At 45.2% G+C, this 72,089-nt stretch overlaps 1 protein-coding gene across 2 annotated transcripts; it reads right to left on the reverse strand.

Moving 5' to 3' along the window:
- Positions 1 to 7,123: 7,123 nt before the first annotated feature.
- SLF2 (SMC5-SMC6 complex localization factor 2) lies at positions 7,124 to 36,829 on the reverse strand. 2 transcript variants are annotated; one of them, XM_082286194.1, is made up of 20 exons: positions 36,601 to 36,829; positions 31,369 to 31,412; positions 30,731 to 30,900; positions 29,471 to 29,528; positions 27,608 to 28,755; positions 24,297 to 24,379; positions 23,213 to 23,323; positions 22,772 to 22,939; positions 20,726 to 20,828; positions 19,239 to 19,314; positions 17,825 to 17,966; positions 17,279 to 17,384; positions 16,474 to 16,650; positions 15,812 to 15,909; positions 15,047 to 15,134; positions 14,422 to 14,553; positions 13,510 to 13,587; positions 11,823 to 11,909; positions 10,386 to 10,454; positions 7,124 to 9,238 (listed from the first exon to the last, which is right to left on the reverse strand). In XM_082286194.1, exons 1-20 carry the CDS (start codon positions 36,708 to 36,710, stop codon positions 9,203 to 9,205), a joined length of 3,084 nt encoding a protein of 1,027 aa, XP_082142320.1. In that variant the 5' UTR covers positions 36,711 to 36,829; the 3' UTR covers positions 7,124 to 9,202. The 2 variants fall into 2 exon arrangements, with proteins under 2 accessions (XP_082142320.1, XP_082142319.1); XM_082286193.1 differs by having other exon boundaries at positions 17,279 to 17,387.
- Between the last annotated feature and the right edge of the window lie 35,260 nt (positions 36,830 to 72,089).

Here is a 72,089-nt window from a genome sequence, read left to right on the forward strand (position 1 = left end):
AAGACTGGTGCCTTTTAAAAGCTGCCCTTTTGGGTGAGCCAACCTGCAGCCCCCAGAGCTAAAGCCAGGAAGGTGTTATGGCCACCAGCATCCACCCTCTGGGCCAAGCCACCAGACAGGATCCATGTCCCCACAGCTTCACCTCTTGGCCTTGTTCCTGTGCCCAAGCAACCTCTCTCCCAGCCCTGCCTCCTCCAGCTCAATGCTTGGATGACCCGTGGGCATCCTACCCCTCCTTCCCAGGCACCAAACCCCTACACTGCCATCTCTGCCACCAAAGAAGAAACAACCCCAGCAGCGCAGTAAATAACACCCCACACACAGCAGAGCCCTGGCAAGCAGAGCCGGGCACATCCATCACTCTCACAGTTTTTCTTCAGCTCTGACACTTTGATAGGGACGAGGGGGTGGGGAAGGAAAGTAGCTTCCAGAATTTATGAGCTAGGATTTAAAAATACAATCTCCCAGAAGCGCTGCAAAACCCAGAGATGGCAAAGGCGAGTGGCTCAGAAGTTGCCTTTAGAAACGAATGCAAAAGCTGCACCCGCCTTGGAAAGAGGGATTCGAGAGACCTGCGTGGCTGATGTCACAAACCACGTCCCCAGTGGGATCATTTTGCAAGTCACAGCTCTCTGTGCTGTGCATCACAAGTGAAGTGAAAGGTAGAGGTAACAAATGATGGGTTAAAATCCCTCCAGCCCAATGGCAATGTCACCCTCAGTGCAGACGGCATTTGAACTGTCACCTTCAATCTCCCAGAGTTTCTCTTCTACATCCCTGACCTTCCACTGGAACATGCATAACCAGCCTTCCAGCCCTTTTGGAAGCAGATCTCCTTTATGCAAAGAAAAGAGCTTGTAGCTGTAAATTTAGCTGAAAACATCTCTGCCACAGGGAATCACGTATCAAATAATAAAGCCAAATGAATGTCAGGAAGAACAACCACAATATTGGAGTCCTTGGTCTTTACAGATGGACTGCCCCTCAGCAGGGTGCTGCGGAATGAACAGCTGAAAAATGTTACCCAGTCATTAAAAACATCTAAAAGTAATTTAGCCTGAGTGACAATGATGCTCAAAGCAAGTTGTTTGTCTGCTGAGATAAAATGAGCTATTTCAAGCTTGCCTTTTGTTGTAGTTTTCTTTTAAAGTCAGAAAGGACTGAAAAATGCTGAGCTGACAGCCTCACCAGCAGAGCCCTGGTGCTGTGGGGAGCATCACCATGAGCTGCTCTGATCCCCCCTGCCATCACTCCCCCGTATTCCCTGGAAGGATGCTCAGAATGGTCCGGGAAGATGGTCCCTGGGGCCACCACAGCATCTCTGCTGCATTACAGTGCCATTTAGGATGATGGTTTTGCTATGGAAACATCTCCCTCCTAACAACAGATCTGTCAGCACGTGTCCCAAAAGCAGACCAGCATTCATAACATGGTAATTTTTGCTTCCCTGTGATGGAGGCCAGAGACTTATCCTTCCCATGCTTTTCTTTAAAAAAACCCAACAAAATCCTAACAAAACCGAACAACCCGAATATCTGGGTTCACAAATCAACAGCATGGCATGAGCCCAGGGTTCCTCCAAAATCTCCTTGTAAGCATATTTTTGGTGGGCTCTTTGGACATGCAGAGCATTTCAAATTCCCAGTGTTAAATATTTCAGGTGAAACATAACTCCTCTAAGTGTAGCCAGCCTTACTCTGAAGCTCCAATTCAGTGAAATTTCCCAGCAGCCTTCAGGAATTGATTTGCTTCTTGCTGGTACCTTCTCTCTGTGCTGTTCAACTGAGTTAATGTATTCCAAAACCTGATTTTTTTTCCTCCCCCTACATAATCAGATTTTTGGAGGCTGCAGTGAGATGCCTTACAAGCAGTTTTTGTCCTTAGGTGTTTTCTGAGCGGGCTGCATCCATCACGTCCTTGTGCTTTTTAGCACATCTCTGTACAAAAGGTTCATTCAAGAGTCAGCTGAATTCCTTTGATTCATGTTCCTGCATATCCATATAGCTAATTTACCTTTATTAAAAGAAAAAAAAAAAAGGGAAAGAAGAGGAACTATTAAGAAGGACAGTGTCAAGGCCAGCAGAGCGAGTGCCGGAGGGCTGGGTTAATGAGCTCCGTGGTTGCTGCTGTCCAAGTGCCCAGGCTGGCTGGAGCCAGGAGCTGCTGCCCCAGCAGGGCTGACTCAGTCCTTCATTGGGCAGACACAGGCTGCAGGATCCTGCACCCCTCTTGGAGTAGTCCCTATGCTTTGGGGTCTAACCTCACTTACTCCAGCCTTCTCCCTGGTATTTTCCTGCGTGCATTCAGCTTGGGCCAAGCCCCCTGCCCAGCCCGAGCTGCGTCCCGGCGCTTTGGGGAGAAGGTGAAACACAAATATGGATAAATGGATTTGCCCTCACGTCTCACAGAAATGCCTCTCTGTTCGCTCCTGTGGGCCGGACAAGGACGCTGCCCCTCTGCTGCCTGTGCCAGCAAGGTCACTGAGCTGTGCCCTGGCAAGGACACTTCCAAGGAGAGGCACCAGGGATTTGCAAGACACTCATCACAATAGTTTATTCTTGTCATTTCTGACCCTCAGGATAGGAAGAACATCAGAGCACTGCAGGCACAAAACAACAAGCTTTGTAGGTCATATCAGCGCATAAAGTACCATTAGGAACCACGGCACGAAGCATGAATAATACTTCCTTTATTCCATCATATACCTCAACGCCCTTTAAATAAATGCAAATGGTTTTTTGTGGATGATGTTTGTACGAGACGCTTGCTCAGGGACTCGGGGCTGAAATGGAGCTGGAGCAGTAATTTTGTTCTCTCCCCTATGACAAGTCAGTGTCTGCAGCACCATCTTATAGGCTTAGTGACAGTCCAAGCCAACCCAGGCAAAAAAAACAAGAGAACACTGTAAATCTTCCTCGCAGAGATTTATGCTCTGCCCGTTAAACCAGAACCACAAAACACACGTCCTTCCATGCTACCCTCCTCTCTCTGAAGGACATCAAGGCATGAAAAATCTTTGAAGGACTCCAAGCCTGGAAAGGGACCTTCAAGAGCCAGTTGCATCATTTCTGAAAAGCCACCAACAGTCAGACTCGACGGCTTAAATCCTGAAATCCTTTCAGCAAATAATGACCTCGATTGCTAAAAATGATCAGATAACGCAAAGGCAGAGAGAGATGCGCAGTGAGTCATCGCCCCTCAAGCACTTAAACGCCCTTTGGTCTCAGCCGGAGCGGGGTGAGGTTGCCCCCAAGAGGCAAACCTGACACAGCAAGTAGAGAGGGAAAATGCTGAATTGTGCTCTAGAGGTACCACATAGGAAGGATTGGTTTTTTTAAATCTCCTCATCTGCTCTTAGTTGTACTTCTCCCTAGCTGCAAACATCTATGGATGGGGTGGGAGGGGAGAGGAAGGAGGTCAGCTCTGGCATGTGGTTGGCTGTGTTCTGCTGGAGCTCCTGAACCACACAACTCGTTTTCCTAGTCTCACTCACAGGGTCATTAGAGAGATCAAAAAATGACACTGAGTTTTCTTCAGCCAAATGAAACATTTGACCCCATACACCTCTCCAGACTCCTTTAGAGCAAGGGCTGGCACCACCTTCAACAGCAACTTCTGTCTCAGGAATGGATGGGGAGACACAACAGTGGGCACGACAGACAGTTTGGAAACCATGAGATTACATGAAATCCCTCAGCTGTTCACGTAAAGCATACAGGCAGTAACACCACACTGGACCAAATCCTAGCACCTTGCACGGGGTGAAGGAACAGGACAGACATCTGGGATACCTTCCCAGCACACGCTCCACCCTCCAGGGATCAGCAGCCTGAAGCTTTCTCAGCCAGGGAGAGCCGCTTTCATTTCATGGACCCCCGCTGCATTTTTCTGCCGCAAAATGCTCTTTGAACCTCTAAGCTTTTAGCATCCACAACATCCTGAGGCAAGCAAATCCCCAGCTCCTGTCTCCTTTTGTTTGCTTTGAGCTTTCCTGCTAATAAAAGAACTACGGAGTCTGAAGCCATATTACAGAGCACCATTGAATGGCTTCTCCTTATTTGCCCTTTTTCAGGCCATTTGATTGCTGAGCACTCCATCTTACTTGCCAACATTACAGCTATTTCAGAGAGATGCAGTCAACTTAGGGCCACTGCAATTTATTCCTGTCCTTTACACACACATACACACAGACTCCCTCACAAAGGGCTAAACCTATGACATAACCACAGATTTAACCATTCCTGCAGCTGCTTTTTGAGAGGACACAGTTTAAACACCCAAGCTGAGATGCACCCAGGGTACTCACTGATCCTGCACCAGGCTCCTCGTGGGTCCCCCTGTCCTGCTCAGCCGGAGAACATTCTCGCATCCCCAGCACGAGCCCCTGCTGCAGCACCTCAGCTCACTGTCAGCTCCAAACTGGAAGCGTCATCTCCAAAATTACTGTTGCGCTGGCTCCTGCCAGACTCTTAATTAGAGGAAGGCTGACACAGTTTCTCAGCAAACGGCGTTCGCATACTGCAGGAAAAAACAGAATGAGGGCAAGAGGAAAAATGGGCTAATCAGAGAAAATCAACTGGAGGCAAAAACACGTTGTGTTGTGCAAACCTTATCATAACAATGATGGAGCACAAAATACTGGGGGGAAAAAATGGGTTAGTACACAAGGGAGGCAGGCAGCGCTCTGCAAAGGTGGAGGAGAGTTGATATGCAGTGCAGCATCTCAGCATCCTCACCTGGCAGGCCTTTCCCCACAGCCTGGTTAGGGCAAAGGGGACAGGCTCAGTTTCCAGCACACAGATCAATGTGTCTGAGAGCCTGAACGATGCTGTCTGTGGAGCCCACGGCTGCCCTGCATGATTTACGCTGCCTTTATGAAAGCCTGCAGTGCGAATAAAGCATGAAACTGGGTGCCTTGTCCTCCTCTCCCCACCACTGCCCCTGGCAGCTTGAAGCTATTGTTTTTATTCCAGCTGCAGCCTGGCGGTCAGTCCGGAGAGGAAAGAGACCCTCTGCTCCTACATCTGCTCCGAGAGCCAGGAGTTTCATCAAGCCTCGGGAGAAGAGAGCCTGAGACCCAGAGGCAAAGCCCCAGAGCCTGCGTGCCAAGCCCCAGCTCACAGCGCTCACTGCTCAGGTGAAGGACTCGCTCCGTAGCACAAAAGCAGCACAAATCCATTTACTCTTTCTGCTTCGCTCTGTGAGAGGGAAGGAGCATCGCTCGCCCGGCTTCAGGCAGCTCCAGCCGCAAATGCAAACCCAAAGGGAAGCACGGGGACAAGGGCGTGTGAAAATGGCCCCTTCATCCACCCCTACACACCATACGGGCCAAACCTGCCTTGAAAAGCTTTAGGTTTTCCCCCAGGCTGATGGCAAAGGCACTTTGATGACAATGAAGGGAACAATTCCAGCGGAGTTTCCATCCCCTCCCCTGTGACTTCCCTACAGGGAACTGGGAGGTGGCAGGAAAGCTGAAGGAGGTGAAACATTAGCAGCAGCTCACCACGCAGAGACAAGGCAGGCATTCAAAAAAAAGTACAACGTATCCAAACGCTACTTAAAAGCACCCTAAAAGTACAGGACTGGCTTTCTCCATCCAGACCAAAATATCAAGATGGGAAGACGCGACTGTTTTTCTTCTCTCACCACGCAGCCTTGCTTTTGATACCAGATAGAATAGTCCCTTTCAAATTCCTGACTGCAAAGGCGAGGAAGCACTGGCTGAAAAAAGCATCAGTCAGGCAAAACTAAAAGCCTCTCCGCGAAGAGAAGCCCTTCGAGGAATTTAGTTTCTCGAGGATCCTCCCCACCAGCAGCCCACGCCTTTCCCCAGCACTGAAAGCCCTTTTCAACACGTGGTAAAAAGGGGCCCTGCCAGTAAAGACGGCAAAACAAGCACAAGACAAAACATGAAGGTATATCACAGCCTGGGGGAAATATGGGGAAACAGCAATTAAAGGAATTCTGATAAGTGAAACCGCAAGGAATAAGCTAAACCCACGAATGATTGTCTGACCTCTCTGGGCAGCTCCTTTGGAGCTCCTCAGCAGCTGCTTAGGCTCCTACAAGCTCATCAAACCTCGCCTCTGCTCAAAGTCAGCCAGTCCCAAGAGCCTTTTCTCTCTTTCTGGATGCAGAAACAAGCACTAATACACCAGTGGTTAACAGCTGCCCCACTGGGGAACTTTGGGCAAGAAGCAGTTTTCCAAAAGCTCACAAACCCAAGGAACAAGACCCCAGAAAAATCAGGAAGGTCATCTCCAGCAGAAACCTTTCTGATTTGCCCTTTTCAGTAAAACAAAAAGTCACACAACCATCACAAACCGGTGGAAGACAAACAAAAAACCAGAATACAAACCCCAAGCCAGATACTGTGTTATACATATAGTTCTCCCGGGAAAGAAAACAAACATACAAGACCAGTGTTGGCACTGTAGCTCTAGTATTCCTGCTAATGACAGGAGCAGCAGACGGACCCAACTACCTGGAAGTACTTGCTTGAATCTCCACAGCAGCACAGTCTCTGTCGCAGCCCCTGTGCACAAGTGCTGGCCAGGGCGGGTGCTGGACAGTGCTGAGCACAGGCACCTCTAATGGAGACAGATCTGGCTTTCTGTGCTCAGAAAACCAGCACTGCAGCATCCATCCCTCAGTATTAAAAGTCTTTTTTCACTGAACTGCTGCCTCTAAAATGCCTTTGCAGCAATCTAACCAGATGCTCCACCAATAATAACCACACACTTCAGGTGTTCCAGTCACCTGCTTTTCCAAAGACATTCTCAACTCAATCATCAGCTTTGGGGGTTTCAGAGAGTTCCTGCAGCCACTGCATCAATGAAGTGTCCTCCTGACCTTCAGCCAGACCTACCTGCAAGTCATTAATCACTTCTGAAATCCCCATCCATTACCAAGTTCCACAACAGGAACAGTGAGAATATGAGATGCACAAATAGTTTTGCTGGCAGATTTCTTCAACTTTTAAACAAGAAGTGTTTGGGTTATTTTACGCCATAGAAAATTTAAAAAAAAAAAGAAAAAAGAAAAAAGAAAAAAAAGAAAAAGGCAAGGGGCTACAAATACATATTTTATAATCAGACTTTAATTTTTTCTGTTATTACTGCAATAAAGTGCACCTACTTCCACATGAAATGTGATAATCTGGCTCTTAATACAGCCAACATAGTATCAAAAGATAGACCTCAGTGCAAAATGCTTCTCTGAAGACACCCAAAGCAGTTAAGACCTTTAGTGTGCAAACAACCTTTTCCAATGCATGTAAGTCCTGGCTGAGGGACAGCAAATGAGTTGGCAAAACACAAGGGCAGCAGGTTTACTATTTCAGTGCCAGGAGCCCTTTGGAAAGGCCCTGTAGTGATCACCTGTGTAAGGATTCTGATGAGCATCAAATTCAACCCACATCTAGACTTCAGCTACAAAACAGATGGAAGAGAAGTCCAGACAAAGCAGGAGTGGGGGAGAGAGGGAAAGCGCTAAAATGTATACATGGGCAGTAAGCATGGAAACACAGGACTGGCTGAGCTGAGAATGATTTCAAGACTGTCTCCATCTATAGTGAGCTAATCAGCTGTGAACCCAAGAATTTTAACATGTACCACAAGAACAAAATAGGACCTGCAGCCATTTTTTCTGGTGTGAAACAGAGCCCATTTTGTCCAGGGACATTTAACTAGAAAGGCGTGTCTGGTTTTATTTTTCCATTGTTCTTTTAAATAAAAGTAAATATAAAAGTGGTTATTTTGTGTGGAAAAAAACCCCAAACCTCAGCAGTTTCAATATGCTTTGAACTGCAGTACAAAAGCTGTTCATCTAAACCCCTCCCCTTCCTCAAAATATACATGCCAGCAATATCAACTTTACACGGTAAGAAAATATATACACATTAAATACAGTAAACATTCTGCATTTTTTTAACCTTTATACAATATTAGTGAAAAAAAATCCATTAATAAAACTACATACAATATATTCGACAGAGTAAGCAACTGTTACGAGAGGGAAGGCAGATGAGCTATCAAAGACAGCAAAAGATGGCATTGACATAACGATGTTAACACTTGAAAAGAAAAAATACATTTAGTACGAATTTGCAGATGTCACAGATTTCCTCTAAGATGTGTCCATTCTACAGCAGTTCTTTTATATGTAATATACATAATTAAATTTGAAGGTTTTGTGGGTGGCAGGTTTTTTAAGCCTTATTTTACATTCTTATCATACAAGACAGGGTAATCTACAAGAATTAAAACAGAACAGTATTATAAAACACACATATTGATGTTATTAAAAAATCTTACTTATTATGGGAATCCCCATTGGTGCTGCTATCCAATACCTTAACTTTCTCTTCCTATATACACCCATCCTACAGACAAACCACAGTGTAAGATTGAAGTGACAGCATTTGCACAGATAGCACAAAAGGAGATCACACCTTCCTCTGATTATTCCAAAAACAGCTCCTGGAGCTTTGGGCACATATTGTGTGTGCAGCAGGACTTCACACCAAGGAATTCAGTCTTCATATGGCTTTCACAGTCTTTACACAGGTGAGCCAAATGCTTTTCTCAAATCTCCACGGAGATGATATTTTAGGATTAGTATTTTCTCCATTTAAAGAAAGTGCAACTGTTTATTTTGTATTTTTAAGAGACACTGGATGTTCATACCAATTCTGCTTTGCAGATTACCATGATTCAGCCCAGATCTGAACCACTTCCTCGCCTGCTCACAACAGGGGAGGTCTAACATTGTTTCTGAACTCGCATGTCATGTCACAGGGCAGTTCTTCCCCAGCCAACCTAAAACAATGCTTGCAGGTATGTCCTGGCAAGAAAATGAATACATACTGTTTTCAAATATGTCTTGTGATTAGCAAGGAACACAAGAAAACTTCCCCCAGCTTTCAATATGGTAAAATATTTATACCCAATTCTGATAGGGCTATAGGAACAGCTGGAGTTTTTTCAGTTTATCCACTTCAATTTTTCAGAGGTGGAGCATTTGTAGTAAAAACCAATGTTAGTCAAATCACATCCTCATGTGTCTAGTACTTGTCTGAATCAAGCTCAAGTTCTAACTCAGGTGACTGATTTCTTCTGTTCCAAGCAAGGTGAAGTTCCATTCATTCTACATCTTCTTTGATTTCAGTTTCTCTGTTATTTTCCCTTAACTAGGCAAGATTTCATGAATCTGGCTCCCAGAAGTCATGCAGTTTTCCCTAAAGAGTAAAAACAAATTAGTACACAAGTCAGAAATCCAGTGTCAGAAGAACTGAGTAGAGGAGGCAAGTGCTTAGCTTGGGAGCACCTCAAAGTGCTGGAAAAGGTCCCTGGAATTTTATTCTGAAACATTTGCCAGTTTCCCTTATGTGAATCAACCCCAAACATCTCGGAAAAAACAACTCTGAAAGAGCTACCTCATTATCAACTTTCATTAATTGCTAAGCAGATTCTGCAGCCATGTGTTACATGTGTTGCTCCCCGCTCTAGAACATGAAATCTCACACACACTACACACAACTTTTTTTTTTTTTGCACGTGGTTGGGAGAGATTAATAGTCTTTATAAATGGTTAATTACAGAGTTTTTAACTGCCATCCATACTAGGCATATATGTATAACTTAAATTTTATGTAAATGATACTCTGCATTACTGGAAAGCTAAGCTTTTCCAAGAGAGAGAGCTTTATGTTCCAAAACAGGATTCAAACAGTTGGTCTGATCACATTACAACAGAAACCTTACCAGGTTGGAAGAAACAACTCTGAACTTTGGGTATCACAGAAATTATCCACCTATTCCACCAAGGCCAGCTAGATGTCACAAAGGCAAATATTTCTGAGGCATATCATGGCATTATTTACTACTGTGTACTTCTACAAACACGAGAGGCTTTGCCTAATCATGGCATGAAATTTGACACATTCAAATGGGGAGGAGTTGTCAAGAGCCCTTAATAATACGTGAATAAAGCCCTGGACTCAAGAAGTCTCAAAGCTACATGGTGCCAGACCACAGCAGGAAGTGCCTCACTGCATTCCTGCCCCAACGTCCTTTTGGAAGCATCTGCTAATAGCTGTAATCAGAGAGAGGCCCTGTGACTTGACTCAAACTGGGATTTCAGTGTATGACACACACCTTCACAAAACCAGCACTTTTAAGGATGGAGAGGAGATCTTGGTTTTAATGAAGCCAGCAAAGTAAGAATTTTAATTAAAATCCATTCCAATACATCTAAGTGTATTTCACAGCCACACCATTTATGAAGAAAATTTCTTGAAAAGAATATGCTATTTTCAAGTGCTAAAAAATGAGTTACATGCACCCCACAATGTGAGAAGAGAGAAAATGGTTTCATTACAGTACCTGAGTAAGCCGAGTGGTTTGTATCACATCCTGCCATTTGCCATATATCCTAGCAGCCAAGCCTTTTACCTGCAAATTCACACTGATTACTTTAGCCATTTATGTTTAAAAAGGCAAAATCATACCCCCCCCCCAGCTTTAAACTCATAAAACCCCAGATAACCCAACCTACAAGGTTTACTGGAAAGGAACAATTTTGTTGTCACTAAGTATCATCACATCAACTTCAGATCCCTGTAACTCGTGACTCTGAATTTAAAGTCATGCACTCCACAAACACATTAGAGGCACATGACTCCCTAGGTTAAATGTTTGGAATCACTATGCAAACCTCTGGCCTCCAAACACCACCTCATCCCTGGGTCATGAGGTTTGTCACACAAGTCTGTTTATATCTTAAAGGTGCAACTGCAGCCACAAAAGCCAACAATGCAGCACTGGCTGCTTCTGAAACCAATTCCTTGTACATAAACCTGTGCTTTTTCATAACCAATCACAAGCAGGTGTTTAATCCAAGCCATTCACACTGAGATTTGCTTCATATGCTGTGTTAAAACCCAGCACAGTGGCATCCTCTAGAAGTTATTGCTGTATTACACAATGAAGCAATGGAGAAAACCAGAGTAAGATTTTCTCCTTTCAATGCAAAGGCAAATAGAAACTGAAGTGAAAGTGACCAGAGATACAACAATCCAAGGCATGAGTAATTAACTTGTTAAAAGCATCCGTGCTCCACTAATCTGGCTGAGTAAGAAAAGAACAATGTTTTTGAGAGGCAAGTAAGCACACAAGTGCAAATGTCTGATTTAAAGCTGAAGAAGCCAAGGCTTTTCAAAGTTGGGGCTGGTCACTTTGTCACTGAGCTGACTTGGTTTGTTACAACAGCATGTAAAGCATGAAGGTCACAAAATTAGGACTACCAATAGTAAGGCCCACATCACAAAGCAAACAAAAGGCAAGTGTCCAAGCTTGATGCTAGATCACATACACTGTCGGCTTAAATCCAGAGCATTTTTAATTAACTCATTCATTTGGAAAATAAAATGGAGACTCATGCAAGACAGGCAACTTTTTCAGTCCTCTGTATCGGACCCTGCATGTAGGGCCTGCTCTTACAACTGGAGTCAGCTGTCAGTGACTGCCACAAAGAGAAAGAGAGCAATTCTGTGGGCCTAGAAGTTGAGATGCCTGGCTAAAAGGGAGACCAGTCACATTTTACAGCTGTTAAAGAGTCCTGTTGTTAGCAAAAGGAGAATTTTCAGTGAATTAAAATGGGTATGTATTTATCCCCATGCAAAGACATGATGCAGACAGGAAAAAAACCCCAAACCCATGAGGAACTCCTAGAATTTCCAGGGCTGGGATGAGGGAACAACACGTACCACAAACACTAAACCACCCCAAAACAAAACAGAAAAGTCAAGTTTTGCATCTTACCTTCGACCGATAAAACAGCCTTGCATCTTCCCTAATATCACCTTTTACGTGCTTATCTAAGGCACGACAAAGCTTCAGTAAGTGTTGCTAAATAAAGACAAAAGTGTACAGCTATTAAATCCTCCATGTCAAAACTACAAGCTTTATTCAAATATTATAGCAATTTTAAAATTACATGCTTCATTTTGATTTTTTCTCAGAAATACATAGTAAAGAAAGGGAAAAGAAAGGAAACAAGATCACATTGTAAGATCCTCTATCTGTTGCTGGCATGCTCCTGGTAAACCAGATCTGAGTTTTTAAAAGCAGCTTCAAAGTATAGCAGAGCTATACAACACAAATTCTAAAGTTCCTACTAACTAATTTGCAAATCCTTTCTGTCCCCAAAGTAGCAAACACAGTGCAGTGCCACTCACATTTTTTATCAGCAAAAAACGTTCTGAAGCTACAATAGCTAAAAATAATCTTTTCAGTAATGATGACTTGGGTAATTTCTTTTGTAGGAATTGGCTGAGCAGGTAAAATATATCCAAGGTTTATGTGCTGATCTTTTATTTCTCTCTAAATTTCTCATACTTTAATAAAGCAGTTTTGCACTTCATAATCTCCTGATAATGACTCCCAAGGTCTTTCACATTCTGTTAATTTCTTCATAAAATTCCTGTTTTCAGTCTATCACTGAGCAGCTGTCAAGAGGCTCTGCTCTGCAGAACAGGTGAGACATGCTGAAATTCTATTTATAAACATTTGCTGGTGTCTCAAGGCCACCACAATTTACCCCCTCTAACTGGAAGGGGGCCAGAAATTAAATAGTTAAGATTGATTTTACACCAGTCTAGCTTGCACAATATTATGCCACACCCCTCTTATCACTTGATGGCTAACAGGTAAGTGAATAACAGAATTTTTCTTCATTAAGAGATTGAGACATTAAAAAAAAAAAATCAAGTTCTCCAGAAATCTAAGTTGTAAACTGAGACACTTTAAACCCTCCAAATGTAACCAAACATATTTGCTTTATATCTCTCAAACAGTTCTTAGGACAGATTTCTTAAAAGCTAAGAGTGATTCCACAGGGCAGAAGGTTTACACAAACACCTTGCAGCAGCAACTCCCAGCAAATGATCACAGAAATCTGAACAGGAATACTGCAAGGCTAAGCAGAAAGTATTACTCATAAGATGTTCACATCAAATGGCACAAAGGAGCTACCACTACAGAGAGGAGCTACAGTCCTTGCTTTCACTTCCTGCAATCCAGCACTGGAAACTGTAATGTGCTTGAAAATATTTTACTGGATGTTTTTAAAGTGGTTTTCTCCTAGACTGAAAAATCTCAATCCTACTTCCAAAGTTGATAGGATCATTTGACTAAGAATTTCTGCATTGTGTTTATCTCCAGATACTTTCTGAGAAAGATTAACACAGCAAATGCAAGCTCATCCACAGCTTAATGTTTGAAGGCAGCTCTGTTTACAGAAAAACAGAAGAGGTTTTTCTCTGCAGTAAACACAGGAAGTAAACAGGGAAGCTCTTCTGCATTTACCCTGCCCCAGAAGAAAAGTTTCCCCCAATGCTATTATGCACTGGTGATCTTCTATCACATGATAGCTCTTACCAAAACAGCCTGAATGTGCATGATAAACAATACTTTAAAACCTAAAGATCTAGCCACTAAAGTTACTTACCCTTTGACTGGAATTTACAACATCAAGAAAACTGGCTTCACTGACTAGATGAAGGAGGACATAGATTAGGTAGTATACCTGGAGAGAAATCAAAAGCTTTAGCAGTCAAAGCACCATTATAACTCTTCACATCTAGAAACAGCACCATGTCTGCTTTCTGGAATGAATCCTCCAACAGCCACGCCAATGGACAAGTTTATCAATTTATCTGCCTAAATAATTTGAAACAGTATAGTCACACATTAGAAACATTTTAAAACGCTATTATATTGTTTTAAATAACCTAAGTAGCCCATAAAGTTTTCTGTGGTTTTAATAACTGAAAACTAAATTCAGCAGTTGGCTTTATTTTCCCATCATCTACCTCCAGATCAAAACACTTGCTGAGAGATTCCATGATAACCACTCAAATAACCAAACCAATATTCAATTTTCAGATGGATGGAAATACTAAACCTTTCTAACACTTGTTTGAGAGAAGAGATTAACAAAAGATTCATAAATCTTTTACTGAAGCCTGCAGGTGAAGGTTTGGCTCAGCACCAAACACTTTTCACTGTTTACATCACAAGGGAGGGAAGATCGTCCTCTGATTACAGAAGTTGGGACTCAAGACATCCTCATGACTCAGAAAATCTGACCATTTCCCTGTTTACAAAACAGCCCAATACAAGTTCCTCCACCACAGGCTATTTCTCTGCTTCCTCCATGACTATAACCAAAAATAATAATATTTTAAAGATGAACAGTAACAAAACAGTGGATTTACAATTCCACACCCAGAACTGTCCACAGTTAAAAAGTAAAAGAAACATTCCCCAAGCTGCATGAAATATATAAGTATATAAATATATAAAATATATAAAAGATGCATAAAAAAACAAAAGCAGAAAGGTACTATTGGCTATATACCTTGTGTTCTAGTTCTGCATGAGGGTGGTTTTCATCATCTTTCTGCTCCTTCAGTCCCTCTCTCATCTCTCTCATCTTCTTCAGTAGATAAGAAGGTTTCATACACACCAGAAAGTGATGCAGAAGAAACATCTACAGATACAAGCATTAACAAATTGGACTGATTTACTGACAACAGCAAATTGGAAACTGAGTGTCACTACAATATTAGTTGTCTAAGACAAGGACAGAAAAAGGATTTTTAATTAACAAGGAGGTTTTCATGCTTTGAGTAATTTTTGATTATTCACAGTCTTCAGTGTTCATACACTGCCTCAATAAAAGATCAAACCTATGTAAAGGTTGTCTCCACATGAATACAAAAGGAAGACGAAGTGTAGACCTCTTTCCAATGACTAAAATTAACGTTTAGACACATAAACAAGCACTTAGAAGCTGCAGAACATGCAGATTACACGCAAGGGCAAATATACTTTTAATACTAATCTAAACAAAATTATTGATTGGTCATTTTGCAAGGTTCTTGAAAATAGGCTTACAATATTAAAACATAAAACACAAAACATACAATATATATGTTTTCTAAACTTCCAAATTATACAAAGAAAACACGGGTAAGCAGTACCTGCTTGTCACTGTCATCAGGTATTTCTACATGCTTTTTATGAAGAAGTTTTGCAATTATCACTAGGCTAAGACGTCTTCTTACTTCCCTGAAAAACAATTTTAAAAAATTATGTCCCATAGAATTTCTCAAATCCACAGTTTCTATAAAGTATGCGAGGCTATGCATGGCTTCCCTAGACAAACTGGCATGCAACTATTAAACAGGATTTTCTGAATATAGGTGCTATATAAACCAGTAAGTAGGCTAGTAAAACAGAAGTACCCTTAATCTCATTGCAGCTCAGCTTCTGCACAAGTAAACAAGGCTATATACTCGTCTCCAAGCCTGAAGTTAATGACCAACTAATTCTCCTTGCTCAGTTACATTGTAATTTATTCATTTCAAAGATACAGAACTCAGAATGATGCTTAGAAGCAGACATGAATCACCCAAAGAAAACTTAAATTTTGGTCATTCAGACAAGAATTAGAGCAATGGATGTCAGAACCTGAAGCTAAGCCTTTCTTTGCTACAGGGTACCAAGAATCCATAGCCCAGAAACTACATAAAAGATTTAACAACGCTTTTTCTCAGCAGAGGCGATCAGGAAGCTATACATGCACACCAAGAATTGCACATACATCTGTAACATATGAGAAAACACAAATGCCTTTTTTTTTTTAGGTGCCATGTAATAAATACTGCATTTTTTAGACTTTGGGCTTATACAAATAAACCAGCTGTTAATGACCCCACATATTTCTGATGCTGCAGTGTCGTTACCTTCCACGCTCGATCCAGCTGGGCACGAGCTGAACAAGCCACAGGAGGTTGTGGTGATTACTGGAGAGCTCACTCACTGCCAGGCACAGCTCAGGCATCTTTAAAAGAACAACAAAACATCCTGAAACTGGAGAATGGCTGTTTGCTTTATTTGCAAAGGAGCACATACCTACACCCCAGAAACACAGGAAACATAAGTGATAAAAGGAACTGATCTAACAGGAGATGAGGTACATAAAGAAATTTCTGCATTGCACCTGAAGGTGAGTCTGCTAAATACTATTTAAACTAGGGTAGTTGAGATCAGAATGTTTTTAATGACATCTTACCAGCATAGTGCAATAATTTCTTCTTTCAAACTACCATTTTAAACATACAGCTATTTCAGCACACTTAAGATAAACAAACTCTTTTAGAAGAGGACAGGCAACTTAATGTTACGCAACAAAAACCCTCTCAGTATACCCACCCACTTCCTAAATCTCACACAAACACAAAGCTTTGAATTTTTCATATTATTATACCTACTATTATTGAAAATTCTGTATTACATTTTCAGCCAGTACTTTTCTGACATGTCAAAAAAGAAAAATAAAAAAAAGAAAACTTCAAAACAGAAGTTGCAGTTTCACAAAACTAGTGCAATAAATTTGTGAAGTTACCTTTGCCTCCCAGTCTTTTATATTCATCAGAAGCTTTACAAAAAGGCACTGAAAATCTATCAGAGGAACTTGTTTTAACTGTTTCTCCAAACTTATTTTAAATAGCAATATAAGCAGCAGCCACATTTCTCGATCAGTATATCCATCTTGAATTACTGACATACAAAAACCTAGAAACTTTAAAAGAAATACAAAGCATTAAAACCCAGAATTATTTTAGCTTATTTTGAAGCATGATGACAACTTAAGTTTTCCACATTCACATTAAAATATACCTCAAATGACATACTGTTTTGGCAACACTTGTGTACTAACATGTCCCCATCTCCCAGTAACAGCACCATTTTTTTTTTTAATACCTGCTGGAGACTTTTTTTTTTGAGCAATGACAATATTCCCCAGACACTACAGGAGCAGGAAAGATCTTTCTCTACTACACAGATAATCCTCCTTTAATTGAAGGAAAGGCCAAAAGATTTTCTAAATACTCCAGTAATACTGAAAACTTAAATCAGTGGATAGTTTCTTCTATGTGAGGGAGCCAAGATATTCTATAAAGTGCCACAGCTGGAAAAGGGAGGCAGCAAAACTCTGCAGTTGTGAGTGAAGCCAATGGAAGTCAAGAAACTGAAATTAGCAAAATGTCTGCAATAAACTCTGCTGAGTGTGAAGCTGAAGCCTCAGGATAGCATCTACTCAAACACATGCTCAGAACTAGATTGCAAACCCCATCCTCCCTCTCAAAAGAAAACACAAACACACACAAAAAAAACCCCAACCCACAAAAACCTTGGAGTTTTCTCACCTTAATCACATTAATTAAATTGTTTTCAAGTAGACTGGGGAAAGCTGGACTGGCAGAGGCTATGTCTTCTCTTGGCTGCTGTTGACTCACTGTTTCTTGCACCTGACTTCTAATAGAAGAAACACAATCTGAGCAAAAAATGAACGATTTAAAAGCCCACAAAGGTATATTGATACCAAACTGAAGAAAAAACAAAAAAACCCTGCATGTTTCAAAATGCCTTCAAATCAAAATAACCCTCAGTTACACAGCATCTAACACTTATATCTAACTCAATTTGTAGCCAATTATTTTGCCCAGCTATTTAGCCAATATTCCTGCAAACCTTTATTAAGAAGATGCAGGACAAAGGACAATGCTCTGGTTTGCTGAATCCTTACCTAGAAGGCATTGTTTGAATTCCAGGGTTATTAATTCTTACTAAGACCTGAGCCAAGAACTTTAAAAGTATGGGAAGGGACAGAACAACCTTCTGATTCTACATTCTAAGCCCAAGACTTGCTTTCACAAGATCTAGGCAATAAATATCAAAAGGAAAACACTTACAAAATATCATGCTCATTAAAGGTGGGTTGAAGATGTTCCAATGGAAAGAGAGATCTGAACCCAATACCCATATTGACAAAAACAGCTGATATATCAGCTATTGAAGGAATCCATGGTTTAAACTGTTCATCACTGAGGGAAGCTACAAATAAAAGACATGGAATGGATTAGTTTAAATTTAGTTCTTAGCATTAGTTCCTTTTAAGGGAAACAAGCTCAGCCGTTTGCATCAATTCTACCAGCTCTCATCTCAGAGGAGTCAGTACATTGAACAATAAGATTACTTTCAGAACAAGGAGGGAGGAAAAAAAGTCTAACACAGTATTTTACACTAGGGAAACATCTTGCCTACATAACAGGTCCATTACTTTTAAGTTCCACCCATTTTCCAGCACAGCTCTCTTTCATCACAAGCAGTATAACAAGCAACAAGGCAATATTTTCATCTAAGAGAACCCATAAATTATTGCCTGTGTAGGTAAAGGTAAGAGGGTGTTATCAGAGTGGGACTGGAAGTAAAGCTAAGCAAGATTTGAAAACAGGCAAGGTTTCTGGAATAGAAGTGGTAAACAAGGAACTCCCAGCCTTAATTGTTTGAATGCTCATTCATTATCTTGAACTGTTCATTCAGAATCAAGCCTAATGCCAGCAAGGCACAAAATAAAGGAGGCTACATTCCCTCTTATATCAGCTCTGACTTCAAACAAGAATTAAAATATGGGGTACAATTTGGACAGGCCTGAGCAAATACTTCAAGAGAACCATATTACTTTAACAATGTTAACTGGTAGCCTTAAATGAATGTCACTTTTCATGGATCTGAACAAAGACATGGGGAACATACAAAGGAACTTGTAGTAGAGAAATATTTGAGTGCAGACAAAGGAAGAAGACAAAACACAGATATTAGCAGCACTGTGGGCTGAAGCAGATCCTTCAAAGCATTTCTGTGCAGGTGTATGATACACTTCACTTTTGTCATTTATCTGGAAAGTAAATCACGAAGTGCTACATACTGGGTATGACAATGTGAAAAACATCTTGTAGTCCTTAAGCTACAAATGTCTGCATCATCCAAAGTAAAAGATGGAAAGGAGGGCAAGCTTTTGAGCAGACTGGGCTTCTCTTCAGGTCAACTCTATTTGTGAAATACCAGAAGTGAGTTTACTCCGTACTGGAGGCACTGCTCTGGAGGTACGTGCCAGGACCACGTACTGTGGTACAGCTGGCACACACTCAGTGAAGACCAACGCCCAGCATTTCTGCGTTACAATAGTAAGAAAAGAGCCTAAATTAATCCAAAATCACCCCACAGAACTAGTACCTTTTACTTCCTCACTAAGACTTTTATAAACTGAAGAAAGGAGAAGTGCCTTCATTCAGGTGGTCACTTTTCCATCTTTCAAATACTTACAGTTTTTGAGTGTTATCTCCATCAATCTGTCTAAGATCTGGGTGGAAACACAATAGTCAGGATGAATAGACATCATCTGTGAAGAAAGAAGAAGCTACACATCAAAAACCAAGCTGCATGATGGCATCAGTTTTCTTTTAATTAGGAAAAAAGCCCACATCAAACCAGAACAAAAACAACACCAAACTTCTCAGCAGACTAAAATGAGTAACAGATTAAAAAACAAACAAACAAAAAAACCTAACCCCAAAGCCCCTAAAGCAAGATACACCAACACTGTGTATATTGATTATTTCAAACAGTGCAAAGATTATATGAATATTTTAAAATCAATTATTTACAGTATTAGAATGCTGTAACCTCATGTTGATTTATAAGAAGGTTCTGAGGGTTAAGAGAACAGAAAGTATCACGTACCCCTTTGGAACCCATTTGCATCTGTGGTCAAAATGAGCTCCCTAAGCAGGAGTGGAGGCAACAGAGTTAACTACACCTTTTTCCAGTCACATGCAAGTTGGGCATATGCAATACTAAACCCAAACAATGAATACTTAGTTTTTCCACATAACTATAAAAACATGACTATGAAGTACAGTTCAGGTTTCTTGGAGCACTCCACTGGCTCAACAAAAACTTCTTTTTCTCCCCCAGGTGCTGGACAATTTCCTGCTCTCTAAGTGATCTGAATTGGCTCACACTTCTTCCTTATTAGAGGAACACCAGAGCTCATGGAGAGGGGGAAAGCAATTTTTTACTGGCTGGAGGGAAGGACATGGAAGAGCAAAATGTTTTGGTTTTGGCAAATGTCAAAAGGCAGCCAATAGACTGAAGCTGCAATTTCCCAGGCAGTCCAGATTTCTTTTTTGTTTCAGGTGCAGTTAGAATGTGGCAAATAATAACAGATGGAAACTGGAGGGGGGCATTTTCTGAGTAACAGCACTGTGTTAATTCCTGGAGATTCAAACACTGACACACACATCTTGAAAGGAGAGAGTAACCACACTTCCTTTGAGAATGACTCCAGGCTTCTTCCTGAGCGATAAGGTACCTTTTCCAAATGAAAATTATCTGATAATGCTGGTATCACTGATGATTTAGAAGATGATATATGTAGAAAATGGTACTTTTGCATACTGCAGCATGTATTGTTTCTCTAAGGGTGGAAGGAAATAAGATTAGCATTTGCTCATAATTTGGCCCACAGTATCTCTCCTCACCTACTGCGTCCTTTTTCAATGCAGTAGCATTTATGAACATGGACATGCAGCTTTGCATTCACTCAGAGGGTACAGAAAAGGCTCTCTTGTTTTACCCTTAGTGACCATCAAAATATTTCAGACTGAAGAACAAATCAGAACCCATGGGAAAAAAATAATATCTCATTTAAAAGTTGTTAATGGAACAGATTACAAACTTCTTCAACTGGCTTCCAGGAAAAATATTAAACACACAGAGTTATTATAACTGCATGAATAGCACAGACTCACCTGGAAAAGCCACTTTAGAATTGGTATGGGACACAATATGCAACTGTAAGCAGAACTCAGAAAACCATTAACAGCTAAAGAAAGCTGCTGCGTTACACCAGAACTGTAAGAGAAAAATGGGGGCAAGGAAAGAGGATAAAAATCAGTTAGTGGTTTAATCATCACTTTCACAAAAGCATAAGAACTTTCTCACCCCTCAGATCATCATCAACAGCAAAGAAAGATCTGATTATGCAAAACAGATGTTATTCTCATGCTATTACTTATATAAGATACCATAGTAATCAAACCTTGATTTTTTAATAGCAATCAAATTTACAAATGTCATGTAGAACAACTATCTTTCTCTCTAGAAAGCCATACTATACAGTCTGGAAACATCTGTATTATTAGGGAATAATAGTTTCAAACTAACATTGATTTACACTATTGTACTATGAACCACTATGCCTGACTACACAGACAGGCTGCTATGCTCAGTGAGACTATTAAATAAGATTTTTAACTGTCCAATGACCTTTACCAACACTTTCAGAACAAGAGAGAAAAAACATTGTTCTCAAAAATTTTAAAATACCCTTTTAAATAAAGGATCTGGAAGCAAGCTAACAATTAAAATCCAACAGGCTAATTGCACTGTGCAAATTTGTGGGGTGCAAACAGCAGCTGTTGGAAGAACAGAAAGTGTGCCATTGCTATTACTGAATTATTGTAGCTTTAGTCACAGGGATGTGCTCAGCTGGTCAGAGCAGGGTGCTGATAACACCAACATCATGGGTTCAAATCCCATATGGAACATTCACTTAAGAGTTGGACCTGATGATCCTTGTGGGTCCCTCCTAACTCAGGATATTCTGTGACTCTTCTTTAGAAAATTAGGGATGTCATAAGCAGCTGAATTAAAAATATCCAGTTTCCCACATACCCTTCTTTAGTCTCCTCTATTCCATCTACTAAATCAGGTAAATCTGTCAAGAGATCTGTGTCCTAACTCCTACATATACCCTGTACCTGCCTGACTGGTAAGGCCTCCAATTGCCAACTGGGCAGCCAGTACGTGCCAGCTGTGCCAACAGGGCAGAATGCATAAGCAATTAAATCATAATTGCCTTCTGCAAGGGATGATTAGTTTAATTCTCATTCCTCCAGTCACTGATTTACAAGATGCTTTTGAAGCTCATATCCTTGTGATCTCCAAAACATATTAATAGAAAGGCCTGAAGCCAAAGGAGTGTATCACAAACACCACTTCCTCAAGAGATGAAAAGTCACTCTCCTCCTCTTCACACCCACAATTGCACATACACATGCACATAAAACCCTTTAAGAGTAACTGAATTCTCTCAGTTCCTCTGGTACCAAAATACCAAATGAAATAACCAGAAATTTTCAGGATTTACACTTGTGGCATTAGGCAAGAATTTGTCCAGCTATTTGTAGTCCAACAGCCTCATAAATATAGAGCAGAAATGCCTGAGCAGTTGTTTATGTACACACAGACACACTGGTGGCTCAGTGACTGAACTGATGTCAGAGATCCTGACCCTCTGCAATCCTCATTAGATGAAGCCTCAAGTCCCAGGCCCATCCAGGACAGAAGCACCAAAAGTCTTTCAAGCAGACATAATGTAACACTAGAAGGTCACAAATAGGTAACCACAAAGGTCTTTTAGTCTGGGGTTAGTTAAACTTGTGTTCATTGTAACGTGTCTCTTCTGCATTTGTCTTCCACAAACTGGTAAGGTAATCAACGATAGCCCAGTGTGGGAGAAATATGGAAGAGGCCAGAACAGCTGTTTTTCCTCATGTGTCATTTAAGAGATTTTTCAACAACTCCAGAGGAGGAAAGAAGGAAGCTTCAAGTTACAATTTACTGTTCTGTAAAGCTAACCCAGAAAGGAAAATTCCAGGGAAAGGCAGTCAGTCTTGCCTATTTACTAAGGCAGAGCTCATTTGGATGCAAAGATAAAACAGTACCTTAAAACCACTAAAATGAAAAAGAATATTGTACAAGTAAACACAATAAAGCGAAGAGGATATTCGTACTTAAGAAGCAGATTTTCTATAGGATTTTGAGGGATGAGGTGAAAATTCCTCAGGTCAAGGTTATGTTGAGTGAAGATTTTCCCGGACGCTGATAAATCAAATATTTCTTCTCCAGGGTGGTTGTCAGGTATGACATAAGTTACTACTGAAAATCTCTTTATAAACGCCCTGTAAAATTCAAGATTGCTTTTATCAGTTCAAACACTGAGAAGCTATTTGCCAGTTGAGACAGTTATTTGCAGGTAATGAACACATCAGTTTCATATGAAAGCTGAATTGTTAGAATACAGTCTCACCCAAGGAAATCCACCCAACCCCAAAAGATTTTAAAATGGTTCTCATTAAACATATTAACAATTGTTGGAAACAGAGAGAGGATGGGGGGAAAAAAGGCTAGAAAAGCAAAGAACAAGATTTAATTGGTTTTGGAGTTGCAAGGACCTGTGTTCTTCTGAGAGACCATCTCCACTGGCATTGTCCTCATTTTCTCCATCTGAAGCATTGCCCTCTCTTTCTATGTCTTCCTGTAACCATTTCTCTATTTCCTCTAACCTGAAATAACAGCAGCAGCAGAGCATATCATCACCATTTAATATTTACAACAAAATCAACAAAATCCAAGCTCTGAATGTGAACCCTTGAGTCAGAAGCCAGTTACACAAGGCAAAAGCACGCAAGATGTAGCATCTGTGTAAAACCCAAGCATCCTGCTATTCCAAGATACAAAGTGAATGTTTCCCAAACTTAATGAATTTCCAACAGCACAATCAATCACTGGTTTGTCAGACACAAATACACTCAACCAACTTCTGACAAAGTTTTTGTAATTGCACAAAACTTTCAATCTTGTTGCTAAATGTTTATTTTTTTCTAAGCACCAAACAAGTATTTTATTTGTTAAACAGTATTAGTTGCAGGAGTATCTGCTATTCCATGGGCAGTCAGCCCATAGTTACCAGGGTCAGATTCTTTAATCAAAACAGTTAATCACATAAACAGCTAAACACATATACCCATCACCACCATTTGCCATTAACACATAAACCACATTTCACTTCTTACCCGAATGATCTCTTGTAAGAATACTCATTAGCTCTGTTCACTGACCTGTGTAACTACTCAGACACCAATAGCCTGCACAACTTTGGGAACCAAAACTGAGCTACAAATGCCTTTGAAAAAACTAGTACAGTCAGTCTACATAAATATTTCTATTTCATGCCTGAGCAGCAGCTGCTAGCTGGCTCAGTGACCTAAAACGAAGGCATCAATAAATTTAGCCTGGCTCTTCAGGGGTAAACAGATGTATCACAAATCACTCCTTGTTGCTTGGAAGGAGCCTGTCATTCAGCTTTTACTGTTTATGCAACACATGTAGGTCCTGTCAGTTCAGTTGTATGTTGGTGGCATCAGCAGGCAAAGCTTAGCTTGCCTAATCAAACTCCATCAGTTCTGGGGAGACGAGGCAAATCTAAGCTTCTACAGAACCATCTCACATATTTCAAACCAGCTTTAAGAAACAAACCTTCTAGATTCTTCTTTCTCCTTCAAGAGATGATCTAAGCTGTTCACATATGACACCTTGCTTATAATAGGAGCCTTAGAAAGCTGTAAATGAAATAGTAAGACATTGAAAAAACACCATAAGGCATCAATTCATTATTAGGCAATAAACATAATCAAAATAGAAACCTCTTCCAATTTTAATGATATTTTACATGCAGGTATAAACCTAAAGGAGACCCTGCAAAAAGAGGATGATTAACAGTTTAGGTTTCTCCGTCCCTTGACAATTTTACATAATGGTCAAATCTCTCTCAATGACTAATTTAGCAATAACTGCGAAACAATGGATCTGAACAGTGAAGCGAGGCTCTGCATGTCTGGGCCTGACCTTCATCTAACCTTCACAAAGAGCATTACCATCAGAAGCTTTTCACCTCACAGCTTTACTATTATTATCATCCACTGAGACCCCAGGAATCCCCATTTTTGTGCATGAGACAAGAAACCCCAAAAATTATTCAGTGCCTTTTTTTACTTCCAGAGTCCCTAGAGAGTGAAATTCCAGTGTTTGCTAAATCGCCTCTAACTTCATCAAATAAAACAAAGCTTCCAATCAAAATCCCAATACAGAACCAAATTAAGGAGCTAATAAACAGAATTTTAAAAAACCACAAACAAAACACACACTCTTAACAAATTTTACTAGTAGTTTGTTTTTCACTAGCCAGTCTTTTATTCAGCTTGTAGCAGACAACAGATTACATATCTTTTATAGCCATGATTCCATTCTTTGGACAAGCACAGCCCTTCTGACACCACCCTGGTATTCAGCTACCTTTTAAATGTAACAAGCAGCATGTCTTTGTGTGGGAAATTTTGCAGGAAAGCTGAAGACTTCTTAGCTTATTTGATACTTGGTTAATATGTGTCAAGTAACTGTTGAACAACCGAGGAATCAAAACTTTATTCCAATGTGCACATACGGCCCTTCTTACAAGGGAAGGATGTCAGTATATGCAAAAACCATGGTCATGGAAATGCTGGGACAGTTCTTAACTGTTTTGTCTTACTTGACCAATAATTATGCCTTGAACAGGCCAGGCCAAATGTTGCAGTCACACACATGTCCCACAAGCATTTGATCTAGGCAGCATGTGTTTATCAGGCTTAACTATTAATTAGGTATTCATGTTGACTGAAATTGTGAAATGCGTATGAAACCGCACAACTCTGATCTGTAACACTCTTGATTACAGAATGATAACAGATTAAATAATTATGACTGCTCAGCATCTGCCCATAGAGATAGTAACTCAGTCAACAAATAAACCCTATCAGAGACTGAAAAACATGAGGAGAGGGGGAGGTAGAAGAGAGAATTTACACAGGTATTCTGTGTTTGTTTTCCGCTCTAGGAATTAGTGATGGGCTGACTCCAGCCGGCAGCTAAGCACCACACAGCTTGGTCATTTCCCCAGCCAGTGGTGCAGGGCAGTAAAAAGAAAAGCAAGAAAAGCAAAGGTAAGAGAATTCATGGGTCAAGGTAACAACAGTTTAATAAGGGAAAAGGGATAAGCGAGAAAAGAAAAAGTGATTCAAAGGCAGTCACTCAGCACCTCTCACAAGCAGAAGAATGCCCAGCTACTCTGAGCAATGGCTACATGCCAGACCAACTCCCCCCACTTACTTCTGATTGCTGAGCATGCCATTATGTGGCATGGAATATATCCCTTTGGTCATCTGGGGTCCAGGCTCTCCAGGCTCTGTTCCCTCCCAGCTTTTTGTCTGCTCTATGGGGGCAGCATGGGGAGAAAGCCTTGAGGCTGTGCAAGTACTGCTCCACAACAGGTAGAAGACTGGTCTATTATCAACACTGGTTTTGTCTAAAACACACAGCACCATACAGCTGTTATGAAGAAGACTAATTCCAACCCAGCCAGGCTCAGTACAAAATCTTTGTTGAAATACAGCCATTTCCAACCTGTACCAGCTGTCAGGAATGCCACACTAAGACCTACTGCAGGACCTTCCCTATTAAAACATTATTTTACAATAAAACTTCAAAATCACTTCCTATTTGACAACCTCTTATTGAACAAATGAGCTAATTTTTAAAAACACAGACCAATTCATCACCATAATATCCTGTACACAGGGATTCAAACACATCAGCTATCCCTTGTGATCAGAATTCATTCAGCTTTTTGAAATCCTAAAATACTTCCAATTTCCATGAAATACAACCTCAAAGAAAACACCACACTTACTCATACACAGATCTCTGACAATCACAGACTGTGTCAAGGATATATGACTGGAGGCTAGCACACAGATCTCTGAACGTCTACATCAATTTCCTCCAGTTAACTTCAGCTCATAAAAATCTTACCTGACTAGGAAAACAAAAACATTAGACTGCACACATCTTCTAACTTTAGGGGGAGGGAAAGCAAAAAACAGAACTCGTAAAAACCACCAGAAGGCACACAGCTAAACCAATCTGGCTGCACAAACCATCTTTCAGCCATTCCCAGGACAAGCACATCCCCGCTCCAACTACATTGTAACTGTACAGCAGCACAGGACCCTTAAGACAAGTAACCAGTTTTGCAGGCAACTAATTCTGAATTATCATGCATTATGAATAAGGGTGAAAAATCATATAAAAATACAACATAAAGCTGATTATCTGCTATCTCATTATACTCTGCTGTAGCTTTAATGGGCATAATGTGAATCAGCAAGAGGTGGCTGAGTGTTGGCACAGAATAGATTTTTGACTAAAATTAATGTAAAGCAACCATTACCAATCAGTCACACACATCCTGACTGTTGTTAGCAAGGGGTTCTACTGGCACCACTTAGACAAAAACTTGACTGAGTCTACAACGTTTACTCAATTTTTGTAGAGGACACAAGACAGCCACAGTTTGTGCCCTGCAAGGTAGTGGAATAGGTACTAGAAGACTCCTGGACATCTCAGCTGCTGGGGCAACTTGTTATTTGTTTGTAAAACCAAGCTAAATAGCAGAAATTAGTTTTCTAGAACACCTGAACAAGTTGCTGTCTGTATGTGCCAGATGGAACAGGGAAGGTTGGAGGCAATTGGATTTTTGAGTATGAGAGGTCTTCATCCACCAAAGCCTCTGTCTGTGTTTTGGTGGGTACCTACTAAACAAAACTTAATTCTCCTAAAATGTGAAACATGGGGTAATAACTTAGCACCCACGGGGCCTTGCACTGTGCTAAAATCTATGTTATTTTTCTTGCAGATAACATCCATAAAAGAATACTTGAAAGAACATGCTATTTTGGTTTTTAGCCACTTACATGAAGCTTCAGTAATGGAGTTACGGTGTCCTGAGAAAAACTGTCAAAAGAGTCTTCCGGGGTTCCTGCCTGTGGTTTGTGACTTGAACTGAGCATTTTTTGCAGTGGCATTAATGCTTCTTCCTCCTTCTCCTCTTCTTCATCATCATCTAGAATGGATTCCAAAATGTCATCTTCACTCTCAGAGCTGCTTTGCCAATTTCTGTCCAGCTTGGACTTGTTTGTAAAGTTCCTTTTAACTTCTAGTTCTCCTGAGGTTTGTGAAGACTCGTGGCCACTATCCATGAAAGATTCTTTCAAAGACAATGAAGGGGGAACACTTTTACCAGTCTCTGGGGACAGTCCAAGTTTCCCAGAGATTTCCATTCTACTAGAATCAGCAGTACTTTCAGAAACTTTGTGGTTTGTATTTGAGAAACTGTTGCTGGGCTGAACAATGTATCCTTTATTCCGTTCATGTCTTTCTGGTCTTTTATCTTGCTCTTTCTTAACATCCCATACCTGAGATAAGCCAGCAACCTGGAGAGGGGATTTCATGCCTTTTGTTTGTGTTAAGTGGTGGGAAGAAGGCAACACAGTACTTTTTTCCTGAGAAATAGGAAGGGAGTTTTCCAAGAAAAAGCATGAGTTAGCCAGCTGCAATTGATTCTCTTTGGTATCCACAACAGAAATGTGGTTATTTTTAGCAGGACTGTGTGCAGAATATGAAGATGACAAACCTACAGTGGAGTAATTATTTTTCTCCTTTTCATTGCTTGAGTTGAGGAATTCCTCTGAAGGAGTCAAATCATGTCTAGACACAGCAGCAGGCTCCTTGAGTTGCAGAACATCATCATACGGAGACTTTAAAAAGATATTTTTTACAAAGTCAGACCTTCTATTTTTGCATTTTGAAGATGATCTACTAAAAGCAGGGTCATTCACTTCAGATTGATCTGAACTATCCACATCCATACTCATGGCAGTGTGTTTTCTTTTCCCAGGACAGTCTCTTTGTTTGGGTATCCCAAAGGACACCGTAAAGAAGTGTGAAGGAACAGCTGGGCTCTTTGGTGCACCAGAGGCCATCTCAGATGATGCTCTAAATGCATGTGGAGGAGATGTCTCATGTTCTAAAACCTGTGTTAGCCTTGGCTGAGATGGGTCATCTAGAAAGTGTTAGAGAAAAAAAGAAAACACCGTTATTATGTTTGAAAAATAAAATAAAAATAGTAATAACTTTTAAAAAAATCAAACATGTAACAGCTTTCCATTTAAAAAACTAATGTCTATTTTTAAGTCAGCTAGGACTAGAGCAGCAAAGAGTGTGATGGGTTTCCACAGCCAAAGACCCCCCCCTTTTTTTTTTTAAACCATTTATCTTCCTACTGACCTACCTCAAGCTTCTACTCATATAAGCTTTTTAGATTCTGTTCTACCTCCCATAGAACAAAATTATGTGGTTAGAAGGTATGAAAAGCAACAAAAAAATACCAGTTAAACTTTAGTGGTTGGTTCAACAAGACTATTCTTTCTGGATTAAGCTGAAAGGCAAAATTTATTAACCACCACAGAAAATGTGCATTATCCAAAGTGCAAGAGAACCCATAAAAATAATCCGGGATCAAGGTTTTAAGACAATGAAATACCACAAATTCTAATTAAGTTACAATCAACGTGTTTTACACTAAAATCATAAATTACTTTTAAAACTCTTCAAACTTGCCATGTATTAGAAATAACATTGACTATACAGCAATAATTACTGTTTTAGTAAAAGAAAATAGAAAACATAATTTCAAGGGGAAAAAAGCCATTAAAAAGAGATATGAAGTGATGAATCTGATTGTTTAATTAATACTATATTAACAGCACTGCTCATACCTGAGGCAATCTCCCTTGAACCAAAAGACATTATTTTTCTTATAGAACATCCATTTCCCTAAAAATAAAGACAGAGGGAGAAAAAAATGTTAATTGCATATTTTTTAAAACCAGTGTTGAATCCAGCACAGACTTAGTTCCACACACCCCCAGAAATATGTTAATAGACCTCATTTCAAGACAAATTTAAAACACAGCTGCAAAGATCTCAAAAAAAGAACTATCCAGAACCCAAATTACATATTTTTTCTTCAGATTAAAAGTGGCCTGTAATGAAGTATTACATTTGTAATAGGACCACTCCCATCTCTACCTAAACACTGGTTTAAATGCATAAATCTGAACTGCTATTAACTGCAACTTCTAAATAGCAGAAATTTGCCAGTCTGCTCTCTAAACTACATTGTAAGAAAACACAAGATAAGGCATTTAAGATAAAAGCATCTTTTTTCTACAAAATACAATTTCAATTTACAATTTCTGTTGCATTTCCATGCTTGCATCTAGCCCAGAATATCTCCCCTGCCTTTAAAACAGGATTTTTCACTTATTGTACAATTATTAAGAACCCAAGCATGACCTAAAACTTAAAAAGGAATAGCAAAAGAACAAACTTCTGTTACATCTGAAAAAGGCAGCACCAAGAATCTGATCCTACTGTGTAAAATTTAAAAAATTAAAGAATTACAAAATTCATATGCACAATGGGTCAGTGATTTCCACCTTTAATAACCCTTTTAAAGACACCTGAACCAAAATATTTGTTCCTCAGAATGGCTTTACAGGATGCGGCTTAGATTGTTTCAATTTCTGCATCTCCCATTCCCTTTCTCTGCAGAGAGCATCCAATGACAACCTAAATGCAGAATCAGTAGCAGGGCAGGGGGGAAACCTGGCTTGAGCACAGAGATGTGGTGCTCACAGTGCCATTATTTCCAGCCCAGGCTTTTCAAGTATCAGCTTCTGGTGCTGAAACTCATTTGTCAGAGTCTGAGCTGGAGTCTGTGAGATCCACATAGCCAATTTTTTCTTCCCAATTGTTTCCATAAGACAATGGTGCTCTCCTTACACCCAGACATTTCTCATTGCTTCCCTGTTCTGGCTTGGCAGTCTCATCCTTTTTCGCCAAGGAATACCTCTGAGACCCTGCAGTAACAAGGAGTTTCTGTATCACAACTTTTGGGTACAATAAACCCAGGGCCCTGCACACTCTGCCATTCTCTGAAATGCTTACACTGTCCTTTTCCAAAAGACACCTACCACAGGACTTGTTTGGTGTTTGGTGTGACATCTTTTTCTTCTGACCTTCTTTGGAGAAGATATATTCCTTTCAAAACCTTCAGTGCGTAAAACTGACAGCCCCAGTCCTTCATCCTTTACATTTCCTTTGTCTGGTGAGGACAGCACAGCTCTGTCTTTATGGCCATGGTCTAAGAGAGAAAAGAAAAGATCAATTATTCACAAAAATTATATTGGAAGAAAAAGAAAAAAAACAAACCACCGAAACAACAAACCTTATTATACTGTATTACTTTATATTTTCTCTCTCACATGTAATCCAAAATTAATTTATTTAATCATCCAGGTTTGCTACTGCCATGCAAAGAATCACATGACCTAGGATTCAGCTTCAGTTGTTATAAACAATCTGGCTTAAGCACGAGACATAACTTGAAATAGTAATTGCATCACTATTTAAAGAAATTAATTTAAACAGGAAATTGACATTTTCAGTTATGTTTTTAGAAAAAATGTAAATGCACTCAGTTTGACATATTTGGTAAGCTATATTCATTATGCTGCTGCTCCAATATGGAATGAGATTGGACTATCATTCTGCACACTTACACAATTAAAATTCATATAAATATCTTCCACTTAAAAAAAAACATATTTACCTTGATTTAAAACTGGTTTGAAGAACTCTGTAATCATCTGGTTTCTGAAGAGAAAACATAACTTTATCTTTTTAAAAGAACAATACCTAAATGGCCATTCAGTGAATGTTGATATAATTAAAATACTGTAAATTATTTCTACGATTTTCTTTAATGCCAGCAGCTCTTATTTCTGATAAATCAGAAAAAGCATCATCATCCTCTTCACCTTCTAGCCTTTGCTCTGCTTGTCTAATGAAGTTAACCTGTCAGCTTCCCCACTCAAACTGTTTTCTTTATGATCCTAGTAAATCTTAACCACTCTTCCACCTTAAACTAGGTTTTCCTGAGTAGGACTGACTTCACCTGCATCCAGTATTCTAGATGAGACCTCACCAGTACATTATGTGGTGACATTATAGATTTAACAGCCTCCCCATGCTCACTATCACTCTGACCTGCTAACTCAAGTTAGCATCTCACCTGGCTTCCAACAGAAACAGCAGCCAACAACCACCTACAAGATAATTATTAGCATTAAATCAGAAGTCTTTTCTCTGGCAAGAGCAACTGGGACATGAGAACACCAAGGCATTCTCCACTGAAGAATATCACTTCTAAAAATGGGCAGATTGGCTGAACAACGTGCAACTTGAACAATAAAATACATCAGGATCCGTGAGCTTGGTATCTTCATCTTCTGCCACACAGTTTGCTAATGACTTTAAGGCTATACTTAGTGCCTGTTTTGGAAGCGTCTTGAAGTTCAAACAAAGTATTCATGTGAGAACAATTGTTCACGTTGTTGCAAGAACAGCAGAGGTTGGTTCCACCTTTTCTTGTCTTTCTGTACCTTCCAAGATGAAGTTACATTGTTAATGCCTGAGCAACACTGATAAACCAAGGCAAAACCTACTCAATCCAGAAGCTAAAATAACATATTCAAGTATCCATACATGACTGTGCCCCCACAGACTCAGTCACCATTTTTGAAGCTTAGGCCAGAAGAAGCTGATTAATTTGGATTTAATTTTCAAACTTTCTTTAAGCTTGTAACCATCGCTTCTGCATTTTCCCACATGGCTTTTGCATTTTTAGCACCTATAGAAATACAAAAAGCTGTTTATAATGCACTGATACTTCTTAGATCAGGACACTGGCAAACAGTGATATTTGAAGATACTGTAACTCAGTGAAAAGCCACCTGTAATCAGAATCTGAGTGCACAAAACTGTGGTTTTGGTTTACCAAAGAAAGCAGAGAAACTACTTGTCAAAGACCGGCTGCCTCCAACCTGTCCCAGCTCAGTTTGGCATAGGCCGAAATATGTGTGTTCTTCTCACATGCTACAGCAATGGTGTTAAAGAAATTTTTGACACCAGGCTCTCAACTCCATTAGACAGGTTCACTGGCACAAATCAGTCACCTGGTAGCTCAAGCCGGTGCCTCAAAAAAGGGACCACAAACAGAAATCCCTGGGCAATTACACCCTTACAATCTGAACTCCCCAGCAGTCCAGACCAACAGTGATTTTAGGGTCTGGGGTCTTGACAGTATTCACCAGTTCACTGTTTTGCTACCCAGTGGCGCTCTGTGGTTGTATTCACACCCTCTTAGGTTGTTTCAGGGGGATTTTCACTTGGTTCTGTGGTCCATGCTGTAATATGGTTGTTATTGCTTGGGTACCACGATTTATGGGCTGTCCACTCCAGCTAGTAATTTTTAAGTAATATTTAAGCCATTAATATTGCTTGATCTAACTACCGGTAATGTTCAGGTTATTAGGCCCAGGTTTTGCTATAATCCGTCTTTGACTTACTCAACAGAGCCGTGTAGTTCAAGTTAAACTTGCAGCCTAACAACTCTTGCTACTTACATCACTCAGCTACTTTCAAATAAGAGAAAATTTTCAGCACACAGGCTCCCCAAATTTCAGTTCAGCAGAAGAATCAAAGGCTAAAATGCAGGTTTATTCACTGTTTTTGCTGCTGACCAATTTGTTTTTCTGCCCTAGACCTCCCTGCACTCCACCCTGGCCTCACCTGCTCACAGCAGAGCCCTCTCCACCTTGCATTCCTCAGGACACACCCGATCTCAAGCTGCAAAATCATCCAGTGCCCACAGCTTTCCACATTGCATATACTTCCAAACCCTTTCTATTTTCCTAACTAAGCAACTGTACTTCTTTCTTCCCCATTAAAGCCCCATCTGCACACGAAGCACTGCTGGCAGGCCAGATCTCATCTTCAGTTACCACCCAGATTCCTCTCTGCACCTAAATCTTGAAGACAAACTGTGAGGGACTGAAATGTTAAAAGTCTTTGACTCAAACAATATTGCTGAGGCTCAAGTTTGCACCCCCCCAAGCTGAAGGGGAGAAGGAGAGAGTCTTTGTGTGTGGTGGTGAAACCTCTGATCTGCCTAAGACAAGAGAGGGTGTACACCCACTACCAGAGGATGACCACAACAAAACAAGCCGGGGGTTGAGCCAGATAAGGGACAAGGCCGGTAAGGCACAGACTCTTAGAGCTGGGAAAATGCTTTTTATCGTGCCAATGTCCCCCTTTACACAACTGGCTCAGGTGTAAAACAACACCTTTCCCACTCAGGTGGAGGCATTGGGATATTCACACTTAGGCCTCAAGGTATTTATCCCTTCTGACAAGGCATAATATGAGAAAACATGATGTGAGAAACAGCAGTCTAAGATGGGGTCATAAACCATCAAAGAGCCCCGAAGTGCCCCCCGACTCATTTCTGGGGCCTTGCAACAGACAGTGTTAAACTCACCCTCTCCAAGGGAGGTACCTGGGCATTCCCACCTGAACGTCTATTAACCCAATGAACTCTGTGTTTTGGGGACTTCCCCCACCCCTGACTGACCAAAACGGCAAGCACCACTTTGACCAGCAGACATCTGAATTGCAACAATCAACCGGAACCATGATGGTGATATCTTTCTGCAACCTACTCTTATCCTTTCTTTTTCCTTCTTTTCCTTATATATTTTCTTAGGTGGTATTTGCATACTTTTATATTGTTATATTACAACAGATAATAACCAGAATGGCTACATACCTCATTTCCACTGCAACCAAATTATTCTAAAATAAGCCCTGTGTGTGTGTATGTGTATATAAACACCAGGTATTCAGTGTTCCTTCTCTCTAATCCGCCCTAAGGGACCTATTAACAAGAACCTCAGTTACTCTGGCCTTGGGGGCAGCTTATAACAAAACCAAAACCAGGGCCTTCTGCCATCGCTGTCCTTGTTTCCACAGCCACTGATTGCAAGTGACTGCTTATGTCCTTCCCATATTGTTCTTTTTGCTGTCTTCTATTCTAAATCCAAGAGCTTTGTAACAAAATTTGTCTATTCCATGATCATACAAAGCCTTGTACAAAATAACAGGGAATGAAGGCACTTCCCTTCTCCCTCAAGTTTTATTTGAATGGAGAGATGGTGAGTGATTAGTCTTAGACTAATTGTTTGAAAGTGCTTACGCACCAGTATTTCCTCCTTTGCATTTGTAACTCCACTTTTTGGAGTGCAAGGGCTAGGAACTGTCCAGCCAAGATTCTGTTTCGTGTCTCAAACAAGGAAGTGTACTAGAAACTTCAGACAAGAGCAAAGGGTGGGGAAAAGAAAAAAAGAAAGGATGTAATACAGTACAAGGAAGAATGTGAAAAAGAAGTGGGCCTTCCAACCTGCTTTCCACATACATGTGAAAGTACAAAGAGAACATGTGACTTCCTACGTGAATGGGGCCATAACTGTTCACATGCCATTCCCAGGAGAATCTCTATCCATCAGCAGGAGGTTACTGTGTTTCACTCTTTTGCTAAAATGAAAATCACAGTTGTTTAATGTATCTACATCAACAATTATACAGCTCCGGTTAACACTTTTCAGCACTATATAGAAACTCAGCAAGACCTTTTATCCCAAATAAAAATGATCACACCGTTTTTTGTGAAATTGCAGCTCGACTGAGACACCAGGGAGACCACAAAATGCAAAAGAAAACACAAAACCCATAAATACATGATCTCACCCAACAAAAGAAAAAAGCTACGCAGCCAGGAGATGAACCTAACTGACCTTCCAGGCCTTTCACAACTAAGGATGCAGCCTGCATGGGAGAGGGAAGGAGGAAATACTTTCACTTGTCTTAAAAAATAGCCCCCTGAGCATTTGGTAAAAGTAGTTAGTGTTTACAGCCATATTAGTGGTTATCTCTGGCTGGATAAAAACTATCCTTTTAAAAAGCTGTACTGGAAATACTAACAACAGCTCCAAGACAGCAACTCCACATAATATAGGAAGAAACTACAAAAAGCTACTACATCTTTGACAAAATAGAGCACCTTGAAAAGCACAAGAAAGAACAACAACAACAAAAAAATCACAACAAAACCAGCCAAAACAGAAACTCACACAGAAAATTTCAGTCTTTTAGAGAACTACAACAAAACTGAAATTGCACAGTTTCGTTTCACTTTCTAGGGCAAAAAGTAAGACTGAAATAGCGAACTTTTACCCTGTCTCCTTAATTTAAATGACAGTGCTATCAAAACAAAGGATCTGAACAAAATAAGGTACTACTAATAGCATTAGAAAATTATGACTTGTTTCATTCTGCAACAAACAACTCGGCAGCCTCTGAAAAACCTCAAGTCTTTGGCAGAATTTGGATTTCTACTTAGCAGACAAGTTTGCCAAGTCTAAAAACACTGTTACAGACTGCCACTGCTTTCAGCGGGCAGTGTCCTCCAGCACCGTTAGCGGGGCAGGTCCCGGCCGGAGCAGGTTTGGAAGCCGAACCGACACCTGAAGTTCTCGGTTAGAGCCGAGCCGCTGAAGCCGCGCAGCTCTACAGGTGGGCTGGGGAACGCCAGGGCAGGAGCAGGGACGGCACACGGGGGACGACTCCGGGATTTTGAAGGGTGTGCTGGAGATGCCAGCCAGAACTTAGCTGGACACTCCCTTCAGTCTCCCGGACGCTGCCAGACCCCCTGGCCAACGAACACCGGCACCAAGAGCCAGTTTCGATGAGGAGGCCCCGGCGGGGCCCCTTCCCGGCTGGAACACCCCGGGCAGGCTCCCGGGGAGGTCCCGGTAACCCCCGCCGAGCCGACTCCTGCCACCTGCCCTGGGCAGCGCGGCGCACGCCGGCAGCCGGGGCGTCCCGCTAGGCGAGTGCCCGGCGACGACCGCGACCGCTCCTCTCCTCTCTCGCGCCCCGCCGGTACCTGCAGTCATGGGCCGCCTCTCTGCCCGCGGCCGCCGGCGTAACATGGCGTCGGGACATAGCGAAGGGCGGGCCCGGAGACGGCAGCCCTTCGCCGACCGGTCGGGTCATGGCGCGGGCGGCCCGGCAGAGCCCGAGCGGCCGAGAGGAGCGGTGGGAGCGGCCGCCCCCGGCAGCATCGCCAGAGCCGCAGCTCGAACGCTCCGAAGGGCCGGAACACCCCGCGAGGCCGCGGGTCACGGGCGGGAGCTAACGGGCTCCGCTCTTCCTTTTTTAATGGACTCGGCCGCTGATTGGCTGAGCGGCTACACCAGCGGCGTCTCCTATTGGTTTCTTTCCGCAGGGGGCGGGACAGGAAGCCAAGTCGCAACTGTGATTGGCTGCTGAGAGAACGGAAGGCGGGAGCGCCGTTCCTCGTCCGAGGGAGGAAGGGTTGTTTGGCGCCTTGGTCTCGTGCCAGGTCCCACCGCCCGCGCTGCCGCTCTCTGATTGGTGCGCTTGGGGCAGGCCCCGCCCCCCTCGAGGCCCCGCCCCGCCGCCCCGGGCGGGAGCGCTCCTGAGGGCATCGTCCGGCCCCGAGCGGGAGCGTCCTGCGGGGAAAGCGGGCGCGGACCGCCTGCGAGCTGCAGGCCGTGCGGCTGGCACTGCGTCTGCGAGGAGATCCAGGCTGCACAGCCCTCTCCAGAGCCGCGAGACAAGGTGGGGAGGCTAAAAAGTTGGAGTGGGAGTAACTTTTTCTAAATCACCCACAAAATCACCACAAAACCTTGTGGCTTCCCGTCCGCGGCCTTCTATGCAAGATTCCCTCTGTGCTTGGACTTCCCCCAGATAATGCATCCTTAGTGTAATCCCGTGTCCTGCACCACCACCTAGCAAACATTTTGGACAAAAACTTGGGCTAGGCAACCTGAATACCAGACTCGCCTGCTCAGAGAATGCCAGTACTGCTATCGGTAATATTCTGTGCAAATTCGCATAATTAGTCTGTAAAAAAGCACTATCAAAATGTTCCCACAGCAGTTGCTTTAGCAGTTCAAAGCAGGCGCTGGCACAGATACGAGGTGTTCCCTGCTTGTGGTCTGCAGGACTATGACATCCTACAGTCATAGATTCGTTTAGGTTGGAAAAGACATTTAAGACACCCTGAAAGCTCTCTGGGACAGTTTGTGCTGAAACCTGTTTTTTGTTGGGGTTTTTTTTGGAGGTTTTGTTTAGCACTTTCCCTAAGAGTGGAGATGACCAAAGCCACTGTGTTTTCCTGATGTTTTTCTTGGATTCAGAAACACCAGGAGGCAATTGACTCAAATGAAAAGGAGTGACCCACCCCACGTCTCTTTTCACACCCAACCTTAGGCTGGCCTAGGGAAAGGCTACAAAGCAGAAGTAACAGTAACACAGAACTGGAAGCGCAGGACAAAATAGGAAAGTGTTTTTTGAACACCTGAATATCTGAGTCTGCCTCTGTGCTGTGCACTCCACCCCCTTTCATCATGCTCATCCCTCAGTCTCTGTTTTTAAAAAGCTTTGAGCCATGTAATTTTTGATCTCTTAAACTCAGCCTCAAAAGCATAAAACACTGGCTGCCATCACAATGTGCACCTTGCTTCTTCCTTGCTTGAGCCTGTCCTACACACATTCTGCTTTCAGCTGCAAGCTCTCTGCCCCAGGGACCACCTATGACTAGTATGTTTGTAAAGAACCTTCCTGGAGTGGATCCCACTGTTTGACACCACACATCTAGACCCACTATGCACAACAGTATAACAAACCCATGTCCATGCTGGGTGCAACTTCCTTGAGCAACAAATGAGGAACAGTTTGACTTGCTGTCATATAGATTTGATGGAAAAGACAGTACTGTATATTTGAAGTACCATTAATAAATGTTAAAGTTTCATGCCCAGTGTTAGCCAGGAATTCCAGAAATATTTCTATAACACATTGAAGGAACAGGTAAAACCGAAGTCCTAAAAACATCTTCTTTATCTTTCAAGTTTAATACTTTTACTGTGGCAAACTGGAATAGACATAGAGGCATTTCTACAGTTAAGTCACCTGGAGTCATAAAGAGTTTTTAAAAGACGACAAAGGAGTTGGTTACAGAGCAGCTTCGACAGAACATCCAATTCCAGCATTGGTGATGGTAAGGTGAAACTGTTTATCACAGGAAGTAAGGATGGATTTCTGAAGTGGCAGAGGACTATGAAACTCTCCTATAGCTCTTAAGTACAAGAATAAAAGCAACCATGAGCAGTGAGGCTGCAAAAAGAAGATTTTGCTAAGAAACCACAGGGAGTGGCAGTTAAGGACAAAGACCAGTATCATCATGAGTCTCACTCCCTTGGAGATTAAGTGTTGTATATCACTTTTTCCCTGATACAGGACCAAGGCTGTGTGGAAACAGATCAACCAGTATTTATTAGCATACCTAATTAATATTAAGTTGTTGTAGTCGACTTACTAATAGCAGATCGTTATCCAGACAGTAAACTCAGTTATTCTGTCATGATTCACACACATGCCATCACTCATAGTTACCTGGTAAGGAAGGAAAAGCTGACCACAGTGGTCTTCTCAGATACACACTGATGTGCCACTGGCTTCAGGGTTAATGCTCAGAAAGAGACAAGAAATGTTTAAAGATTTTTACTGTTTTTCCTGGGAGAACACGGATACTGAAAAAAAGTTGTGGAACTGATGGAAGGGATAAAACCCACTCTCATGTGGAAGCATTCTGATATGGGCAGCCATTATTCTTTGCACTGCAAATGCAAAGGGGACTGCTGAATGCCATGCAGGTTAGGGTTTTTTCAGTAGAAAAACACTTATTCATGAAAGCAGAATGTTTTCTTTAGACTTAGGCTGGTTTCCTCTGACTGAATCATATACCTGAGCACAAAGGCAGAAGCGCAGCAGCACCTCACATGAACATGTCTGAGCCAAGCCTGTGTAAACTCATCAGGCTGATGTACTCATCCAGGCATTTCCACACTCAGCTTCCTGGCTGCGGTTGCCTCAGCTGCTCTTTGTTCTCTTCATCACCAATTTGCCCTGTGGTTTCAGCACAGCCGCAAATTACAGTAGAGTTCACATATAGACATTTCCTAGAATTCCTGGTTTCCTTTCCTTCCATCTTTCTGGAGAATCTCTCCCCTTCTCACTAATTCCCAGATGTTATCAGATCAGATACTCCCTGCTGTTTGTTGCAGGAACCAATTTACACCTCCTTTACCAAGTAGACAATGATACTTTGACATGCAGCTGATGGAGCAGAAGACTAAACTTTCCTTTAGGTAAACATCTTGAGAGAATATTTATGGTACCACTTTCGATTGCAACAGTTTAATCAGTGTGAGGGTTTGCATCTCAAGGTTGTGAAGTATTTGTGCTTTTCATAGCCTGCTTCACCCAGGGAATTGTAACGTGGAACTCAGCTAGCACACCAGTTCCTTTGTTTGACTGGACAAAAAGCTGGCAGCACTGCACAGCTCTGTCAAGGGGACACAGTGTGTAGAAAATATCTGTCATGGCTTTCTGTATGTAATAATTCTACTACATTAATATACATTGACTAATCACTACATAGTTTCTCACTTTAACTCACACTAATGATTCTCCTGGCATGCATACCCTTTCCCACAGTCACATTCATGGAAAACTTCAGATCAGTCTAGGTAAGTTAAATTCCATCTATTCTATTCCCTACCTTTTATTTATTAAAGTATTTCAAAGTTGTGAGTTCCAGATCTCTCAATACTTAAAGTTTCATAGGCAAGAGCCATGTAACCACACACACAAAATTCCTTTGTCATGACTACAAGGAAAAGTCTGGTTTATAGCTTAAGCAAATTAAAAATGGAAATGGCCTTCATCTGTGGCTTCTTCAGCAGACATCTATGATGTTAACATTCACCAAAGCTAATTCCTGTCCTTAGTGCTCCCTTTCTGTGGAGGCTGTCTCTGGGTAAACTTCCTGTTAATTGCTGATTGTTTCTGCAAAGAATAATCATTCTTGACACAAAGGCCAAACACAAAAAGAAAAGATGAGGGGCAGTCCACTGCTAGCAGACAATGAAAAGGGCTTTCCTTCAGCACCTCATCACTGTTTCTCTGGCTTTTTGTCCACAACATGAACATGTTGCTTTCAGCATAACAAGCAACAGAAATTTTACTTGGTAGGTTCAGTTAGCTAATCGAGTCGCCAGACCTCTCTCATCCTCTTCCACTTACATGTTATGCTGGGATCAAACTCTGTCAAAGATATTTCTTTCACAGAGATTGAGGCAATCCCTGGATCGGCCTTAAATATTATAATTGTTTTACAATCAGAGTTCTGATGAAGCTGGGGACTGCTCAGCCTTCAGAATAATTAACAGGGAAATGCCTGCTGGGACAAGGGAGTAAGAGTCACAGCCTCCATCAGAGGTAAGCAGACAGGACATGTGATGTCTGGCCAAAATGAGCAAACACTGTTATATTTCACAAGCTAGACATGCAATCAGTCAGTAAAACCCCTTACACTATTTTTAATCTAAGTTCCATGTCTGTGAGTGAACAAATGGAAGGCTATATATCAAAAGTGGCATGCACTAGCAAATCTTCTGTAAAGGACTTTTTGTTTAGTAACCAGGTAAGTCTGCAGGACCAGCCAATTCACCCAGAAGCCAGGGAGCCACACAGCTGTCACTTCAGTGAGGAAAAGGCATCATCACAGCTTGCTGAGAGGGGAACAGGCTTTGTAAAAGCAGAAGAGAGTTAGAAGTTAATAGGAAAAATTGTTGCCACCTTGCCCAAGACTTCTGGAGGAAGAAGTAAGATTCTTAGGGGGACAAATCCACTGCAATAACTTTGGCATCTTAAGAAGTAAATGACATTCTAAAAATTGGTTCAAACCAGCTCAAAAACTAGATCTAGCATCATCAAGAGGAACCCAAAATATGGATTAAGGATTTGAAAGCCAACGTCACATCCTTAGTGTTATGCAAGTAGTCCACATGGGTTTTCACACGTGGCTTGGAATCCACGAGCACATGGGTGTGAAAACGTGAGTAAAACATGTGACAATGTGTGAGGAAAATAAGTTCTCTTTAAACTAAACTTCCCTTTTCATTCAGATTCACGCTAAATCTTGTTATAGTAATTTTTTTTCCAGGCACAGGGCAGCAAGTGCAGCACACATCTCATCTTCCCAGAGTCTTGTATGCTTTCGTACACCCTCCCAGTCTAGGGCTCCAGCCAGCTCCCCCATCCTGGCCGGTATCAGATAGCTGGAATGAGTCATAGGCTTTTCCTTGGCTCTAAAGCCAAATCACTGCTAGAAATGCACAAAACTGGGCAGCACGGGGTGCTGGCCAGAACCACTTCCACTTAAAAAAGATCAGGTATTGCTACAGCACACCACTAATTGAATCTCCTCTGAATTCCCTCGAGGAATTCCCAGCTTTCCCGAAGAACAAAGTGCAGACCCTTTCACCATACTCCCACAGGCACCCCATTACAGCAGAAATATCTATCCCCATACCCACAGGATAAAATTCTGTTCACACAGGAGGGAGAGGGGGTTCCCCCCCTCACATACAGTTCTGACATAACCTGCAGATCATTTCTGGCAGAGCTGTTGCTGAACAGTCGCTCTCCATCTGACAGTCTTGCAGTGCATTGTGTTAACTCACTGCAGTTCTTTGTGCCATTCATCAATGCATTCCTGAGACTGTTCTTCAAGAAAACTTTTAACCCTGACTCTGTTTTCCAGTACTCACCATCCCTCCCAAATTCGTAACAGTTTAACAAACATACCCCAGAAACGTAGTTTTAGGCCATTGTGTGGACTCTGGATGAAACATTTGAATGCCCTTGGACACTGGACAGGCTCCTGGAAAAAATTAGGCAATAAATCCTGCTCTTCTGGCAACATGCCCTCAATAACTCACCTAAGCACAAGTGAGCACAGGAGAGGCACAGATGGCAAGGAACTGGTGCAATTTAGGCACACCAACTGCTGCAAAAAACTCATGACAACTTTGCAAGCTACAACTCAAGACAGACAGGCACCTAAACATACAAGGCACATACACAAATAGGCAAATATGCCTCACCAAATTCTGTTCCAAAGGGTCACACTTAGGGATTTCTGAGCTTGTAGGCTGAAAGTGGTTTCAGGTGTACTTATGCCAGTTGGAGTCACACTTCATAGTGATTATGTGTAAGTACACTGTAGTGACCAAATCACAGGGTAATCAGACAGCAAAATGCAGCACAGCATTCAAAGAAATAAGCCTGCTCTTTGCAAATGTTGGATTTGCAGGACAAAGTGACAACTAAGTTAAATTGATAAATCAAATAGTAGAAGAGTATAAGCACACTTAAATCTCAGGTGACACCTATCAGAGAGAAAATTTAGAAGAAATATGGAAGCCACACACACTCTATGCCAATAATTCTCCCACTATTGGACATTATCACTATATATATACAAATTCAGTATCCCCAGGTTGGCTAAAAAGGACAGATGGTTCCCCCCATGCTCTACTCCATGTTTTCATCATTCTGAGCATTTCTAAAACAGGTTCTCTCCACTACAGCTTCCTGCTTCCAACCAAACCTCCCTGAGTGACACTGCAGAGCCACCCTGGGACACCCTCAGGCCTTTTTCTCAGTGTCTGACCTGTCACTCAGTGATGAACTGTTGACTCTGGCAGCTACATAAACAGCCTGTGATGATCCAGAGGTCAAACCCTGAGCTAAGACAAACTGGCACCGTTTTAAAATAAGCCTTGGGAAACGTGAGTGACCTTCCAAAACACCCATTGGCATTTTAATCCTTAGAAACGTCATTTGTAGGTACAAGGTCAGTATTTGCAACAGGCTAGCTGAGTCTGATTATCTAAATATCATCTCTGATAAAGAAGTGGTTTGGAGCTCAGCTGTGCCTTTAATTTTATTTTTTGTGTGTGTGATAGACACAGTTTAAAGTTAACTTGTAATTATTAACATTTATTTATCTTGTTTATAAAAAAAAAAACCTCTTTAAAATCTGTTTTCACACAACAGCCTTGAAGAAATTGAGGATTTTTAAAACACATAAAACATGATGCAGCATAAATTCACCTAGAAAGCATTTCTTCTCTTAAAACTATGAGATAGTAGAGTTGAGTCACACAAAGCATGAATCATTTACAGCTTCATTAAATGGGCCACAAAAATGTGAGAAAGGGTTATAACTAGCAGGTATTCCTATACTTCCCTCAACTCTGCCAAAGGAATTTCCTTTAATTCATTTTAGGGAGGAGTTTAACTTGTAACAAGAAGACTATAATCAGTCCAATCAATTAGTTTTATCCATGTTCCTTATCAGCCACAGCTGTGCAAGACAGCTCACTGCTCTTGGTCCTCTGCTAAAGGTCACCACTTCCTCAGCTTTCCTTCCTGGTACTGTAAGCACACCTTCCCCATTTCCATCAAAGTAGTTTTTCCTGCCTTATTAAATAGACTTTTTGCTAATCCAGATTGTTTTGACTGAAATGAGCATGTGTATGTAGAAACAAAATCTCCCTGCATTTTCCCACCAATAGCTCCAGTTCATATTTGCTTTCATTTAACTGAGCTTCTGTAAGTTAATTCACCTTTGCCTTAGCTGGGTTGATCCTGCAAGAAACATTTATCTCAAATGGTCTGTCCACGCTCCCTCTCCCTATCAGCCAGACTCTTCAAGGGGATCGGGGTGTACATTTGCAGTATGTGCTTGCTCTTCCTATGTTTCTGCCCTCAGAGTGAGCAGCTGTGCTTTTCAAAGGCAAAGAAGCAAAACCATCATTTTGATAGGCAAGGAAGGCATTTTTCACATTCATACACTCAAAAAAGCTCGATTGCTTCATTATCATCTGTAACTGCTCTGTGATTGTTATGCAGCACTGCACACAAGGCTGGTTGGTTGGCACTGGTCAAACACAGTGGCCTGTTGCTTTCCTTTTAAGTTGGGGACGGGAGAAGCATCCATGAGCAAAAGTCTTTGGTGGCAGTTTGACACCTGAAAGTGGGCTCTGCTGCAAAAACATCCCGCCTGGAACTCTTCCAGCCTCCTCTTCACCATGCTGGGCTTAGCACCGCACTACCAGACATCTTTACAGCCCTGTGGGAAGCAGACTGAAAACTCCAAATAACCCCAAGGCAACAAAAAGTTTACGTATTTCAACAGAATTAATTCCCTGCCCAGCTGCATTACAGGGTGTGAGGGGGAGGGCACAAGCCAGCTAAGAGAGAAGGATGGGATCTGCTTTTTCCCCAGCAGCAATAGCACTAAACCCCAGCCTTCTGCAAAACCAAGACAAATTGAAGAGATTTAATTACCATATCCCACATTCCAAAAAGAAAGCAGGTACTGTTCTAGAGGGCATTTTGATTTATTCCTGATATCTATAACAGAAGCTAATGTTTAGCATCAGAAACCAGACAGACTGAAATGAAAAACAAGAAACAGGAAAAGAGTGGCAGTGGTTAACTAGTAGAACAAATTATCAGGGGAAATGTTGGTTTTCTCATTTCCCAATGTCTTCAGATCTGTCTTTTTGGGAAAAAATATGTACTTTAGTTCAACATAAATCAGTGGGCTGATGTCAAGAGAAACATGAAGAAATTGCAAGGCCTGTGAAAGATGGGAGGTCACTCAATGGGGTCTAATGGTCTTTGCCAGTTCTGCAGAGCTGAACTCCAGAACAGGAAATAGAGGATTTCTTTTGCATCCACAGGCACACACATCCTGCACCCGCAGAGCTCCTGCCGCAGCTGGTACTTAGTCCCACACGGGGTGTTCCCCTGCTAACCCCTGCACCCACACTGCTGCTTGTTCAGAGCCACATGCCAGCTCGTGTCCCATGCAATTCCCAGCCCTTCTGTTTTTTCTCATTCCAGGGCATGAAACAAATTCAGGTTCTTCTCCCTCCTGCTCCACCTAAGCAAGCGTCCTAGACAAAACAGATCCTGGGTGTCCTACACACATTATCCCTCTTTACTATCCCATTATCTCTTTTAGGACAATACAAGTTTCATGTAGTTTCTTCTATACTTTGACAGTCAGATTAGACAAGGAACCCACAAGTACCTGTCACTTTTTGGGGCCCTGCTTAGATCACCACACCAAGGATGTTTTGTTCAGCAGAAAAATACTGTCTTTGCCTCTTGTTTCCCACTAGAATCAGTAAGGTGCTTTTACAAAGCAAATCCTGATTGGTAATTCCCACATCCCTCTGGCTATTCTCTGATCGCTCAGCTGCTGGGACAGGGTGGCCAACAGGCAGCACACACAGGCAACTTGGGAAAGGTCTGAACAGCCTTTTGACAAACCTGCTTTTTCTGAATTCCAGCATGCCCAATATCCATATTCCTTTACAGCCCCACGTAGCAATCTTTCCAGGTCCGGTTAAGCTTCCATTATACTTGTCTGTTACCAGTCTCTTTGGGATCACAGCATCTTTCAAGATGTCTTAGCAAAATACTCTCATCACAAAAATTGTTAGAACTTCATCCACTTCAATTATCGCATACAAATTTAGGTGATAAGTCTGAGTTTTTACCTAGAAAAATCAAATGCCTTCTGTACAAAAGGACAATTGTGCCTCATGGTGCTCCCAGTGCCATTATATCTGCTAGCCCATCTCCCAGAAAGTTTAGCATTGGGAAGGGGTTGGTGTTTGTAGAATCTCTGCACACCTTCTGCCCACCAACACCAGTATTGCCAAGTAAATATGGTCACTGTGTCATAGGAAAACAGAGGTCAAATACTTCTATAAAGCCACATCACAATTCATCTACCAAGCAGTAAAAAAATACCAGTCTTAAATATCTCCCACCTGACCCAGCTGTGTTCTCCCTGGACTCTCCCAGCATGAGCAACTGGAGCAGATTGATTTTTACCTAATCTCCCAAGCAAGTGCTGGCTTTTTCCTTCCTTATCTTCATGCTTTATCAGTGCCCTGAGCAATACCTGCAGACATTTCCTCATCCCCACATATTCCTGCAGTTCTTTCTTCACACTCCATTTATATCAGACTTCTGGGGACAAAACAAGGGATTTTTTTCCTTTCCCTCCCACCCTGGTGGTTATCACAAGGTAGGATGGGGCAGGACTCAGCCTGATGAGCTCATATGGAGACCATCTCTGACAAATGCCTTCCTTCCACACCACTCTCACCTTTGAGGACAGGGTTTTCACTTTATCCGCCTCTGTCAGTGTACAAACACCTGCAGGGTGTATCAGTTCATGCTGTCCCTGCTGTATGCTTGAGGATAGCCCATGTCTCTCATGAGGGACCTGAAGATTTATCCACTTGCTGTTTACCAAACACATAAACTATACATGTTCCTTTTCTGGATTAAGTATAGGTGGCCCATTCACTTTAGTCAAAATCAGTGGTTTATGCCTCAAATTCATGTTAGAGGTGACACACCATTCTTAAGAGCCCCTTAGTATCCCTACATGCCACCAGCCCCTAATGGAAGCTGGCTTGTGGTGGCCAATGCATCCAGAGCACGGCATTTAACACAACAGTGGGGCAGGACATCTCTAGCTAACCCACAACTGATAATATATTTCAAGCATTAAATAGAAGATGCTACAATAAAAATATTTAATACAGGCAAGATGTTGTAGTGGTACGCAACTTAGTAGCAGCTGCATGTGATCAGTCTCTGAGAGGTCCTGTGAAGCACAGGCAGCTTTTCAGGGGGTAACCAGCCTGCAACAACTCTTCCATAGTGGGATTTCAATCCCCCTTCTGCGTGCGATTCAATGTCAGCAACATGTTGCCCATTCCAGGTCCCTCCTCTTCTTTTTCACTGGGCTCTTGCATGGCACTTTTCTTGTGCCACTTACCTGTTTCATGTTTTTTGATGGAATATACTCCCCAATCAACTTGTTTATGTTTTTTCTCCCCTCATACTGGTTGTCCAAATTTTCCTCCTTGGTGCAGCATTACCATAGTGCCCCTTGTGCAGATCTTTATTTGGGGTGGGAGGCAGCAGTCTGCTCAATATTCCTGACAACTGGATGGGCCAACGTTTTGTGTTGCTCCAGGCCGATTTTGAATCCATTTCCGCATTCCTCAGAAGTCCAGCCCTCAGCAGGAGTCCTTTCTGAATCTCTTTGTGCCCCAGGACATGTCAGGCAATACTGTCAATGTTTTACCTTTGTCTTTCCACATTTGGCACACAAACAAAAACTTTCTCTTCCCATGCTAACGCTTGAGATGTTCAGTCAGTCCCAGGATCCATCCTGTCTGACTCCCACAACATGGACATGATGGATTTTTGCCCAGGACCTTTACTGCCAGTGTGTCCTCCGACGGGAGGTCAGTGGTGTCACACAGGGTAGGTGACACAGGCAGTGAAGGAATGAGCACCACAGCCCCCAGAGGCAAGAGCCTCTTGCCATCTCTTCCTCTGTCTTTGCCAGGCTGACACTGATGCCCTGATAACTCTGGAGTTAGGTACCTTGTACACCCGTGGATACCTGGCCAAGCCTTCCCACCAGGGGAAGGATGGTAACCATGTCTGTCTACCACCATGTGGGGTGGAGGGGGGCACAGCTGGCCCCAAAGTAGCAGAGACTTCCTGCAGGGCAACAAAACAGCCAGAAACAGGTAAGAAAAATAAAGCAGTGGACATAAGTGGTCACAAGAACACTGCTCCAAAATTACTTTAGATGACTCACTGTGCCTTCATTTTACACCTTTCCAGTGCTGCCAGGAGGGAACCCAGTGGATCACCCAGACCTGAGGCAGGGTCAGCCGTGCCTGCACCAACCCCAGCCACTCCTTACCTACACTAAACAACCCGAGGAGCCCACTGCTTCTGCAAAGGACACAGCTTTCCTGGGAATAAGGGCTGTGCTGGAGAAACTTCCAGGGCTAAGGGAATTGGACGAGCTCAGCACACAGCCCCCAGCATCAAGCCCATGCAGTACTTACTTCTTTTCACCTTGCAAGGTTGCCCTGGCAGCAGCAGAGCTTGGGGAAAGCACAACTGAAATGAAGAAAAATCACCACTTTGGCCATGTAGTGGCAAACTGCTGTTCTTCAAAGTTATTTTCATCTCTCCCGGGTCACTGAGTCTGGCAGATGTTAATCAGGATTTTCAGACCAGACTCTGCAGGGGGAGAGAGAGAGACAGAGAGACACAGAGAAGGAGACCTCTGGCAGCAAGGACGGGAGTGTGCAGCCCTCTAGTGCCCACTGCTCCCGGTACAGCCACAGTGGCCATGAGCCTGCAGAGAGAGCTGCACAGCTTTCCACCTCTGCCGTGAGGACCTGAATCCATGCCTGACGGGCAGCAGGTCACAGGCTTAGTAACCTGAGGCCCAGGGCACCGTTTTTTAAAAAAAAATTCCAACTTGTGGCTTTCAGCTGCCTTCAAGTACAGGGTCAGCCCAGAAGCTCTCTTCTGTACCTTCTGCTGTTCCAGCTCCTTCCAGCCACAAACCTTCCCCTCAGCATGCAGGGCTGGCACATCTGTATTTGTACTGAAGGGTAACATTCCCATCACGGCACATGTTTTTCTTATTCCTCTAAGCCAAGAGCACAGAATGTTTCCCCTTGGACTGGGGCATCAGCTCTGACTTGGGATGCAAACCCACACTTCCTCGGGGTCTCTGCTACAGTGTCACTGTTGCTGCACTTAAACACCTCACACAGGATCCTGCTGCCCTGTCCCCTCTGGCACTAGCTCCTCACTAACCCCAAAGGGGCCCAAAGCTGGGCTGGCAACCAAGGTGGTATCAGGGCTGCAGCCCCTGTGCCAGGTCAGCCCTTCTCCACCCACACAGCAGCTGTCTCCACCCCTCCTTAGGATCCCTGCTGGCTTTTGGGGGTCTTCTCTCCTTGTATCCCCACTTACCTCCACTTTCTGTGCCTGGAAATTCTCTGAAGACCCCAGAGCACACCTCTGGGAGACACCCAGCTACTCCCCAGAACCATACCAAGCTGCTGGGTTTGCCTGCCATGACCTTTATTTGCTGACCACAGGTCCCCTCAGTGTGCTCTTACCATCTCCCACTGATGGATCCTAATGATGCCAAGACCCCATCCCAAAGGCTCTCCAGGTGCTAATTGAATCCACCTTCCCCTTCTGCTGCAGACCTGGGGCCACAGCACCGGGCAGCTTGGCTTATAGGCTGCATTCACAGGGACAGTGGTTGCTCTGGCTGCCACAGCTGGAAGGTATCATGGCTCTTGGCAGACACAAAGATCTTTCCTCACCTCATTTATTTCACACAGAAGTAATATGTTCTTGGGTGTGATGTCAAGGGCTTGGTTTAGCTACCTGAGCATCTGCCCAGCACCAGAGGACACTGGAGACAGCCCAGGGGGTTGGCAGAGATATCAGAGGACCCCAGCAGGCCTGTGTCCTTCTGCAAGCCAGGTGGGGCACCCCAGGCCATCTCCAAGGGCTCTGGTTCCCTTGTTGAGGCAGATGTAGTAACCCTGTCCTTGCTGTAGCAAACCATTTCCAGATCAATGCTTTCCTACTTCCATATCTAGAGAAAAGCATTTGTTTTCAAGTGTCACCTCTTCCCGACCAGCCAGGACATCTCCCTGGAAAACCCACTTTGGAGCCCCCTTGGGCTGGCTTGTGGGGAGCACAGCACGGCTGCTGCCAGCTGTGATGGGTTTAGCCACCCATATTTAATGGGCTGGGGTAGAAACAGGGTTCCTCCAGAGCCAGCCCTAGCATCTATTCCCAGAACACCCTGTCTGCTCCCAGTCAGGTGCTCTCCCAGCAGCTTTCACTTGCCCGGAAAGCTTAAAACAGCCCAAGTTCGTTGTGTTTTTCTTCCCCGCACAGATGATTCACTGCACTCTCCGTAAACAGTGGGTGGATCCCAGCTGGATTTCCGGGAGCAACACAGCACCGATTCCGGGCTCAGGGAGCAGCAGCTCCAAACCTCCTTCTCCACATTATCCGTCCTGCAGCAAAGCACAAGTGCAGGAGCAAAGCTGTGGTTCGTACACACCTGCAAAACGCTTATGGAGTGTGGAGGGGAAAGGGAGCCCCAGCGTGCCCTGAGCCGGTCACTGGATGCAGGCGAGCTGCCGGGCACTGGGCACCCCTCGCTGCCGGGCATTGGGCACCCCTCACTGCCGGACACTGGGCACCCCTCGCTGCCGGGCACTGGGCACCCCTCACTGCCGGGCATTGGGCTCCCCTCACTGCCGGGCATTGGGCTCCCCTCACTGCCGGGCATTGGGCACCCCTCACTGCCGGGCATTGGGCTCCCCTCGCTGCTGGGCACTGAGCACCCCTCACTGCCGGGCACCCCTCGCCACCCACTCAGCCTCTGCAGGCTCCTTTCCCCCGAGCAGGAGCGCAGCCGCCGGCCTGTCTGAGGAAAGCTTGACGCTAAGAGTTAACCGGCTCTCGCCTCCCACTGTGCCCTAGTTACAAGGCGAGAGCAGCGTTTGCAAAGAGAAGTGCTGGCAAAGCTCAAAATCTTTATTTTTTTTTTTCACAGGGACTAATTGCAAGGCTAGCTGAAAGGAATTATTTAGGGAAGAGCTGACATTTCCCTTGGTATTCCTCATCGCACATTTGTGGGCAGGGAGCAGTGTGGGAACCAGCATGATGCTTGAAAGCTTCCTTTTACATGTAACGCCGTCCCTAATCCAAAAACCCTCTGCAAAGCTCCACCTCCTCTCAGATGAGACCTGGGGCGGGCAGGAGCATCCCTGTCAGGAGGGCTGCTAGGGACTGGGGCCACCTACCCATTGTCCCAGCACAGGAGCAATTCCCTTAGTCGGTGTGCCCCAGCCCCAAGCGCTGCCGGGGGCTCCGGGAGCCCCGGGAAATGCCGGGATTTTAGCCACTAGAGGGAGGAAAGGGAGGTTGGACGTCACCGAGATGGTGCACAGAGCTCCAGCGCTGCGCAATGAGTCTCAGATGCGGACACAGACACTGAGATCTCACCCTGAGGTACCTGAGCCAACCCTGAGCTGGGACCCATCCCAGGACCCATCCTGCTCTAGCCACACACAGCACCTGACCCTGGCAAAGGTCTTTTCGAGCGGGAACGTGACTTTGCATATCAGGGGAATTTAAACCTTGAGAAAATATCAACCCCGGGTGCAGAGCATAGGGAGAAGCTCCCCCAAGATGATTCTGAAGGGAAATAAACACCAAGTTCTTAGACACCTTTTTGTGGCGCTTTCATTCCTGGAGAAGATTTTTCCACCCTGTGACCTTCTGGGTAAATCCTCTGTTTCCACCACCAGTGGCTAACTCCAGCCCTGCCACCATTCCCCCAGCCCCTCTTTCACCCCTGCCAAAAATTCAGGCTTTTGCAGGGTGCTGGGTCAGCATTTGGGATGCTGCCGATCCTCCATCCTTCTTGCATGCTGCTCCTCTCCTAGTCTAAATCCCTAGAGCAGACTGTCATCCCAAATCCTGACCATTTGCTAATGCAAAGCTCGGGTGGGGGACCAGCCCCAGTCTGACTTTCAGGAGACGCTGAAAGGCAACACCCCACTTTGCCATTTCTGGGAAGAGGCTTGGCTTCCTCGCAGCCCCGCTTGCCTTCGCTCTCGCTTCTGCTTCACCAGAACAGCTTTCCCCCCCGGGGAAGCCTTCCTGCCTTCTGATGGAAAGCTGCCAAAGTCGGCAGTGGATGCTGCCCGGTTTCTGGCTGAGTGTGACCGGCCGGGGAGGCTCCGTCCCGGGGGGAAAGGATGTGGCCATTCCTGTAAACCACCACAACACCCCACACAGAGGTGGTGGGAAGGGGGTTCAGCTGGAATTTGTCCAGATGCAAATGCCTTCCAAGGAGTGACTCAACCCTGTGGTTTTCCTCCCTTCCTTGCCAGCAGATTTGATTCCCAAATTGCTTCAGGGCTGCTGGAAGGCAGGGCTGCTGTGCCAGCAGCAGGTCAAAGTGGGCACCCCTGCTCCCTCACTTCCTCCTGTCCTCAGCCTTCTTCCGTCTCCCAGATTTCTTCAGCCCCAGCCACTCATTTTGCTCCCTCTGCAAAGCTACATGGAAAAGGGGAAGGCTGCCAGCATCCATGGACGAGGGCTGGAGGGGAAACAGGAACCTTAAGGGGAAAAACATCCCAAGAAACTCCCTTTCCCCCTGGCCATGCTTCCACTGGGGCTGCCAGCACAGAGGGGACTGGTTTGTGCTGGCAGATCACCCTTAGTAGGGAGCTGCATGGGGTACGTGCTGCTTTCAGCCTCTCTTTGGGGGCAGCAGGAGTTGGTCCAGAGGGGTAAATGCCATCTCTGGTGCTCACACCAGCTGAACCTCTATGCATTTCCCCTGTTCATTTCCATTCATGAAATCTCGCTCAATTTCTATCCTGGTGGCCAGACAGCAGGAGACCTCAAAGGATGCAAAAAAGGACATAGGCTAAAAACAGCCAGGCAGGTGGAGGGGGAGCCTGAGCTCAGAGTGACACAGCCTGAGCAAAACCCTGGCTGTGTACAAAAAGCCCTGCTGGGGAGAGAGGCAGAGCAAGTCCCCTTGGCAGGAAAATACCCACTGCTGGCCAGGCCTTTGTGGGGGTAGGTTTCTTGCAGGGCATCATTGATGGCCATAACCATGCCTGAGCTCCTGTGCAGCCCTGCAAATGCTCAGTGCGGGGGCTGGAGGGCAGGAGTCCACAGCGGCATCCCTGGGGCTGTGAGGTCCGAGTGCATCTGCAAGCACTGCAGGAAGAGCCCATCCCACAGGACTCTTGGTGTGATGGAGGCTGCACCTCGGCCCCTCCAGGCTCTCCATGTGCAGTCAGGGCTGGCATCTCAAGCAGGGGCTGAGAACAGGCTGAGCCCCATCCAAGCTGCCTGTCCTGCCACCCCGGTTCTGAGGCGACTGGTGTGGCCTCTCAAACACTGTTTTGAGGATCAGGCTCTGTGGACAAACCAAGGCTGCTCAGCTCCGTGAGCAAGGGCATCTCTGGCTTCATGCTATCAGGAGAAAAAGCACCTGCTGAGCCCAAGCTGTCCCTTAACACCACATCCTTCATCCCAAGGGCAAGGCTGAAAGATGCTGTTTCTCTTACGTATGACATTTCTCAGAGGAGGAACGGGGCTTGTAGGCAGTTTGCTGGCTTAGAGGAGAGGGAAGAGGAGAGACACACAAGGGCCACTAAATCTCACAAAGCCCGATGTTTGTAGATTTAATCTGGAGAGGGACTGAGCCTCAGATAAAGCTGAAGTGGGGGATTAGCTCTGTGTTAGACATCTGTGAGTCTACACCTGAGAGAAACTACCCCCGGAGGGGCAGCAGGTGCTGGCTCGGCATGACCCTGGATCTGGGCGCTACTGTGGGCTTCTCTGCTAAGGGGCTAAACAGTCGCGATTGCCTCCCAGCACTTCCAGCTGCAGCCTTCTTGCCGTGAACAGCCTGGGGCTGCACCCTAGAGCAGCCTCCCGGGAAGAGACTGAATCTCCCAGTAGGAGGCCACATCTCAGACAGCCATGAAGGCCCTTGTCCCACTCCAGCCCCAGAGGCAGTGGCTGGCAATGGGACAGTCCCGTAGGCTGCAGACATTTCGCTGGTCCCCTTTCCAGTGTCCTGCCTGGGGCACGGAGCAACTGCATTACCTTTCATCCCAAACCCCGCAGTGCTGTGGGGCTCAGGCACTCGGAAAGCACATCAGCCCTCCCTGAGGCTACTTTCTGCTTTCAGCAGTAACACTGTGAGGTGATCTAACTGCTGGCTTATTTCTGAGCCCTAAACAACGCCCTGGTCCTGCTGCCTGGCTTTCTCTGCAGTCACAGAAGCTCAAAGGTGGGGGGTTTTAACCTAATTTCTTTGGATGGGTAGGAAAAGCCAGCTGCTCTCTGTTCCTTTGCCCCCTTCCCAGGGCTGGGAGGTGGATTTTCTCCCCCCTCCAGGGTGAAGTCCCAGCCTTGCAGGGGCAGTTCCCCTGCTTCCTCTCCCAGAGGACCCCCCCAACAAGGGCAAACCCCTCGTGCCTACCCATGCTACCAGCACAGTGAGGCTGCAGGAAGCTCTCACTTCCCCCCAGTAAATGCCAAGCTGCTGTCCTTCCATAGGGGGCTGGGCCGGGCTGCTCCTCACTCACACCCACTGCCTTTGGCTGAAGGGAGACCAGGGGAATCTGGAGAAATGGGGAGGAAGAGCATCAGGTCTCAGCTGAGGCAATGTCACAGGGAAGGGATGGGTCCCACATGCTGCAGTGTGACCCCAGAGACTGCTTCTGCTTGCTCACCTCTGCCAATCAGACCTATAAAAACTAGGATTCAGGCAGTCACTCCAACTCCGAGCACACTCTTCCTTCTCTTACTCCCACAACCTGCATCATGGGAGCTGGCAAAGTTGTTCACCAGCAAACCTGTGCACTCCCTTCCTCCCGCCCATGCAGGGCCTGAGCTGCCCTGATGCCCATCCCCTTGGCATCAGGCCTGCAGTGACTTCCCTGTTTGCATTACTTGTGCCTCTCTCTTTCCTGCTTATTTGCTTCTTCCCCTATTCCCCAGTGGTTTTCCAGCTCAGGAGCTCACCAGACCCTTCCCAGCAGGCAGACACATACAGAGCATGTGGGGGAGCCATGTGCCAAGGAGAGGGGTGCAAAGAAATGGCCAGGGCAGCCATGGTACTGGGAAGTATACACTGCTGGGCCCCAAATTGCTGATGCCGCCTGCTTTGGGGGCTTGCATGGATAAAACTGTGACTCCAGCTTGGTCACCTCCAAGACAGAGCCTTACAAGTGCTTCCCACTCCAGAAATGCCATGACAGCTCTCAAAGGACAAAACCACTCCGTAAATTTTATCTGAACCTGCGGGGCAGCTCTCGAGCCCAGGCAGGGCAGTGCAGGCAGCCAGGCATGTGAGGCATCTCGCCATCCCCCACCAATTAATTTGCCAGTTTATTTCTGGGTTTGTTCACCGTGGCACAGAAGGAGCAGTGGTGCTCACCCCACCATCAGCTCAGTGCCACAGCCAGTGCTGGGGCCTCAGATTTTCATTTCCAAACTTCTGGCAGAGGGGAACCCCAGGGGACCTGACGTCACTTCTGAGCAAAAACAATGGTTGGGCATTCAGTGGCACTGACAGAATGCTGGAGAATGGGACTTTAAGAAGAAGGAGTCCCACCAGACACATGTGCTCACCCACCAGAGCTGGCAGCAGCCAGTGGGGGCTACCTGCCTGGCTATAATGTCCCAGGGAACATCATCTATCAATGACCCTGTGGTGCCAACGGGCATGCCACTGGATGAAACACTGGCTGCTGAATGGAATGCTGGCTGGCACATTCTCAGACCCATGGCAGCACCTGCTACTGGCAGTGCTCTGCAGGCTGAGGACGGACACAGCTCATCGCAGATGTCACTGATGTGTAGGTGACCCCAATTCTGGCACTGCCCCCACTTGCAGAGGCACTATGTTAAAGGAGGAGCTGGATGGGCTTTGGTGAGGGTGAGGTCAAGGTACGAGTCCCAGGGGGATTTTCACTCCCAAAGGAGGAGGCTGAGCTGGCCAGGCAGCCACCCTTGAGCTTGTGCCAGGGAAGCAGCACTCAGGTGTGCCCTCCACTCGGCTGGGGAGGAAACTCTGCCTAACACAGGAGGGTCGTGTAGTGCTGGGCCACGAGCACAGGGCACTCCCAGGCACGCCGCAGTTTCCCGGGAAAGCAGCCCCCTCTGGCATCCGCCGCTTCCCGGGAAGGAGAGGCTGCTGGGGGCCGTGGCCCTGGCACGGGGATGCCGGTTGCTCCCTCCCACGGCTTCCCCTTTTCTCAGAAAGCCTGGAAACCAAAGGTGAAAGAAGTGGGTGGAAACTCTGCGCTGCCGTCCAGGAAGAGAAGTGAGTAAGTCGGCTGCAATATTTAACAGTGCCTCCGGCCCCGCCGCCCGCAGACCCGCCTCGACGGGAGCCGGAGCTGTCGGGTGAGTGCCGGGGTCACGGGAGGGTCTGCGCCCGAGCGGGGGGACCGGTGCGGCTGCAGTGAGGGGATTTCTTGGCTGCTGCTCTCCCCAGGGAGCCGCAGCCCGGGCGCTGCAGAGGGCGGCTCTGCCCGTGCCGAGCAGTGGGGACGCGCTGACGTCCCACGGCTGATGGCAACGCACCCGCTCCCGGCTGCGGGAAGTGGGACAGGAGCTGTCAGACCCCGTGTGTGTGTGCACGAGCATCTTCACTTCTATCCGTGGCTGTTTTGGTAACCTGCAAAACCGGACTCGTTCTTCTCATACTTTGAAGGGCGGGAGGCATGTTCCTACAAACTTCCCGGGAAGACAAAGTGAAACTGCCTGGAATAATGCTCCAGCCACCATGTCAGCGCGGTGCCGGTGGCTGTGCAGCACCCACGGGACTCCGCTGCTTGGTCCCAGGCACGTCCTAGCTAATCAGTAACTCCCGGGATAATTAGCTGGAAATGCCAAAAGGAGGGCGCTGCTGCTTTTTTTAAGACATAAAGCAATAAATCATTAACCTCTGAGCGCTGGAGCTGCCTGGGAGTCACGTCCCCTCTGGAGCAGTCGCTTGTGCTTTGTCTCCCCCAGGAGCGAGGCAGAGGGAAGCGCTTCAGCCTGTCTCATGTACCCACGGGAGGGAGGCAGGGGACGGCGAAAGCCGGCAAGAGCGCAATGCCCCTGGCAGCTCAGGGCTGAACTGGTGCGGCGCAGCTCTCCAGCGGCAGGGGTGGCCATGAGTGAGCTTCTGCGTCCCTGTGTCCTCCCATCGCCGCCAGCGTGGCCTGCCATGGGGAAGTCTGCTCATGTGGCCATTTCTGCTGTGCTCCACAGGGAAAACCCCACAGCAGCAGTATCCTCCCGGGTATCTGATTGTCTGCAGTGTCTCTTTACTCACCATCATTTTGGGCTGAGGTCGAGAGCCTTGAGGAGCTCTCCACCTTTTGGCTTCTGCACTGGAGCCCATCTTTTCCCTGGTACTGTTCTTGGGCATGCCTGTCAGCTCCAATGGTCACCCAGCTGTTGGGATCAACATCAGGTTCCCAAATCCAGATCTACAGCAGCGGGCACCAGAAGGGGAGGTGCACCAGAACGAGCATGAGGACCCCATATGCATCAAGCCAGGCAGAGAGGAGGATTAAAGCAGTGCAGGGTGCCAAGGGCTCCCGCCCCAGTGGGGCTGTGAAACCCCCACCTGCACATGTGGCAGCTGGGCTGATGCAATTTCCCCCAGGGCTGAGCTGGGGCAACGGGCTCAGCATGTGCTGGTCACCCCGTGGTGCAGTGCTGCAGCCTGACACTGACACAGCCTCCAGAAAACACAGGGTCAAGCCAGGGCAGGGCACCTTCACACCAACAAAATACCCATCACTGAGGTGGCTCCCACATCTCTGTTCATCCCTGCCCTCCCAGGTATTACCTGGCATCCCACTCCAGTGCAGACCCCTAGAGGCAAGGGATAATCCCAAACACACAGGGTCAAATCCAGCCCTGGCCCTGCCTGGGTGAAGGAACACGGGACAAAGCTGGAGTCAGGAAAACCAAGGAGCAAAGGCAGAGCACCTGGGGTGCTGTGGATGCCATGCTGTGGGGACACTGCTTGTAGGAACAGCCAGGAATGACAGCAGAGTTGGAGCTTGTCTGAGTTTGCATTTCAACCATTTCTTTCCCAGCTCGTCTCCCATGGGCTTTCCATTGCACTTGCATCAAACTGGTTCTGGTTCATTTTGGCAATGTGGTGCCCCAGTCCCAGCACCCACAGGTAGGATGCCAAAAGTATCATGCTGGAGCTGTCCCTGCCCCACCTTGGGGAGGGCAGGGCACAGGGCATGGGGGAATTCATGCCAGATGGCTGCTGGGCTGTCCCACTCAGCCCCAGCACCCACATCACCTCCCTGGGCCATGGAGCAAGGGAAGGATGACCATCAGGGAAGGCTTGTTGGTGTTGACCCCCATCCTGCTCACCTGCCTGTCTGCTTGAAACCCTTCCTCTTTCTTTGCAAATCAGCCCATGAAGAAAGATGAGGAGGAAGGCTTTTCCTTGGCCTGCTCCTTTCAGTTTCTGAAAGCAGTGGTTGTTTAGAGCAGCAGAGGGATGAAGGCAGATGAATGGCACTTTGAACAGCAGAGATCCACCAATAATGTGAGGTAAATGCCTTAGTGGAGAGTTTTACAGCTTAAAAAATTAAATACAAAGGCTTCCCATGTGCTCAAATAGCTAAGGACTGCAGGGTAACCACCCCAGGGGGATGAGATGGACAACCAGCAGCCCCAAAGCATCCTAACCCTACCAAACATTTCAGGCTGGCAGGTGCTTCCACGTGGCTGTAATGTCTCTGGCAGGCTGCCTTCCTGCCCACTCATTTGCACAGGTGGCTGCAGAGCAGGGGGAGAAGGAGGAGGAGGGAGATCAGAGTTTGAGGAGCTCAGAGCTACTGAAAACTCCCTGCCAAGTCACAGTGGTCTGAAAACCAGCATAGCGCACAGCTGGGTCCCTGAGCTGCCTCTTCAACCCCAACCACCTGCTACAGGGTGGAGACCGTGGTGTAAGCTCTGCTTTACCCCATCTCCCTCTGCTGCTGCCTCTCCAGGCAGCCCCTGTGGCACTGCTGCATGTGGTCCCTGAGATACACCAGAGCTGGCACCTTCAGCCTGGAACTCCTCAGCTTTTGCAACAGGGTTTGGCTCCTCTGCTACGTGCATCAGGATGGTGAGTCCATGCTGCCGCAACTGAACTCTAATTCCCAACGGAGGGATTAAAATAGAGCCCCGGGCCAGCTGTTGAGCAATCGCGGAGTTCACTGCTCGTGCGACAGTTGCTCGGTGCTTCCCCCACGGAAATCTTTGCCCGTGCTCCAAAGCGGTGTGTGTCATTTCCCGTCTCTTCCGCTGACCCGAGGGCGCCCGTTCTGCACCGGTGGCATACGGGCAAAGGGCTGGAATCGTCTCCTGGTGCTTACTCCTGCCTGAGCTTATTCCTGTCATCACAACAGTGCCAAACTATTGCTGAGCCAAGGAAAAGCCTTTCAGCCATTAGCTCAGTCCCTGGGTTTGAAAGTGAACATCTCTACTGAGGGGTGAGGCTGCCCAAAGCTGCTGACAGTATCAGCATCTCTGTGGGTGCTCAGGGCCATCCCCATGTGTCCCTCAAATCTGCCCCTCCATGCATGTGAGCTTTGCAGCCCAATCCAGAGGGCTGGGGCAGTGAGAAGCAAAGGGCATGTGCGTAGTGGTGGGATGCACCAGCAAGTCCCAGCTTGACCCAGATGGAGACCAATCCCTCCCTGAATCTACTCTGAGTGGTCAGGAAAAGGCCTTTCACTCTTCATTTCAAGCCACAGAATTACCCTGTGTCCCTTCCTACTTCCAAATGGGCAGAAAGCTCCTGCACCTCATAGTCCACCCATGGTAGCACCTGCTGCACAAACCACTCCCCTCAGCTGGCACCTCCCAGTTCAAGGGGTTCCTGTGGGCATTGGTTTTGGTATGAATAGAGCAGAAGGTCAGTGCCTGGGAGTGCTGGGCTGCTCCTGCAGCACTGAGCATCCCCCAGCACAGCTGTGCCCCTTTCTCAGACACACACACCGAGGAGGAGCAGTTTGGACCAAGGGATGGGTGGCACCTGCACACAGAGCAAATACATAGCTGGGATTCAGAACAGACCAGCCAATACCAGCCCCAAGTGGCAGAAATTGTGTTTGTCTTACAGATCTAGCAGGTTTACAGAGCTCAGGGCTGACCTGAAGCTTTGCAGTGACTCCAAACAACAGGATATGTTGAAGCAGTGGAAAAAAAAAGAGCCAACTTGAGCAAAGTTTCCAAAGAAAGCAGTGTCTGTCAGTGCTGCTTCTGGGGTGAGAGGTGCCAGAGTCTTCTCCTTGTGGCAGTTCCCAGTTGCAAAAATCTGTGTCAGCTCAGTGCCTGCCCTGTCAGAGACATGACAAGCTCTTTGCTATTTTTTCCCCTCTTGCAGATGGAGACAGAGTCGGCTGGAGCCAGGGGAAGCTGACTCGCACTGGCTGCTTGGCTCTGAGAACTGAATTCCATAGGCGTTAAAGCCTCCAAAAATGCCCTATGGATTCAGTTCTGCAGCTGGGCAGCAACTGAGCCTCAAACCTTCAGGAAGAGAATGCAACTGTGAGCTATTCCTACAAGGAATATGTAAATCTTTGCTTCTGCACAGAGATCAGATTAGGGATGGAGGTGAGTTATGGCCATCACAGGAATATCTGCTATCAGAGAGCTACTGGAGGTTTGTGGCACATCTTCCCCCAAGTGAAAAAAAAGCCCAACTACAGAATGTCTTCTTCCCTCTGGAAGTGAAATGGCACTTGAGAAAATAAATACATTGCTACCTCCTGTTGTACTGCATGCGATTGTGAGCCTCTGCTAAAAATACACATTGTCAGAACAACAGCCTGGGTGTGCCCAGCAATCTCCTGTTCAGAAATCCAGGCAGCAAAACCAAACAAAACTTTGGAGAAGATAAACAGGACAGGATGGGTGAAGTTAAGGGTTATGCCCTCTGTCTCCCCATGGGCCCTGGAGATGACCCCAGCAGAGACACATATTTAGAGAAAGTATTTGTGTAGGCAATGGGCTCTGTTTTCACCCATCTATCACATACCTCTGGGAGAGCCTGGCTGTGGCCCCTTGAGTTTTGGGGACATTTCCACTCTGACATAGTGTCATGCTGCCACTAGGAATCTAACAGCTGGAGGACTGGCATTTGGGATAAGTTACTGTGCAAGTCCTTGTAATTTATGTAGCAGCTCAACATCACCATATGGCAAATCCCATGCTCCTTCTCACCTTGCCTAGAAGAGCTGGTTTGCATCTCTTCCAGGATCTCACCTAAGGCAGCCCCTGCCAATGGCAGACAACATCCAGTTCTGACAGCTCAGCTGTGTCCCACAGTAGCTCCAGGGGATGGGGAAGAAACTCCTTCCCACACCCCACTGGGTTGCTGCAGCACTACACAAGGACCTGATGCATGAATTTTGGGTTCGGTGCCCAAAGGAGCTGCTGCTGCTGGAAGGACAGGGAATGCACCACCAGTGCAAGGGTAATGCAGGTATTTAACTGCACATCCCTCACTGGGCAGGACAGCCTGCTCAGCCAAGGAAGAGATTAAAAAACCCCAACAAACAAACAACTAACCCAGCAAGAACTGCTGCCTTTTTCCTATATGGGGTAACCAAAAGCATAACTGATTAGCCAGCAGTCATTAGTGGAGGCCTTTTTCTAGCCCATTCAGCAAGTCCCACTGCCACTGTTCGCAACACAGCCAAGGAGCATCAGTTTGGTCCAAGGTTTCTACAGCAGTTTTTCTGGTTCAGCCCTCTTGCAGCTTTGTCTGGCAGCAGAGTTAACACATTTCCAAGAAGCTAGCTGGGGAAGGGGATATGCAGACAGTTGCCAAGACACTTCAGCAATTGGTTAAACAAAACCTGTTGCACTAAGTAAAAAAAAAAAGTAAAGAAAATCCACTTCATAGCAATTCAGAACAACCAAGAGCCTCCAAGTTCACCTTGGCAGTCTCGCCTTTGCTATGCAGATGGGGACCATCCCATTCCCTCCCATGTGGGAGGTCAGGGGGAGACTAGGAGGCTACAGGGGGACAGAGAAGGTCCACTGTTTCTCCTGTATGCTCATAAAGTCCCTCCTGATCCCCAGAGAATCTGACAGAAAAACTAGGGCAGGGCAGGCTACTGCCAAGCAACCATGGCTGGGCATGAACCATGGCAGAAGCTATCCCTAACTTCACAAAAAGATGCTAGATCTGATCGCAAGTTATTCACAGGAGAGACTGATGTTAGGTAGTTAAGAATCAGAAATGTAAGCATTTGCATTTGGGTTTTTTATTGTTTATAGTAATTAAAAAGGTACAGAAGTTCGCAAGTAAGTCAGACCCAGCCCCTCACAGCCCTCCAGGCTTCCAACACAACCACCAAGCTATGGAAGTGCCATGGTTCACACAACTTCAGTAACCTCATTGGAGAGCCAGCACCTGCAGCCAGAGCCAAGTTAGACCCAGAGCAGGGCCTCAACAGCAGTTTCAACAAGGACACATGGCCAGGAGCACTGAGCACCATGTTATCAAGGGTAAGAGGATGGGGACACCAGGATCTTTTGCCAGAATGTAGGGAAGTGCTGCATACAGGCCTCACATGGTGATTAAGCACAATGATATGGTCATAAACAGCAGTGACAAGACATGTAGACAATTGCTCTGTAGAGTGTTCAAGAACCCCTGTGTCCTCTGGGATGTGCACTGCCCTCAGCATAGAGGAAATTCATCTTTTATCTCTCCAGGAAGGGAAGCAGCTTAGAGGCCCTTCTCCTGGACAAGGCAGGAAGAGGCCCATCTTCTCTGATCAAGGGCTGCTGTTTGGAGATCCCCCACCAGGCTGTGACCAATCAACCAAACCAGTGGAAATCAAATATTCATTTCAAAACCAGGACCAATGAGCTGATCCAACAGTCAGGTGTCATTGGTTTCTTCACAGGATGGGCTTGTGCATCAAAAAGGGTAAATCTGCCATAAGATTGTGAAGGATGGGGAGCAGTTAAAAAAAAAAAAACCAACAGGAGTGGTGGCATCCATTGCTTGTGTTTCTTGCCAACTACACCAAAACCAGCTGCCAGCTGGCTCCCATGAGGGTACTGCAGCATCTATCCATTGGCTGTCTGACTACCTCAATGTCTCAGTTTCTTTTTCTTCTTACGGTTCCGGTCTTCACTGCTGTCATCTGCCTCGCTGGCACTGGGGGTCACAGCCCGCTGGATGACCTTTTTTTCCACTGCATATTCCTGGTCTTCTATCTTGGGGTCTCCCTTGACCAAGAACTCTCCTTTCCGATAAGATATGGAAACATTGGTCCGGGGGTAAGTGCCATAAACCCTCCGGAGATCATCCTTCACAAATTCTGGGAGGTCTCTCCTTGGCCCAAACACCTTTCCAAGCTTCCCCCATTGAAGCTCCCCTCTCATTGTGAAGCCTTCTGGCCATGTGTCTCGATACTGATCTGACCTCTGGTAGGCAGCATAGGGATGGTAGTTTGCATAGGGATTGTAGAGAGGGATAGGGACCATGGGAGGGAAGTGCCAGGCATGGTATGGATGGACATAGGGATTGGAGGCACTATAGAGATGATGATACTCCACCTGACCTCCCACATAGTCAGGGTAGCTGTTACGGTCCACCACAAAGGTGATAGGGCGACTGTAGAAGTTGTGCATGTGGACGGGAGGGAACATCACAGAGCTGGACACGTCCTCTGCTCTCCTGGGCCGCAGCGGTGGGTAGGCATAGGCAGAAGGTGGGATCATGGCTGGGTAATACTCCCGTGGCACAAAGCTGGACTGGTACATTGTACAGGAGCCTGGGGTTTCACACAGGAGACACTTCTCTGGAGCAGTTGCTGCGTCTCAAAAGCTGTGAGGACAGGAGGGGAAGAGAAACAATTTACATTGGTTATATCCATTCCAGGCTGAAAAAGGAAATTCACTTAGCACTGGAAACATAGCAACTAATTAATAATTAATACAAGGAACTCCCCACAGATTGCAGGAGCAGTAACCTATCAAGAACAAGTAGAGCCACATTGCCAGTGACTGCCTGTTAGCTGCTCTGCAAGACATCATTTAAGCCACGTATCTTGGAGTTGCAAAGATGAGAACAAGCTAACAAAGACCACTGAGGGCAGAAAAGTCAGCCTCATATCCTCATGACTTGAGTCTGCAGTGCTGGGAGGCAGCAAGACACTGCAAGAAGCTGGAGGCCCTTGAGCAGGCATGAAAATGGGGAAGGCAGGCATAAGGGAAAGAAACACAGCAAGCAGGCAAAGAAAGGAAAGAGGCAACAGCCCAACCCTGCTGCAGTCGTGTCAACTGCTGTCCCGCCCAGACAAGGAAATCTTAAGCAAGATAAAAAGATATTCAACTGTCCTTAACTCTCTCCCCATCCTCCCAAAGCCCTGCTTTTACTCTGATAAGCAAACAAAAGCTATACCTACTGTTTATTCCTAGAACAAAATCCAGGCACATCTACACTTTCTCTGACAAGTTCTCATGTATAGGTTTCTCTTTCTGGTCTCACTAGTTACCATTCATGTTTAAGTGTGCATTTACCTTGAGCAGCTCTGACCTACAGCTGAATTTGCTCCTAGCCTGCCCTTGGCAGATATCCAAACACCCTCCAGGGCATTAAGCAATGTCCTCCCATGACTCATTATCCTCTCCCCTAGGGCAGGAAAGGAAGCTGTGTATAGCATAGGGTTGTTTTTTTTAAAAAAAAGTTTGCTATCAGAGACAGTACAAGACCATGCACAGAACTAAAGGCAGCAAATTGGATGGCTTTTTTTTTTTTCCTGTGGAGTTCAGGTCCTGTGGGCTCCTTTTGCTTCAGCCTTAACTAGAGTTGCCTCTCCCACAGAGGAGAGATGTAAGTTCAGCTGTCCCCTAAGAGGTGCCTGACACAAGCAATGCTGGGTACTGCAAAATGGAGGTTTTACTTCTTAACCAGCACAAGTTGCTCCTGTTCCTAGAGGTTCATAAAACACACTAGCTCAAGCCTGCTTTTGCCATGGGTTGAAGGCTAGAAGCCTTCACCCCACAAAGGGAACAGCAGAATAGCACTAGAGTATTCAGTCAAGACCAGGCAGCACCCTTAAACAAGACTTGCAGCCTTGGAGACAAAGCCCATCAAAACCATCACCCCCTCAGATAGGAGGGAATGAAACAAAGTTCACAACCTACTTGCCTAACTTGCTCAGAACCACCACAAAAATCCAAAGCGGTGTTGTGTGTCAATGGCAGCATGAGGTGGGCACATGGAATAAATGGTCTCCTCTTGAAAACCAGTCTCAGTACCTCTTTAAATAGCTCATCCATGCATCTCTATTGAGATCCACACTTCTCTGAAGTGCTTGTATTTCAGAGCAAGTGGTCTGCACAGAGAGTGCACAGCTATTGCATCCATCATATGAAACCAAGCAAGCCCAGCTTACACCCCCTCCTGCTGGGTCAGTATGCTGCTCCATGCCAGTTTAGGACAACCCTGGAGAAGTTGTTCACATCTAGTTGATGACCAGCTCTTGCTCAAAACCTGTTTTGGCTGCAGCATCATTGCTCCCAGGTCTTCCTGGCAGCTGCAACGAGTAGGACTGACAGGCCATCTAAATACTGGGGGTTTAATCACAAGGCAGCCTGAGCACAGCTACTTATTACTTTGATTTTACACTGAAGAGAGATAGGGGGAACAAGCTGGTGGCTCAGCCAGGCAGGATGACCCACAAGAGGAAGCAAACTGAAGAGATAAGAAGGGGGACCAAGATGAGGATTAAGTGGGGCTAGAAGCACTTCAGGGCAGCATTGTCACATGCCCCACCACAGAAGCAAAGGCATTTTCCTGGGAGCAGATCACCTGGGAGGAGGGTGTTAACAGCCCACACAGTGTATACAAGACTTCACAGCCCCACAGGAAGTTTGCAAACCCCTCAGGGCAAGCCTTGACTGGGTGGCCTCTGCCAGGCTCCACTGCTGGCTGGCACTGCCCTGTCCCTGCCTGCTCCCGAGCACAGAGCTCTCCCCATGCCCCAGAGCTCTCTGAGTACCCAGACACAGCCTTACCTGCACGGGCACAAGGCACAGAGCCCCAGCTCCTGGCTTGCAGGGCCCAGCACTGCTCTGAATGCTCAGATGTGTTGCAACAAGGTTTTGGTATGCAAGAAGCACAATGCTCCTGCCCTGCCCCTGCAGAGCTGCACCCTGGTGCTCCCAGGGACTGACAATGCAGTTTACCCCACCATTACACAACTGCCTGTTGTTCATATTGACCTTCAGGCTGCTTCAGCTTCCAGAAACAGGATTTTGGAGACCACAGCTGAAGCATAGCCCTGCTAGACTCCACAGGGCTGAGCTACAGCATGACAAACCCATGTATACAGGAGAAGAGGGCTTTGAGAACACCAGTACCTGCTTGCCTGATCCTGTCCCACGCTCACCAGAAAGAGCAGACACTGCTTCAGGGAAAACAGGGTTTGGCCAGAAGGTGATCATTTGTCAGGCTATCTGATGGCTGGAAGGCATCAAAAGCCAGATATTTGAGAAAACCAACTCCAAACACCAACATCAAGTGGTACCACTTGAGGAAGGAGTCCAATCCCCAGTTTCTTCTCCCCTTCCTCTTCTCAAGGAGACTGTAGAGCACCTTCCAATACCTAAAGGGGGTTTCCAAGAAGGCTGGCAAGGGACTTTTCACAAGGGGAAGTGGTGATAGGACAAGGGGGAATGCTTTTAAGCTGATGGAGAATGAATTCATATTGAATATTAGAAATCAAAATTCTTTATTGTGAGAGTGGTGAGGCACTGGAGCAGGCTGTCCAGAGAAGCTGTGGATGCCCCATCCCTGGAAGCATTCCAGGTGAGGCTGGATGGGGCTCTGAGAATCTTGGCCTAGTGGAAGGTGCCCCTGCCCACGGCAGAGGAGTTGGAACTGGATAATCTTTAAGTACCTTCCAACTCAAACCATACTATGATTCACCTGCTCCTACCTCTCTTGTTTCTCCAGTACCAGCAGTCAGAGGCTGGCCTGGTCTTGGAAGTAAATATCTCACAGCCTCCAACTCTTCAGGAACAACTACAGGACCAGAAAGGGAGAGGGGACCCTAACTGATCTGTCTCTTCAGACTACCAACCTCCTTTGCCCCACTTTCAAGCACTGTTATATCTTGGGAAAAAAAAAAAATTTAAAAATCACCCATCTGTTGCCCAGCACTTGAATGTCCTGAACAGGAAAGGGCAAAACAGTCCTTAAAGCCTGAGTTGAGCTCTGCTAAATGCCTGCCTGGTCCTGAGAGCCACTGACATCCATCAATACATGCCAGGTATTGGTGGCACAGATGGAAAGCCTGGATGGGCAGGCAGTAGGCTGTGCCTGGGAGCCAAGCCTCCCCCAAGCCAGGGCACTGGGAGCAGTGGTTGGCAGCAGGGAGAAACAAGGGACCAACGCAGTAAGAAAGGCCATGGCAAGAGACAAGGCAGCCCCTCCTTTTAAGCCTTTCCAGCAGTTTTGACCTTGCTGGAAAAGAGTCGAAATCCCACTTGACTGGAGCTGAATGAGACACCAGGCAAAATTAAAAGGAGAGAAAACTCCAAAGATGGTCACAGACAACTAACATAAGATCATCTCTGCTTGGCGAGAACATGATCCTGCAGACTATTCCCAGGGTTTCCAGAGCTGACTCCAGCAATTCCTTCACCCACTGCCCCAGTCATCTGGCCAGGCCTTTCCCTCCTCAAACATCTTGGTGCAGGTCAAGGGGACTGACACCCCAGCTCCCAGAAAAGACCTGCCAAGCAAAGCGTGCTTCACACCAGCTGCCCTACACAGTTGCTATGGAGCAACCAAGCAATGTTTGCAATACAAAACCAGAGAGGACATTTGATAGAGAAGCTTTTGTTTCACCCCTCTCTACTCAGTTACTACAGGTGATAAATCCACCACTAGTTAATACAGAAATGCCCAAGTCTGGTAGGGCTTTCCTAGTATCTAAAGCAGCAGAAGTTACCAGCTAAAAATGCAGAAGACCATGGCTTTTCTGGACATCGCAGGGCAGTAGAACTTTACTATCACCTAGGCTAGCTTTGAATTTGGTGAGCTTTCTTTTTAGGTATTTGTGGAACACAAGAGACCACTGTGAGCTACAGAAAACAAAGGAAAGTGTAAATATTCAACTCCATGCCAGACTTCACATTCTGTAGGAGAGAGATTAAAGTGAGCCTGACTACCATGGGCACTACCAGCATACAGGTGTGCCACATGTGAAACTTCATACAAGTATCTCACATGTCTGGAGAGGCTGGTTTCACCAAGCCTTCTGTCCAGCTGAAGCAGGGTCCCCAGGTCAGGCTGGAAGTTTGAATGGATTTAGATACTTCCTCAGAGAACATACTGCAAGCCAACTGTAGAGACACTGGGCCCACAGGAGAGGACATGGCCATCTAATTTACTGTAACTCTCAGCTGAAACTATTCTTTTCTCATTCCATAGCCCTGTGATCAGCTCACAAATGAAGATCCCATTAAGTTACCCTTTCCTTTCCACTGTTTCAGCACTCAGGCTTTCAGACTACTCTTTCTAGCTTTTTTCCTGACCTCTTCCTCTCCCCACCCTGTAAAAAACCACAGATCTCCTGCTATTGCTCTGTAACAACTCTCAAGGGTACAGGGATGAATACTGCAAAAGCACCAATTTCCCCCAGTGAAGATGAAGTAATGAGTTATTTCCAGTTAGTCTCCCCATTTTGAGCAGAGTCTGCAATTTTTTTGCCACCTGACAAAGCTTTGGTGAAGATTTTTTTTTTTAAACCCCAAAACTTCAAGGACTGCTTAAAGTGAGATGTTAAAACTGAATGTTTTTATTCAGCCAAGGTTTGTCTTCCATAGCTCTGGTGTCAGTCCCACACACTTATCCTGGTAGCTGGAGACAGTGTGTGGGAGAAGATCATGACAAAGCAGTTTCATATTTTTCCTAGTCACTTCCATCCCTTTATTACCAGTATAAGGTCATGCTTGGTTTGACATTTTTTCAGTAAAACTCATCCACGAGAAGACTCCCAAGTACTTCTTGAGGAGGTGGGAGAGCAGTACAAAAAGCCACACAACACCATGCAATAACTTTGATCCTCCACCACCAATACTGATCCTTAGGACAGAGGCACTTGGCTGCCTTCCTAAATGGGATGCTTTCTCTCAGCCAGACATGCCTGGCAGCAACACAGGAATTCAAGGAAAATGCAATAGCTCATTAAAAGCTGGGCCTTTTCAGGCCTTAATTTTTATCTAGAAGATCAGATTCCCATGCTAGTGCTGCTTAATAATGGAAAAACATGAATTTTGAACACACACCCACTCACCCTCCAAAGATAAAATAGCACCACATTTTGCTACACTCTCCAAGAGAAAAGCAAACCCATACTGCCCCAGCAAATTACTCCAAGAAGTGTTAAATACTTGCACAAGGGTTTACTGCATCATGCCTAGTTCAAGGTGCCAGCAGACAGTAGTGATTAACAGCAATACAAATCGATGCTGTACAGAACAGGCCTCCCCACACCACTAACCCAGTCTGAGGAACTCCCCAAGCAATGCTGGGGCTGACCCTGTTTCCCCTCACACCACAGGAGGGACCTTTCTATCAGGAATTACTTCACTGCCCAAATTCTTACAGCAGCCCAAACCAACTGGGAAGATATCACAAGCACAGCTGATACAAGAGCCCCATGAACAATCCCTTCAGCTCAGCCAAGGGGGAGAATTTAACTTCTGAAGCCAGAAGACACCAGTCTCAGCCTGCTGTTACCAGTACAACACGAAGAAAAGAGCTCCAGCTGGCACTGGTAACTGTGGAAACAGCAGCTAATGCATATTCCAGTCAGTCACCCCTTGTAGAGGCCCTTTGAAGAGGGAGTAGATCCGTTTCAGCTATTCAAAGCAACATTCCCAGAAAGCACTGAAGTCTAGTGCGGGTCTGGCATTTGTTTCGGAGGTCTGTGCAAAGCCCAGACTCCGTATGAAATCAAAACACCAGGAAAAGGCCAAGTCATTGCAGAGCAAGTCTTTACTTGACAGCAGTTATGTGGAAACCACCCCCCCTGCATAACTCTGGTCAAACAGCAGTCAAAATGCAACTCGCTGGTGACAGAGAAGTTTGGAGCAGCCTCTCCTCCCACTCTGACTGCAGCTGCTGGGCAACACAGCAGCTCTGGAGCAGCTGTGCCACCAAGAATAGAACATGATGAGTGTTAGCACAGGGTGCCTGCATCAGCAGGCAAGGCTCTAGAAAACACCCCTGCCTGCTGCCAAGGTCATCCTGACACTGTCACCTCTTCAGCCTCTCCCTGAGTATGTGTCTGCTGCACCAGACTATACATTTTGGACATACTCCACAGTTTCTCTTTTTCTGACATGTTCCCCTTTCATCTTAGCCTAACTTCTGTGTTATTAAAGCTCCCACCACCACTATTCTCATCTTCCCAGTAACCACTGCAGGCACCATTTGCATCAGATGTCTTCCTCACCTGAGGTTCACATCTGTGTCCCATGTGTCAGTATCCCAGTCACCATGTTTTTTCCTCATTTAAACCCTTTCCCAGACACAGCTCTGTATCTAGAAATTGCTTTTTTAGTTGAGCATATTTTGATATGTACTTCATAGTGTTCAGTCCTAATGATCCCCTCCATGTTAAAAAACAGCCTGCACAGACCTGCTCCTCCTCTCACTCAGGACTTCATCTGATAGCCATCATCTCCATCCACACATCCTCTTCTTCAAAAAAAAAAAAGATCTCAGTATCAGTTAGCTCAAGCTTCCAAATTAGGAGGTCCTGGTTGAGCCCCCAGCTGTGACTTCTGCCCAGCTGTTTCCCTTCGTATTGCAGTGTTGAGAGAACAGACTCAGGACACTAACTTATGTCAAGCACACCAATAAGTCAACTAAATGACCAATAACATCATTAATGCACCAGTAGCATCTCATGGTTATTTATATCACTTTGCACACAGCTATGAAGCTACTAATCAAGTCTTACGAACCACACATGATGCTATTGAGTCACCCTTCCCTCCCACACCACTTAGCACTAGGTTGCACATCTACCCTACTTGCTCTGCCCTCCCACAACAAGTCTTTCCAACATAGACCTGACGTAGAGTCCAGCAGGTGGTTCAAGGAGCATCACTTCAGCATTCTTGTGGGCTTGGGTCTTCAGGCTTCACTATCATCCATGGACACCTGCACTCCCTCAGTCAGCTGATCTCAAATTTATCTCATTTTATTCATTATTCTCTTATTTCAGGAGCCTCTTTTTCTGCCACATTCATGTTTCTCTTGCCCCAGTCTCCTCCCAAACAGCCAACCCACCTGAATTATTTCTTCCTCAGTTTTGCCACATCCATAACTAAGCCTGACACTTCCAATATCATTACCTTGGCAATCTCAGCTTCACGTGGTATTACTGATATGGTGCAGGTGGCCTTGAAAGGTTTTACCCTGCAAGAGCTGCTTCAGACACTCCATAATTATCTGGTTCCTCCTTGTTATATATTGTTTACTTTATACACTCCAAGACAAATCATTCAAGTCCAGCTTTAATTCCCATGCCCAGCTCTAGTTACCTACCAGCACTTTCTTATCTTAGACAGTTTGCATAGCAGAGCAACATGTTTTGTACTTCTACAGCATCCCACTCTCTCAGCTGCTTAATTACACGTCTTTGTCCTTGAAGTGCTCTTGGGAGAGTCTCCTGATACCCTACAAAGGACTTAATGGATCACACAGCCTAGTTCTCCAGAGGGAGTTTGTGCCTACTGTGGGTTTCTTCTGTTAACACACACCAGTGTCACAGAAAACTATTTGCATTTTAACTATTTGTTCTTTAAATACACTTAGATCCCATTCCCACATATCCTACATCAAGGATGGATATGCAGAAGTACAGAAGGTATAATCTTATGCACTTGCACTAAGTCTTCTCAGGGGATCAACACCCTAAACAGTAGGAAAGGGCAGAA

This window comes from Coloeus monedula (genome assembly GCF_965178545.1).
Source record: "Coloeus monedula genome assembly, chromosome: 8".
NCBI classification, from domain to species: domain Eukaryota; kingdom Metazoa; phylum Chordata; class Aves; order Passeriformes; family Corvidae; genus Coloeus; species Coloeus monedula.

What these genes read in the sequence shown, in the direction of transcription:
- SLF2 (XM_082286193.1), bottom strand. Translation starts at nt 36,710, where the DNA reads ATGACCCGACCGGTCGGCGAAGGGCTGCCGTCTCCGGGCCCGCCCTTC. An exon ending in GGTCTCTCAGAAGAACACAG is followed by an intron (nt 22,940 to 23,212) that starts GTCCTTGCAACT and finishes TGAATTTTACAG; the next exon opens with GGCGTTTATAAAGAGATTTT. An exon ending in ATTTAATTAATGTGATTAAG is followed by an intron (nt 16,651 to 17,278) that starts GTGAGAAAACTC and finishes TTTCTTTTAAAG; the next exon opens with TTTCTAGGTTTTTGTATGTC.